The sequence below is a fragment of the Hydractinia symbiolongicarpus genome, chromosome 1 (genome assembly GCF_029227915.1).
Source record: "Hydractinia symbiolongicarpus strain clone_291-10 chromosome 1, HSymV2.1, whole genome shotgun sequence".
Lineage (NCBI taxonomy): Eukaryota > Metazoa > Cnidaria > Hydrozoa > Anthoathecata > Hydractiniidae > Hydractinia > Hydractinia symbiolongicarpus.
This window is the reverse complement of record NC_079875.1, coordinates 32,013,234-32,085,322: the sequence shown is the minus strand read 5'-3', so window position 1 is coordinate 32,085,322 and position 72,089 is coordinate 32,013,234. Positions and strand designations below refer to the sequence as shown.

The following is a 72,089-nucleotide window of genomic DNA, read 5'->3' as shown; positions in this document are numbered from 1 at the left end:
GCCTCGTTTATCAATTTTACGGCTAAAATATGTAGAACCTGAGACGAGGTTGCTGACCCTAAGGTACAATTATCTTGTATCAATACGAAAAATTGCAAATACATGACACTGGTCACTTTGAAATGCCTCGTTTATCAATTTTACAACTAAAATATACAGAACCTGAGAGGTTGTTGACCCCAAATGACATTTATCTTGTATCAACACGAAGAATCGCAAATATGTGAGACATTTATCTCTTTTAAATGCCTCGTTTATCAATTTTACGGCTAAAATATATAGAACCTGAGACGTTGTTCACCCCAAATGACATTTATCTTGTATCAACACGAAGAATCGCAAATATGTGAGACATTTATCTCTTTTAAATGCCTCGTTCATCAATTTTACAACTAAAATATATAGAACCTGAGACAAGGTACTCGACCCTAAATGACAATTATCTTGTATCAAAACGAAAAATCGCAAGTACATGACACTCGTTACTTTGAAATGCCTCGTTTATCAATTATACGGCTAAAATACATAGAACCTGAGACGAAGTTGTCGACCCTAACCGACAATTATCCTGTATCAATGCGAAAAATCGCAAATAGATGGCACTGGTCACTTTGAAATGCCTCGTTTATCAATTTTACGACGAAAATATATGGAACCTGAGACGTTGCTGACCCTAAGGTACAATTATCTTGTATCAATACGAAAAATTGCAAATACATGACACTGGTCACTTTGAAATGCCTCGTTTATCAATTTTACAACTAAAATATACAGAACCTGAGACGTTGTTGACCCCAAATGACATTTATCTTGTATCAACACGAAGAATCGCAAATATATGAGACATTTGTCTCTTTTAAATGCCTCGTTTATCAATTTTACGGCTAAAATATAGAAAACCTGAGACGAAGTTGTTGACCCTAATTGACAATTATCCTGTATCAATACGAAAAATCGCAAATACATGGCACTGGTCACTTTAAAATGCCTCGTTTATCAATTTTACGACTAAAATATATGGAACCTGAGACGTTGCTGACCCTAAGGTACAATTATCTTGTATCAATACGAAAAATTGCAAATACATGGCACTGGTCACTTTGAAATGCCTCGTTTATCAATTTTACGAGTAAAATATATAGAACCTGAGACGTTATTCACCCCAAATGACATTTATCTTGTATCAACACGAAGAATCGCAAATATGTGAGACATTTGTCTCTTTTAAATGCCTCGTTTCTCAATTTTACGGCTTAAATACATAGAACCTGAGACGAGGTTGTTGACCCTAATTGACAATATCTTGTATCAATGCTAAAAATGGCAAGTACATGACACTCGTCAGTTTGAAATGCCTCGTTTATCAATTTTACGAGAAAAATATACAGAACCTGAGACGTTGTTGACCCCAAATGACATTTATCTTGTATCAACACGAAGAAGCGCAAATATGTGAGACATTTGTCTCTTTTAAATGCCTCGTTTATCAATTTTACGGCTAAAATATATAGAACCTGAGACGAGGTTGCTGACCCTAAGGTACAATTATCTTGTATCAATACAAAAAATTGCAAATACATGACACTCGTCACCTTGAAATGCCTCGTTTATCAATTTTACAACTAAAATATATTGAACCTGAGACGAGATTGTCGTCCCTAAATGACAATTATCTTGTATCAACACGAAGAATCGCAAATATATGAGACATTTGTCTCTTTTAAATGCCTCGTTTATCAATTTTACGGCTAAAATATAGAAAACCTGAGACGTTGCTGACCCTAAGGTACAAATATCTTGTATCAATACGAAAAATTGCAAATACATGGCACTGGTCACTTTGAAATGCCTTGTTTATCAATTTTACAACTAAAATATACAGAACCTGAGACGTTGTTGACCCCAAATGACATTTATCTTGTATCAACACGAAGAATCGCAAATATGTGAGACATTTATCTCTTTTAAATGCCTCGTTTATCAATTTTACGGCTAAAATATATAGAACCTGAGACAAGGTACTCGACCCTAAATGACAATTATCTTGTATCAAAACGAAAAATCGCAAGTACATGACACTCGTTACTTTGAAATGCCTCGTTTATCAATTATACGGCTAAAATACATAGAACCTGAGACGAAGTTGTCGACCCTAACCGACAATTATCCTGTATCAATGCGAAAAATCGCAAATAGATGGCACTGGTCACTTTGAAATGCCTCGTTTATCAATTTTACGGCCAAAATACATAGAAACTGGGACGAGGTTGTCGACCCTAAATGACAATTATCTTGTATCAATACGAAAAATTGCAAATACATGACACTGGTCACTTTTAATGCCTCGTTTATCAATTTTACAACTAAAATATATAGAACCTGAGACGAGGTACTCGACCCTAAATGACAATTATCTTGTATCAAAACGAAAAATCGCAAGTACATGACACTCGTTACTTTGAAATGCCTCGTTTGTCAATTATACGGCTAAAATACATAAAACCTGAGACGAGGTTGTCGACCCTAAGCAACAATTATCCTGTATCAATGCGAAAAATCGGTAATACATGGCACTGGTCACTTTGAAATGCCTCGTTTATCAATTTTACGGCTAAAATACATAGAAAATGGGACGAGCTTGTCGACCCTAAATGACAATTATCTTATATCAATGCTAAACATGGCAAGTACATGACACTCGTCACTTTGAAATGCCTCGTTTATCAATTTTACGAGTAAAATATATAGAACCTGAGACGATGTTCACCCCAAATGACATTTATCTTGTATCAACACGAAGAATCGCAAATATGTGAGACATTTGTCTCTTTTAAATGCCTCGTTTATCAATTTTACGGCTTAAATACATAGAACCTGAGACGAGGTTGTTGACCCTAATTGACAATTATCTTGTATCAATGCTAAAAATGGCAAGAACATGACACTCGTCAGTTTGAAATGCCTCGTTTATCAATTTTACGAGTAAAGTATACAGAACCTGAGATGTTGTTGACCCCAAATGACATTTATCTTGTATCAACACGAAGAATCGCAAATATGTGAGACATTTGTCTCTTTTAAATGCCTCGTTTATCAATTTTACGACTAAAATATGTAGAACCTGAGACGAGGTTGCTGACCCTAAGGTACAATTATCTTGTATCAATACGAAAAATTGCAAATACATGACACTGGTCACTTTGAAATGCCTCGTTTATCAATTTTACAACTAAAATATACAGAACCTGAGAGGTTGTTGACCCCAAATGACATTTATCTTGTATCAACACGAAGAATCGCAAATATGTGAGACATTTATCTCTTTTAAATGCCTCGTTCATCAATTTTACGGCTAAAATATATAGAACCTGAGACAAGGTACTCGACCCTAAATGACAATTATCTTGTATCAAAACGAAAAATCGCAAGTACATGACACTCGTTACTTTGAAATGCCTCGTTTATCAATTATACGGCTAAAATACATAGAACCTGAGACGAAGTTGTCGACCCTAACCGACAATTATCCTGTATCAATGCGAAAAATCGCAAATAGATGGCACTGGTCACTTTGAAATGCCTCGTTTATCAATTTTACGACGAAAATATATGGAACCTGAGACGTTGCTGACCCTAAGGTACAATTATCTTGTATCAATACGAAAAATTGCAAATACATGACACTGGTCACTTTGAAATGCCTCGTTTATCAATTTTACAACTAAAATATACAGAACCTGAGACGTTGTTGACCCCAAATGACATTTATCTTGTATCAACACGAAGAATCGCAAATATATGAGACATTTGTCTCTTTTAAATGCCTCGTTTATCAATTTTACGGCTAAAATATAGAAAACCTGAGACGAAGTTGTTGACCCTAATTGACAATTATCCTGTATCAATACGAAAAATCGCAAATACATGGCACTGGTCACTTTAAAATGCCTCGTTTATCAATTTTACGACTAAAATATATGGAACCTGAGACGTTGCTGACCCTAAGGTACAATTATCTTGTATCAATACGAAAAATTGCAAATACATGACACTGGTCACTTTGAAATGCCTCGTTTATCAATTTTACGAGTAAAATATATAGAACCTGAGACGTTATTCACCCCAAATGACATTTATCTTGTATCAACACGAAGAAGCGCAAATATGTGAGACATTTGTCTCTTTTAAATGCCTCGTTTATCAATTTTACGGCTAAAATATATAGAACCTGAGACGAGGTTGCTGACCCTAAGGTACAATTATCTTGTATCAATACAAAAAATTGCAAATACATGACACTCGTCACCTTGAAATGCCTCGTTTATCAATTTTACAACTAAAATATATTGAACCTGAGACGAGATTGTCGTCCCTAAATGACAATTATCTTGTATCAACACGAAGAATCGCAAATATATGAGACATTTGTCTCTTTTAAATGCCTCGTTTATCAATTTTACGGCTAAAATATAGAAAACCTGAGACGTTGCTGACCCTAAGGTACAATTATCTTGTATCAATACGAAAAATTGCAAATACATGGCACTGGTCACTTTGAAATGCCTTGTTTATCAATTTTACAACTAAAATATACAGAACCTGAGACGTTGTTGACCCCAAATGACATTTATCTTGTATCAACACGAAGAATCGCAAATATGTGAGACATTTATCTCCTTTAAATGCCTCGTTTATCAATTTTACGGCTAAAATATATAGAACCTGAGTCAAGGTACTCGACCCTAAATGACAATTATCTTGTATCAAAACGAAAAATCGCAAGTACATGACACTCGTTACTTTGAAATGCCTCGTTTATCAATTATACGGCTAAAATACATAGAACCTGAGACGAAGTTGTCGACCCTAACCGACAATTATCCTGTATCAATGCGAAAAATCGCAAATAGATGGCACTGGTCACTTTGAAATGCCTCGTTTATCAATTTTACGGCCAAAATACATAGAAACTGGGACGAGGTTGTCGACCCTAAATGACAATTATCTTGTATCAATACGAAAAATTGCAAATACATGACACTGGTCACTTTTAATGCCTCGTTTATCAATTTTACAACTAAAATATATAGAACCTGAGACGAGGTACTCGACCCTAAATGACAATTATCTTGTGTCAATAAGAAAAGTCGCAAGTACATGACAGTCGTTACTTTGAAATGCCTCGTTTGTCAATTATACGGCTAAAATACATAGAACCTGAGACGAGGTTGTCGACCCTAAGCAACAATTATCCTGTATCAATGCGAAAAATCGGTAATACATGGCACTGGTCACTTTGAAATGCCTCGTTTATCAATTTTACGGCTAAAATACATAGAAACTGGGACGAGCTTGTCGACCCTAAATGACAATTATCTTGTATCAATGCTAAACATGGCAAGTACATGACACTCGTCACTTTGAAATGCCTCGTTTATCAATTTTACGAGTAAAATATATAGAACCTGAGACGATGTTCACCCCAAATGACATTTATCTTGTATCAACACGAAGAATCGCAAATATGTGAGACATTTGTCTCTTTTAAATGCCTCGTTTATCAATTTTACGGCTTAAATACATAGAACCTGAGACGAGGTTGTTGACCCTAATTGACAATTATCTTGTATCAATGCTAAAAATGGCAAGAACATGACACTCGTCAGTTTGAAATGCCTCGTTTATCAATTTTACGAGTAAAGTATACAGAACCTGAGATGTTGTTGACCCCAAATGACATTTATCTTGTATCAACACGAAGAATCGCAAACATGTGAGACATTTGTCTCTTTTAAATGCCTCGTTTATCAATTTTACGGCTAAAATATGTAGAACCTGAGACGAGGTTGCTGACCCTAAGGTACAATTATCTTGTATCAATACGAAAAATTGCAAATACATGACACTGGTCACTTTGAAATGCCTCGTTTATCAATTTTACAACTAAAATATACAGAACCTGAGAGGTTGTTGACCCCAAATGACATTTATCTTGTATCAACACGAAGAATCGCAAATATGTGAGACATTTATCTCTTTTAAATGCCTCGTTCATCAATTTTACGGCTAAAATATATAGAACCTGAGACAAGGTACTCGACCCTAAATGACAATTATCTTGTATCAAAACGAAAAATCGCAAGTACATGACACTCGTTACTTTGAAATGCCTCGTTTATCAATTATACGGCTAAAATACATAGAACCTGAGACGAAGTTGTCGACCCTAACCAACAATTATCCTGTATCAATGCGAAAAATCGCAAATAGATGGCACTGGTCACTTTGAAATGCCTCGTTTATCAATTTTACGGCCAAAATACATAGAAATTGGGACGAGGTTGTCGACCCTAAATGACAATTATCTTGTATCAATACGAAAAATTGCAAATACATGACACTGGTCACTTTTAATGCCTCGTTTATCAATTTTACAACTAAAATATATAGAACCTGAGACGAGGTACTCGACCCTAATTGACAATTATCTTGTATCAACACGAAGAATCGCAAATATGTGAGACATTTGTCTCCTTTAAATGCCTCGTTTATCATTTTTACGGCTTAAATACATTGAACCTGAGACGAGGTTGTTGACCCTAAATGACAATTATCTTGTATCAATACGAAAAATCGCAAATACATGACACTCGTCACTTTGAAATGCCTCGTTTATCAATTTTACGAGTAAAATATATAGAACCTGAGACGTTGTTCACCCCAAATGACATTTATCTTGTATCAACACGAAGAATCGCAAATATGTGAGACATTTGTCTCCTTTAAATGCCTCGTTTATCAATTTTACGGCTTAAATACATAGAACCTGAGACGAGGTTGTTGACCCTAATTGACAATTATCTTGTATCAAAGCTAAAAATGGCAAGTACATGACATTCGTCACTTTGAAATGCCTCGTTTATCAATTTTACGAGTAAAGTATACAGAACCTGAGACGTTGTTGACCCCAAATGACATTTATCTTGTATCAACACGAAGAATCGCAAATATGTGAGACATTTGTCTCTTTTAAATGCCTCGTTTATCAATTTTACGGCTAAAATATATAGAACCTGAGACGAGGTTGTTGACCCTGAATGACAATTATCTTGTGTCAATGCTAAAAATGGCAAGTACATGACACTCGTCACTTTAAAATGCCTCGTTTATCAAATTTACGACTAAAATATATGGAACCTGAGACGTTGTTGACCCCAAATGACAATTATCTTGTATCAACACGAAGAATCGCAAATATGTGAGACATTTATCTCTTTTAAATGCCTCGTTTATCAATTTTACGGCTAAAATATATAGAACCTGAGACAAGGTACTCGACCCTAAATGACAATTATCTTGTATCAAAACGAAAAATCGCAAGTACATGACACTCGTTAATTTGAAATGCCTCGTTTATCAATTATACGGCTAAAATACATAGAACCTGAGACGAAGTTGTCGACCCTAACCAACAATTATCCTGTATCAATGCGAAAAATCGCAAATAGATGGCACTGGTCACTTTGAAATGCCTCGTTTATCAATTTTACGGCCAAAATACATAGAAACTGGGACGAGGTTGTCGACCCTAAATGACAATTATCTTGTATCAATACGAAAAATTGCAAATACATGACACTGGTCACTTTTAATGCCTCGTTTATCAATTTTACAACTAAAATATATAGAACCTGAGACGAGGTACTCGACCCTAATTGACAATTATCTTGTGTCAATAAGAAAAGTCGCAAGTACATGACACTCGTTACTTTGAAATGCCTCGTTTGTCAATTATACGGCTAAAATACATAGAACCTGAGACGAGGTTGTCGACCCTAAGCAACAATTATCCTGTATCAATGCGAAAAAGCGCAAATACATGGCACTGGTCACTTTGAAATGCCTCGTTTATCAATTTTACGGCTAAAATACATAGAAACTGGGACGAGTTTGTCGACCCTAAATGACAATTATCTTGTATCAATGCTAAACATGGCAAGTACATGACACTCGTCACTTTGAAATGCCTCGTTTATCAATTTTACGAGTAAAATATATAGAACCTGAGACGTTGTTCACCCCAAATGACATTTATCTTGTATCAACACGAAGAATCGCAAATATGTGAGACATTTGTCTCTTTTAAATGCCTCGTTTATCAATTTTACGGCTTAAATACATTGAACCTGAGACGAGGTTGTTGACCCTAATTGACAATTATCTTGTATCAAAGCTAAAAATGGCAAGTACATGACATTCGTCAGTTTGAAATGCCTCGTTTATCAATTTTACGAGTAAAGTATACAGAACCTGAGACGTTGTTGACCCCAAATGACATTTATCTTGTATCAACACGAAGAATCGCAAATATGTGAGACATTTTTCTCTTTTAAATGCCTCGTTTATCAATTTTACGGCTAAAATATATAGAACCTGAGACGAGGTTGTTGACCCTGAATGACAATTATCTTGTATCAACACGAAGAATTGCAAATATATGAGACATTTGTCTCTTTTAAATGCCTCGTTTATCAATTTTACGGCTAAAGTGTAAAGAAGCTGCACGGCGTTCAGATTGGCAAAATTTTCAACCAAGTAACGTCATCTTAATAGCTCATAATGCGCTTCCCGCGCCTAGTTATTCCGTAAGGACGATAACACAACCCTCTCATTCCTTGAGAAATGTATTCACTAAGTATAATTTTGACATCATAAAATTAAGCTAAATAAAAATTAGTAAGTTAAAGTAACTCATTTCACCTCTTACATGGCCAGTTTTGCAAATTATACCTAAGTTAAAGCAGCCATGCATTGCATTATTATCGTTTTTGACCTCTATTATGATTTGTAACTAAAAGCTATCACCTCGGTCAACTATGAAACAGGAAAGGTTTCTGCGTGGTTCTACTTTGTGGCTTTTTGATAGAAGTAGAAAATATTATTCCGGAGCGCCAAAATATGTCAAATTTTTGGATTATTGAATATTTGGTTGTCATATATCAAGTTTGCCGTAACTTTTGTAAATTTTAACAAGGTAGAAATTGTAATCAATATTTATGAAGTCTGCTCAAGAAAATTCAGATGCGGGTTTAAGGTAAAACTAGAGTTACAAATCAATATATAAAGTGCATTTTAATTTCTACCGAACACCATAACCTTTCGTGTGAGTCCTAGCAGTGGAAAATGCTTTGGCCATTATGTTTTTTTAATTTTAGCCAATAAAAAGCGTAGCTAAACATTTTACTTTTTTTAAATCGGCCTAAAACTAGTTAATAAATAGCTAGCTAAGATTATTTGCATTTAGTTATAGTAGAACATATAGTTTAGAAGAGCTCTAGCTAAAATATAGCTAGCTAGCTATAGAGCTAGGTAGCTAAACTTAGCCTTGTTTTTTTTATTTTTAGTGATGTTTGTTGTAATAGAAATAAGGGCCAGTGTTCAAAGGCCATCGGGCATAAAGTTAAATGTGACAAAGAGGTGCAGTTGGTGTTTTGGAAGTTCTCCCCAACTTTGAAAAATAGTCAGGTTAGAACACTCATTGCCCAGAAGGAGACATAGGAATTATCTGTAAATGAGCTGACGCTTCAAGAAATCGAAAAAAGAGAGCAATTCGATAAAACTATTGTGGAGAAAACTGAACTAGAAAATGAGATCACTTTACTAAACCAGCAGTATGAGGTCAAGATCTGTACGTAACTTCTACCTACCGTATCATTTTCCTACAAAAGCAACCTATCACTCCCACTATAGACCAAGAAAGCCAAATTTCGATGATAGTGATGTTATTTATTCTTATTGCTCGCGTCCCTCCTTTAACAATTCTGATATTTGTGAAACCTGTTTCAATTCAACAAAGATTATTCAATGTGCTCAAAGTGGTCATTTGATTGCAGATGTTGTTGCAATATTAAAACCAGTTGCATGTAAGAGTTGTGAAATGACATTTTCTGATGAATCTATGCTAAGCTGTCATGTGAAATCAAGTCATACTAATGGTCGCTGTGTCAATCCAAATATTATCATCCCATCACAATTAACCATGTCTGAGTTTAGAAGTCATCTAAAAATTCACAATCGTTCAGTTGCTGGGAACAAGGAAGTAATAATTCGTAGATTAGAGGGACTTCTTTCAAGTGAATAATGACAGTTCATTTTACAGAGTTTTATTTAGTTTTTGAAGTATTGTAATACAGCCAACAGAAAAAAAGAAAATCTGGTAGCAAATAACAGCTTTTTGTTGTGACTAATTCACTGTATACATTCCAAAACACATTGCACCGTAAATTCATTTAATTGATACAAAATATTTATACTGAAAATTGGTGTTTCATATATGTATTATTAGAGTGATTTTGCCAAGATTATCGTAGAAATTAGCAAACAAGTTTTTCATTCATTTTCCTGTTATTGGACTAACCTGTACAAATTAAAAACTGTTTTCGTATTGATGCTATGTTGGTCTAATGGCTATGACACTCATGAAAAATGAGAGATCTAGGTTTGAATCCTGGACAGGGCTAAACCTAAAAAACAAATATATCAAGTACAATCATTGGATAAACTAGTGTAGGTAATGGAATAATAGTTACCCTCAACTAGGAATTACTTCACAACTCACTTTCTAGAACCATTTTTATAATCTACGCGACTGGGGTCAGCTCGTCAAAGTCAGATTTTGTAGCTATGATTTATATATTGAGAGTGACAGGGTATGAACCTGCATCTGCAAAGACCTGTAAAGTGATCCTGCTGTTTTGAATTAAACTACACTCTCGTAATAATATAGATAATGTACTGTTCACATAGGGAAATTAAGTGAATTATGTGAAATAGTATATACCAGAAGGAACCTGAGACGTTGCTGACCCTAAGGTACAATTATCTTGTATCAATACGAAAAATTGCAAATACATGACACTGGTCACTTTGAAATGCCTCGTTTATCAATTTTACAACTAAAATATACAGAACCTGAGACGTTGTTGACCCCAAATGACATTTATCTTGTATCAACACGAAGAATCGCAAATATATGAGACATTTGTCTCTTTTAAATGCCTCGTTTATCAATTTTACGGCTAAAATATAGAAAACCTGAGACGAAGTTGTTGACCCTAATTGACAATTATCCTGTATCAATACGAAAAATCGCAAATACATGGCACTGGTCACTTTAAAATGCCTCGTTTATCAATTTTACGACTAAAATATATGGAACCTGAGACGTTGCTGACCCTAAGGTACAATTATCTTGTATCAATACGAAAAATTGCAAATACATGACACTGGTCACTTTGAAATGCCTCGTTTATCAATTTTACGAGTAAAATATATAGAACCTGAGACGTTATTCACCCCAAATGACATTTATCTTGTATCAACACGAAGAAGCGCAAATATGTGAGACATTTGTCTCTTTTAAATGCCTCGTTTATCAATTTTACGGCTAAAATATATAGAACCTGAGACGAGGTTGCTGACCCTAAGGTACAATTATCTTGTATCAATACAAAAAATTGCAAATACATGACACTCGTCACCTTGAAATGCCTCGTTTATCAATTTTACAACTAAAATATATTGAACCTGAGACGAGATTGTCGTCCCTAAATGACAATTATCTTGTATCAACACGAAGAATCGCAAATATATGAGACATTTGTCTCTTTTAAATGCCTCGTTTATCAATTTTACGGCTAAAATATAGAAAACCTGAGACGTTGCTGACCCTAAGGTACAATTATCTTGTATCAATACGAAAAATTGCAAATACATGGCACTGGTCACTTTGAAATGCCTTGTTTATCAATTTTACAACTAAAATATACAGAACCTGAGACGTTGTTGACCCCAAATGACATTTATCTTGTATCAACACGAAGAATCGCAAATATGTGAGACATTTATCTCCTTTAAATGCCTCGTTTATCAATTTTACGGCTAAAATATATAGAACCTGAGTCAAGGTACTCGACCCTAAATGACAATTATCTTGTATCAAAACGAAAAATCGCAAGTACATGACACTCGTTACTTTGAAATGCCTCGTTTATCAATTATACGGCTAAAATACATAGAACCTGAGACGAAGTTGTCGACCCTAACCGACAATTATCCTGTATCAATGCGAAAAATCGCAAATAGATGGCACTGGTCACTTTGAAATGCCTCGTTTATCAATTTTACGGCCAAAATACATAGAAACTGGGACGAGGTTGTCGACCCTAAATGACAATTATCTTGTATCAATACGAAAAATTGCAAATACATGACACTGGTCACTTTTAATGCCTCGTTTATCAATTTTACAACTAAAATATATAGAACCTGAGACGAGGTACTCGACCCTAAATGACAATTATCTTGTGTCAATAAGAAAAGTCGCAAGTACATGACAGTCGTTACTTTGAAATGCCTCGTTTGTCAATTATACGGCTAAAATACATAGAACCTGAGACGAGGTTGTCGACCCTAAGCAACAATTATCCTGTATCAATGCGAAAAATCGGTAATACATGGCACTGGTCACTTTGAAATGCCTCGTTTATCAATTTTACGGCTAAAATACATAGAAACTGGGACGAGCTTGTCGACCCTAAATGACAATTATCTTGTATCAATGCTAAACATGGCAAGTACATGACACTCGTCACTTTGAAATGCCTCGTTTATCAATTTTACGAGTAAAATATATAGAACCTGAGACGATGTTCACCCCAAATGACATTTATCTTGTATCAACACGAAGAATCGCAAATATGTGAGACATTTGTCTCTTTTAAATGCCTCGTTTATCAATTTTACGGCTTAAATACATAGAACCTGAGACGAGGTTGTTGACCCTAATTGACAATTATCTTGTATCAATGCTAAAAATGGCAAGAACATGACACTCGTCAGTTTGAAATGCCTCGTTTATCAATTTTACGAGTAAAGTATACAGAACCTGAGATGTTGTTGACCCCAAATGACATTTATCTTGTATCAACACGAAGAATCGCAAACATGTGAGACATTTGTCTCTTTTAAATGCCTCGTTTATCAATTTTACGGCTAAAATATGTAGAACCTGAGACGAGGTTGCTGACCCTAAGGTACAATTATCTTGTATCAATACGAAAAATTGCAAATACATGACACTGGTCACTTTGAAATGCCTCGTTTATCAATTTTACAACTAAAATATACAGAACCTGAGAGGTTGTTGACCCCAAATGACATTTATCTTGTATCAACACGAAGAATCGCAAATATGTGAGACATTTATCTCTTTTAAATGCCTCGTTCATCAATTTTACGGCTAAAATATATAGAACCTGAGACAAGGTACTCGACCCTAAATGACAATTATCTTGTATCAAAACGAAAAATCGCAAGTACATGACACTCGTTACTTTGAAATGCCTCGTTTATCAATTATACGGCTAAAATACATAGAACCTGAGACGAAGTTGTCGACCCTAACCAACAATTATCCTGTATCAATGCGAAAAATCGCAAATAGATGGCACTGGTCACTTTGAAATGCCTCGTTTATCAATTTTACGGCCAAAATACATAGAAATTGGGACGAGGTTGTCGACCCTAAATGACAATTATCTTGTATCAATACGAAAAATTGCAAATACATGACACTGGTCACTTTTAATGCCTCGTTTATCAATTTTACAACTAAAATATATAGAACCTGAGACGAGGTACTCGACCCTAATTGACAATTATCTTGTATCAACACGAAGAATCGCAAATATGTGAGACATTTGTCTCCTTTAAATGCCTCGTTTATCATTTTTACGGCTTAAATACATTGAACCTGAGACGAGGTTGTTGACCCTAAATGACAATTATCTTGTATCAATACGAAAAATCGCAAATACATGACACTCGTCACTTTGAAATGCCTCGTTTATCAATTTTACGAGTAAAATATATAGAACCTGAGACGTTGTTCACCCCAAATGACATTTATCTTGTATCAACACGAAGAATCGCAAATATGTGAGACATTTGTCTCCTTTAAATGCCTCGTTTATCAATTTTACGGCTTAAATACATAGAACCTGAGACGAGGTTGTTGACCCTAATTGACAATTATCTTGTATCAAAGCTAAAAATGGCAAGTACATGACATTCGTCACTTTGAAATGCCTCGTTTATCAATTTTACGAGTAAAGTATACAGAACCTGAGACGTTGTTGACCCCAAATGACATTTATCTTGTATCAACACGAAGAATCGCAAATATGTGAGACATTTGTCTCTTTTAAATGCCTCGTTTATCAATTTTACGGCTAAAATATATAGAACCTGAGACGAGGTTGTTGACCCTGAATGACAATTATCTTGTGTCAATGCTAAAAATGGCAAGTACATGACACTCGTCACTTTAAAATGCCTCGTTTATCAAATTTACGACTAAAATATATGGAACCTGAGACGTTGTTGACCCCAAATGACAATTATCTTGTATCAACACGAAGAATCGCAAATATGTGAGACATTTATCTCTTTTAAATGCCTCGTTTATCAATTTTACGGCTAAAATATATAGAACCTGAGACAAGGTACTCGACCCTAAATGACAATTATCTTGTATCAAAACGAAAAATCGCAAGTACATGACACTCGTTAATTTGAAATGCCTCGTTTATCAATTATACGGCTAAAATACATAGAACCTGAGACGAAGTTGTCGACCCTAACCAACAATTATCCTGTATCAATGCGAAAAATCGCAAATAGATGGCACTGGTCACTTTGAAATGCCTCGTTTATCAATTTTACGGCCAAAATACATAGAAACTGGGACGAGGTTGTCGACCCTAAATGACAATTATCTTGTATCAATACGAAAAATTGCAAATACATGACACTGGTCACTTTTAATGCCTCGTTTATCAATTTTACAACTAAAATATATAGAACCTGAGACGAGGTACTCGACCCTAATTGACAATTATCTTGTGTCAATAAGAAAAGTCGCAAGTACATGACACTCGTTACTTTGAAATGCCTCGTTTGTCAATTATACGGCTAAAATACATAGAACCTGAGACGAGGTTGTCGACCCTAAGCAACAATTATCCTGTATCAATGCGAAAAAGCGCAAATACATGGCACTGGTCACTTTGAAATGCCTCGTTTATCAATTTTACGGCTAAAATACATAGAAACTGGGACGAGTTTGTCGACCCTAAATGACAATTATCTTGTATCAATGCTAAACATGGCAAGTACATGACACTCGTCACTTTGAAATGCCTCGTTTATCAATTTTACGAGTAAAATATATAGAACCTGAGACGTTGTTCACCCCAAATGACATTTATCTTGTATCAACACGAAGAATCGCAAATATGTGAGACATTTGTCTCTTTTAAATGCCTCGTTTATCAATTTTACGGCTTAAATACATTGAACCTGAGACGAGGTTGTTGACCCTAATTGACAATTATCTTGTATCAAAGCTAAAAATGGCAAGTACATGACATTCGTCAGTTTGAAATGCCTCGTTTATCAATTTTACGAGTAAAGTATACAGAACCTGAGACGTTGTTGACCCCAAATGACATTTATCTTGTATCAACACGAAGAATCGCAAATATGTGAGACATTTTTCTCTTTTAAATGCCTCGTTTATCAATTTTACGGCTAAAATATATAGAACCTGAGACGAGGTTGTTGACCCTGAATGACAATTATCTTGTATCAACACGAAGAATTGCAAATATATGAGACATTTGTCTCTTTTAAATGCCTCGTTTATCAATTTTACGGCTAAAGTGTAAAGAAGCTGCACGGCGTTCAGATTGGCAAAATTTTCAACCAAGTAACGTCATCTTAATAGCTCATAATGCGCTTCCCGCGCCTAGTTATTCCGTAAGGACGATAACACAACCCTCTCATTCCTTGAGAAATGTATTCACTAAGTATAATTTTGACATCATAAAATTAAGCTAAATAAAAATTAGTATGTTAAAGTAACTCATTTCACCTCTTACATGGCCAGTTTTGCAAATTATACCTAAGTTAAAGCAGCCATGCATTGCATTATTATCGTTTTTGACCTCTATTATGATTTGTAACTAAAAGCTATCACCTCGGTCAACTATGAAACAGGAAAGGTTTCTGCGTGGTTCTACTTTGTGGCTTTTTGATAGAAGTAGAAAATATTATTCCGGAGCGCCAAAATATGTCAAATTTTTGGATTATTGAATATTTGGTTGTCATATATCAAGTTTGCCGTAACTTTTGTAAATTTTAACAAGGTAGAAATTGTAATCAATATTTATGAAGTCTGCTCAAGAAAATTCAGATGCGGGTTTAAGGTAAAACTAGAGTTACAAATCAATATATAAAGTGCATTTTAATTTCTACCGAACACCATAACCTTTCGTGTGAGTCCTAGCAGTGGAAAATGCTTTGGCCATTATGTTTTTTTAATTTTAGCCAATAAAAAGCGTAGCTAAACATTTTACTTTTTTTAAATCGGCCTAAAACTAGTTAATAAATAGCTAGCTAAGATTATTTGCATTTAGTTATAGTAGAACATATAGTTTAGAAGAGCTCTAGCTAAAATATAGCTAGCTAGCTATAGAGCTAGGTAGCTAAACTTAGCCTTGTTTTTTTTATTTTTAGTGATGTTTGTTGTAATAGAAATAAGGGCCAGTGTTCAAAGGCCATCGGGCATAAAGTTAAATGTGACAAAGAGGTGCAGTTGGTGTTTTGGAAGTTCTCCCCAACTTTGAAAAATAGTCAGGTTAGAACACTCATTGCCCAGAAGGAGACATAGGAATTATCTGTAAATGAGCTGACGCTTCAAGAAATCGAAAAAAGAGAGCAATTCGATAAAACTATTGTGGAGAAAACTGAACTAGAAAATGAGATCACTTTACTAAACCAGCAGTATGAGGTCAAGATCTGTACGTAACTTCTACCTACCGTATCATTTTCCTACAAAAGCAACCTATCACTCCCACTATAGACCAAGAAAGCCAAATTTCGATGATAGTGATGTTATTTATTCTTATTGCTCGCGTCCCTCCTTTAACAATTCTGATATTTGTGAAACCTGTTTCAATTCAACAAAGATTATTCAATGTGCTCAAAGTGGTCATTTGATTGCAGATGTTGTTGCAATATTAAAACCAGTTGCATGTAAGAGTTGTGAAATGACATTTTCTGATGAATCTATGCTAAGCTGTCATGTGAAATCAAGTCATACTAATGGTCGCTGTGTCAATCCAAATATTATCATCCCATCACAATTAACCATGTCTGAGTTCAGAAGTCATCTAAAAATTCACAATCGTTCAGTTGCTGGGAACAAGGAAGTAATAATTCGTAGATTAGAGGGACTTCTTTCAAGTGAATAATGACAGTTCATTTTACAGAGTTTTATTTAGTTTTTGAAGTATTGTAATACAGCCAACAGAAAAAAAGAAAATCTGGTAGCAAATAACAGCTTTTTGTTGTGACTAATTCACTGTATACATTCCAAAACACATTGCACCGTAAATTCATTTAATTGATACAAAATATTTATACTGAAAATTGGTGTTTCATATATGTATTATTAGAGTGATTTTGCCAAGATTATCGTAGAAATTAGCAAACAAGTTTTTCATTCATTTTCCTGTTATTGGACTAACCTGTACAAATTAAAAACTGTTTTCGTATTGATGCTATGTTGGTCTAATGGCTATGACACTCATGAAAAATGAGAGATCTAGGTTTGAATCCTGGACAGGGCTAAACCTAAAAAACAAATATATCAAGTACAATCATTGGATAAACTAGTGTAGGTAATGGAATAATAGTTACCCTCAACTAGGAATTACTTCACAACTCACTTTCTAGAACCATTTTTATAATCTACGCGACTGGGGTCAGCTCGTCAAAGTCAGATTTTGTAGCTATGATTTATATATTGAGAGTGACAGGGTATGAACCTGCATCTGCAAAGACCTGTAAAGTGATCCTGCTGTTTTGAATTAAACTACACTCTCGTAATAATATAGATAATGTACTGTTCACATAGGGAAATTAAGTGAATTATGTGAAATAGTATATACCAGAAGGAACCCTTGGGTTGTGTTGTGTTCACATAGCCCAATTAATGATTTATATGTTACAGTTAGTATATAATATATATTGAATATATTTGTACAAGCCTTCTTGCATATTTCAGAGGGTAGTTATCAATCGTTCTATTAGCTTTCTTTTTTTCCTATTTTTATATAAAATACTAAAACATACAGGAAAATAAGTTAAAATTACAATCAGCTTTGATTTTTTGTTCCAGAATTTCCAATGACATTTCAATTGATACATAGAGGAAAAGCATTTAACAACAACAAAGACAATACAGTATATAGCACTTTTTATTTTACGCGCAGTCAACCTGTTGTTGCTTTTTATTTTCAAATACACATTGTATTGTTGCACCAAAAACCTGATATTGCAAAATATTTATTGAAATATGTCTTTTATTAGACTAACCTGTACAACTAGAAAATTGTTTTTGTATTAAGGCCCTGTTGGTCTAATGGAATGACACTCGTACAAATGAGAGACCTGGGTTCGAATCCTGGACAGGGAAAATGCTTATTATTACATATAAAATGCCATTTATATTTTAACTTTATAAGTGTTATAGACTTGATAGTTCCTGGGGCAAAGCCCAGAGGTAGACCGAGAAAGACTTGGCAGGAGGTTATAAGGACAGACTTGACACAGAGGAAGTTGAGTTTAAATGTAACACATTTAAATGTTTAAATGTCTAGATCAGATTGGAAGAGGGTCATTAATATACCCTGTCCAACCCATGCTAGCATGGAAAACGGACGTTAAGCCGAGAATGATGATGATGATGATGATTAAAAAATAGCTTATAATTCAAACAAGGATTGTTTTCAGACTGTTGTTTTTCCAAAATGGATAAGTAGACAACAAATTGGATAAGTAGACAACAAATTGGATAAAGCTCAAATAGTCAATCTCACATAAACCCAAACTAAATGACTACTAGCTATAAATAAGAAAGGCTACGCAAACAATATACAATATTTATTGTTCCTTGAAATGTGAAGCTACGAACAATTTAGCGATACTAACTATACTTCTGCCGCTGTTACTGTTTGAGCACAATGAAGCATTAATGACTGCACATGGGTGTCAACAAAAAAGCCATCAGCAGTGTCCGTTGAATATAAAACAATACTTTCAAATGGCTATGTGCATATTCAATACAAGATAGTTAGTCCCATGAAAACGTACAGGATTAAATATCTTTAAGGCACTAGTTACATTTTTTAAAAAGATTACTATTTTTTGGCCTTTTTTATTTTTACTTTTTGGCAGAACACACTCTACTTTGCCACATAATTTTTGCAACGACAGACTAAGTAACGCATGATCTGCCAAGGTACAAACAATGTAACTGGAGGAACTAACATACGTGCACCTATTTCTCGTAAGTAACTATCATGGGGCCTACAAGGTGATTGCCTATCAGTTTTTCAACACCAAATAACATAGAATTATTCATACAATAGTATTTCTTAACATCACTTGCTACACCATGAAACCAATGGCGCTCGAAGGTACCTAATTTTAATTCCAAATCAGTCCAGAAATTGCTATTTCGTTCAGAACCCATTCTTGCGTTTAGTAGCTTTTCAGTAGCTTAGCTGGCCAGCACAAATGAAAATGAACCGCTTCTAAATTACGAATGCGGAAAGTGCAGGTCAATTACTTAGAAGCTACGGGACCGATGATTTTTCGTCGCCTAAAATAATAACCTGTAGAAAAAATCGAATACCGGTTTTTCGGAGAAAAATATGTTACGCAATTGCTGCAAACGGGAGAAAATGGAAAGAATATTACCGCCGTGTTTATCAATTCTATGGCCAAAATATATAGAAACCCAGACGACGTTGTCGATCTTAAATGACAATTACCCTATACCAATACGAAAATTCGCAAATAAATGACACTCGTCACTTTGAAATGACTCATTTATCAATTCTACGGCCAAAATATATAGAGACTGAGACGAGGTTGTCGTCCCTAAATGACAATTATCTTGTATCAATACGAAAAATCGCAAATATAAAACAGTCATCACCTTGAAATGCCTCGTTCATCAATTCTACGGATTAAATATATTGAATCTGAGACGAGGTTGTCAACCCTGAATGCAATTATCCTGCATCAATATGAAAAATCGTTAATATATAAAATTCTTTGCCTTTAAATGCCTCGTTTATCAATTCTACGGCTAAAATATATAGAAACTGAGACGAGGTTGTCGAATCTATATGACAATTATCTCGTATCAATATGAGAAATGGCAAATATGACACACTCCTCTCTTTTAAATGCCTCGTTTATCTACAGCAAAAATATATTGAACCTGAGACGAGGTTGTCGTCCCTAAATGATAATTATCTTGTATCAATACGAAAAATGGCAAGTATATCAGACATTTGACTCTTTCAAATGTCTCGTTTATCAATTTTACGGCTAAAATATATAGAAACTGGACTTGTTGACCCTAAAGTACAATTATCTTGTATCAATACGAAAAGTTGCAAATACATGTCACTTTGCAATGCCTCGTTTATCAATTTTACGAGTACAATATATAGAACCTGAGACGTTGTTGACCCCAAATGACAATTATCTTGTATCAACACGAAGAATCGGAAATATATGAGACATTTGTCTCTTTGAAATGCCTCGTTTATCAATTTTACGACTAAAATGTATAGAAACTGAGACGAGGTTGTCGACCCTAAATGACAATTATCTTGTATCAACACGAAGAATCGGAAATATATGAGACATTTATTTATTTTAAGTGCCCTGTTTATCAATTTTAAGGCTAAAATACATAGAAACTGGGACGAGGTTGTCGACTCTAAATGACAATTATCTTGTATTAATACGAAAAGTCGCATATACATGACACTCGACACTTTGAAATGCCTCGTTTATCAATTTTACAACTAAAACTTATAGAAACTGAGACGAGGTTGTCGTCCCTAAATAACAATTATCTTATATCAGTAGGAAAATATATCATTTGTCTCTTTGAATAAGAATATCATTTGCAAGAATATCATTTGTCTCTTTTAAGTGCCTCGTTTATCAATTTTACGACTAAAATATATAGAAACTGAGATGAGGTTGTCAACCCTAAATGGCACTTATCTTGTACGAACACGAAGAATCGCATATATATGAGATATTTGTCTCTTTTGAATGCCTCGTTTATCAATTTTACGGCTAAAATATATAGAAACTTTAACGAGCTTGTCGTCCCTAAATGACAATTATCTTGTATCAATACGAAAAATCGAAAATACATGACACTCGTCCCTTTGAAATGCCTCGTTTATCAATTTTCAGGCTAAAATATATAAAACCTGAGACGAGGTTGTTGATCCTAAATGACAAATATCTTGTATCAATACGAAAAATGGCAAATATATCAGACATTTGTCTTTTTTAAATGCCTCGTTTATCAATTTTACGACTAAAATAAATGGAACCTGAGACGAGATTGTCGCCCTAAATGACAATTATCTTGTATCAGCACGAAGAATAGCAAATATATGAGACATTTGTCTCTTTTGAATGCCTTGTTTATCAATTTTCAGGCTAAAATATATAAAACATGAGACGAGGTTGTTGACCCTAAATGACAATTATCTTGTATCAATACGAAAAATCGCAAATACACGTCACTTTGAAATGCCTCGTTTTGCAATTTTACGACTAAAATATATGTGACCTGAGACGAGGTTGTCAACCCTAAATGACCATTATCTTATATCAACATGAAGAATCGCAACTATATGAGACATTTGTCTCTTTTAAATGCCTTGTTTATCAATTTTCAGGCTAAAATATATAAAACCTGAGACGAGGTTGTTGACCCTAAATGACAATTATCTTTTACCAATGCGAAAAATCGCAAATTCATGTCACTTTGAAATGCCTCGTTTAGCACTTTTACGACTAAAATATATGGAACCTAAGACGTGATTGTCGTCCCAAAATGAGAATTATCTTGTATCAATTCGAAAAATCGCAAATACATGTCACTTTGAAATGATTCGTTTAGCAATTTTACGACTAAAATATATAGGACCTGAGACGAGGTTGTCGACCCTAAATGACAATTATCTTGTATCAATACGAAAAATGGCAAGTATATAACACTCGTCACTTTGAAATGCTTTGTTTATCAATTTTACAACCAAAATATATGGAAACTGAGACGTTGTTAACCCTAAGGTACAATTATCTTGTATCAACACGAAAAATCGCAATTATATGAGACATTTGTTTCTTTTGAATGCCTTGTTTATCATATTTACGGGTAAAATATATGGAGCCTGAGATGAGCTTGTCGTCCCTAAGGTACAATTATCTTGTATCAACACGAAGAATCGCAATTATATGAGACATTTGTTTCTCTTGAATGCCTCGTTTATCATATTTACGGGTAAAATATATGGAGCCTGAGATGAGCTTGTCGTCCCTAAGGTACAATTATCTTGTATCAACACGAAGAATCGCAATTATATGAGACATTTGTTTCTCTTGAATGCCTCGTTTATCATATTTACGGGTAAAATATATGGAGCCTGAGATGAGCTTGTCGTCCCTAAGGTACAATTATCTTCTATCAATACGAAAAATCGCAAATACATCACAATCGTCACTTTGAAATGCTTTGTTTATCAATTTTACAACTAAAGTATATAGAAACTGAGACTTGTTGACCCTAAAGTACAATTATCTTGTATCAATACGAAAAGCCGCAAATACATGTCACTTTGAAATGCTTCGTTTAGCAATTTTACGGCTAAAATATAGAGAACCTGAGGCGAGGTTGTCGACCCTAAGTGACAATTATCCTGTATCCATACGAAATATGGCAAGTATATAACAAATATCACAGGTAAGTTAATAATTAGTCATATATACATTACATTACGAACTGCTTAATTTATATTTCGTCTAAGAAAGACGTATCGAGTTGCACTGGCAAACAGCCCAGCTACCCCAAGAGGGTGTTCTGCCTAAAGGGGACGTATAAGCTTCAGCTGTTGAACACTAAAACAGCCAACTACCCAGAGAGGGTATTCAGTCCAAAGAGGACGTATCATTTTGTTCACTAGCATGTTGTAACACGACAGCCAATTACACAAAGACGATGCTTATTTTAATCTCTTGAACTCCGTGTAAGCTTTTGTAATAGAAAAACAGTTAATTACCTTCAAACGTGGTTTTCGTAGCTTGTTGCTGCGACACAAATTTTGCAGAGTGTTCACTCAAAGGTGTAGAAGTAAAAATGCTATAATTTAATATGCATTGCTTTTTTAGTTTCCAATGAAATACAAGGTATTTACAACGAAAAAATACGAACTTCGAAAAACTAAAATGTTATTAATAAAGCTAGAGTTTGAAATTTAACAAATCCAAAAAAAATCGAATTTTCTGTGCTAATGAAGTAGGGGTCTAATACCAAACAATCTTTTACGTTATAGAATACTTTACCGTCTGGTGTTAGCAATGGCCAAAAATATGCCAATTTTCACTCAGGTACTATTAACACGCCGCTACTTTTGCAAATTTTCATATGCGTTAAAGTCTCACCAACAAGATCGATTGGTGGGCATAGCCAATTAAATTCCGTGTTCCATCGTTCCGTAAAACAGTTAACGCAAGACGTCCCTGGGCAATAAACTTTTGAACTTTGCCACTTTTTTGTTCAAGTTATCAGCAAACCTGTTAAGCGTAAATGTGCCAAATTTACTTTGAATGAAAGAAAATGTTTAATTGTCTATTTTCCAATCGTCCGCATCGTTATATTTTGATAACTCATAAGCCGAAGTATTAAGTTCTCTAGGGTTCCACGACGATTCTAATTTATTGTCGTATTGAATACAAAAGTTGAAAATTAGTACGGCTAATGCTTGCAAATGAGGTTTTGTACTACCGATTTCAATGATGCGCGAAACATTAAAATTATCAGAATACCAAAGAACTTGTTTATGTTGTTAGCAAAACCAATTATATTTCCAATTATATATTTCCAAAAGTTTAGTTCTTATAAACATTCCGATTCGATATAATAAACCTTATCCCAATCCCATTTATCTTTCGATTGTACAAACATACATTTGGCGTGTGAACAACCTGCATAGTGGACCTATTCCAGGACTCATGGAAATAAAATTTCCGGCAATTCTCGACATTTGTCTTGGCGTGATTCTTTTACGTTCTAATGCTACCTTAACGAGTAATAACAATTCCTTTAATTTCTTCTCTGGAACGTAAAGTTTTTCGTTCGTAGTATCTATTTAAAAACCTTGGAATCAATGCTGATTTTTTCTTATTTAAAATTAGGCCAACATTTTTTAAATCCTTCTGAATTAATTCGCTGTGATACGTAGCTCGATCTATAGATTTGCACCCAAATATACCATTATCTAAATAAATTGCGCAACAAATTCCTTGTCCTCGCCATTTACTAATAAACGGTCTCAACATTTTTGTAAAGGCATAACAAGCGGTAGCTAAACCAAAAGGTAAAATTGCAAAATGAAAGTACCACGTGGTTCCATTGTTAAATTTCCAAGCGAAACCTAACTACTTTCTGTGAGATTTGTCTATGGCATGTGGTGATATCCGTCTTTCAGGTCGAATGTCCCGACAAAGTAGTTAAGCTAGATTTATTATGCTTGCTGATTTTTCCAGCTACAGATTCATGTGAACATTTAAATTCAACTGATTGCTTGTTACGATTAATAATTATTCTCTCTTCTGTATTTAAAAGCGTTGAAAGGTTGTAGCGTGGGTAGAAATGACCATATTTTCCACACGACCAGCAGACTGAAGAATTTGGTTTTTGTCGAAATTCTCGAAAATCTTTGTGGACGTAAGTGGAAAAAGATTCCGTTTTTTCCCTCCGAAATGAAAAACGTCGTTTATATGGTGAGAATATTGGATTTGTGGAATTTTTCCTTTCTTTCATTTGCTTTGCAGAATTTATAGCTTTAAAAAATTTGTTTTTCGTCATCTGACCCAGAGGCAAGATCGTCTTTTAGGTATTCCTTAACCGTATTGCTGCTGGTTACCTTCGCCTTTTAACTGCACGTTGTCCAATTTTCTTTTTTCTTTTAACTTTTTGGAAATGGTGTCAACGATGCGATCTGTGTCGGCGTTAACTACAGGAGGAAGGACCGCTGCGTTTTCCATTGCTCGTTGAACGATGTTCGTGATGGTTTCCGCTAGTTGGTTTTGATCCATTTTTGTTACAAATAAAAAACGACTGTCTTTGATGCTGTCATAACAAAACGAGGTCTCACAAGTTTAAAAACGCCCTTTTTAAACGCGTCTTCACTGCGCATGCGTGAAGCCATCTCCTTCGCAGATGCGAAGCTTCCTTCCGTGGAAACGGAAAGAAATTCATTTCCTTCTTTCCTGCGCAACGAAAGAAATTTAGCAAGCGTGCATTTCAAACATCACATTAACCTTGCATGCTTTTATCGCACACGTACGTTCTTAGTATAATGACTTTTCGCTTCTGTTATAACTACCCAGTAATGAAATGATACTGACATTGTATCTTTTTATGTATAGAATTCATAATACGGTTACTCGGATGTCCCACGGCAATTCAAGAAAATAAATTAAAATCTCGTGACTACTGGTCACTATAGATAGGTTTCTCTGAAAAAAAACTCGATTTTCTACAAAATCAAACTGTTTCTGCCGTAAGTTTGATATTATACTTCTCTTTTTTAGAAACACAAATAAGAATGTATACAAAGCTTGAAAGGTATTAAAACAATGCACATCCGACCTCTGCTAAACTTCAGTCGTTCTTATAAAAAACACTGACCCAACTTGTCGCTATATCAGATTACATTCAGCGCAGTGATGTTGTTCTTAAATTAACGATTACCTAAGTTTGGCACATGCTTTGATAGATGTTTTTTGCGAACGACATTCATCTTACCGTCGGCACATCATAGCTATGTATAGGAGATGCACATAGACAAAATTAAGCAATATTTAATATTAAACACGATTGGAATGTTTGTAGAATTTTTCATTACTTTTTAACAAAGTGTCATGACAGCTTTTTATATTAAAAATTTTTAGGACTTTGATGATGATTGTTCTCAACCGTCTTTTTCAAACAGTATTACAATATTAACGTCGCATGCTTTCCGTAATTATAAAATTCATGTTTCTATATCTTATAAAAACATATTTCCCAAGCGTAACTTTAATGGTTTTTCGCTTCAATTATAACTACCTATTAAGGAATTAATAATGACCTTGTATCTTGTTCATGTAGGGATGTCATACCACAGTTACTGATGTCCCATGACTTTTTAAGAAAAGAAATTATTTAACCAGAACGATTTTATTCCACGCCTTGTCGAGATAAGCCATGTTGAGCGAGAGGAAAGAGTTTCTTACCGATAAGAAAAAGTAACATGAATGCGTAAAAAGTTTATAGTAGACGATGGTAAGTTGCGTTTTTACTGATTTAATATCTATTTTTTCATTTACCTCATCCAAAGAACGGTGTACCTGTTTTTAATTTATTTATAGAATGACAAAAGAAACTTCAGAAGCAAGAAAAAAATTATGTCACACTGAAGGATGGTAAGTCGAATTTTTACAATTCGAACAATCTTACAATCTTTGTAAGTTATAACTTGCGATCATTTTTTTAGTATGGTTTACCAGCATTTTATGGAAAGGCGGAAAAAGCAATTGTGGCAGCTCAGAATAGGTTAAAATCGACGATCTGGATTGCTGTATGTGATATTTTTTAGTAGAATTATATAAACAGTAAAACTGCTAAATAAAAAGTATTCAAATCACATATCAACATCTACCCACATACACTATAAACTCCCATGAGGGATAAGTCATAATTAAACTTTTATTACTAATTCACGGCTTTTAAACTCGTCCTTTGTGTTTCTTTAGGCTTTATTTCCCGAATGAAAAGTGCCTCCAGTGTCATTAAATGATATTCCGACTTAATCGATTTTGCCATTATTTCTGCATGATTGATTGATAGCTCCACATTACATGTCTTAAAATGACGTCCCACGGCAGTATATTTATGCTCTTTGATACGGGTTAGAAGATGTCGGGTAGTCTGCCCCACATAACACGATAGACATCGTGAACACGTTATTTGTACACTAAACCGCTTTGCATTGGCTGCGCCAGAGGTGCTTTCAATGATGGTAGAACTGATTTTATTTTCTTACTTATAGAGACAATTTTGCATAGTGCATTGATGCGTTTTAACGAGCGTTCAAGTTTCTCCGACACCTTCCCTCGATATTGAAGAAAAACAAGTTTTCTCTCTGCTTCATCGTCGGTAATTTCTTCTACCGTAGGTGGTTTCGGTCGGTATATCTTTTCCAGGGTCTTCTCAATAATTTCTTCGTAAAACGATTGGGGGTACTGGTTATTCTCAAGGAGAGATTTTGCGTTCAAGAGACTTTGATGAAAATTCTCCCAGGTACTACATGCGTAATGAATCCTATACACCAGACCAGTTACTACGGAATGTTTAAACTTTATGGGAGCTAGCGAATGGAAGTTCATTGTTTATCCTGTGTCACTAGCTTTCCTATACCACGTTGATGTTAAGTTCTAGCCTCTGTGTATGATTCGCATGTCCAGAAATGGAATACTGCCTTTTTGTTCTCTTTCCACGGTAAACTTTAGGTTGGGATGGAAGTTGTTTATTTCCATAAGTTTGTCATTAATTTGTTATCTATTGATATCTCTCAGGATATCATCCATGTACCGGGAGTATAGCTTTGCGTCGTTTTTTATACGTGTGTCAAACTTGCTAAGCCAGCCATTAGCTATATTTGGAGCTGGCGGACTTCCCATCGCTAATCCGTCCTGTTGTCTGTAGTAACCATCATGTGTTAGGAGCAACACATCACGACTGCACATGTTTGCTAGTTGAATAAACGTTTCCTGGGTCATTGGTATATAAAGACGAAACGTCGAAGCTTATCATTTCTTCTTTATCATCTAGATGTTTATCTTTCAAACTTTGTGATATCGATTGTGTTGACGAATTTATTTGACATTTCCTTCACTACTGAAAGCCAGTCAGCTACCTGTTTTGCTACGCGGTAGTATGATATTTTTTACTTTTTAATATATCACGTATTATGTCTTATAAAGCCGTGCGCACTGGCTACCCGCTAAACAGCAAACTGCAATACACTCAAACATATAATTACCAGCGTATTTATTTTCCAGCAACAAACCTTTAGGACAGATTTAAGTATTGCGCGCTCCTTGCAGGCTATGTAGAATAGAATCAATATGTACGGTTTCTATGGCTGTCAAATACTTAACCTCCTTTATTAAATGCCAACCTGCATTTCAACTCCAGAGCAATTGTGCATATAGCTGGTCCTACAAAAATGAAAAAATCTATAAGTATATTCGCTTATTTATTTATGAAAAATAATATTCCGCGCACAAAAGCTATAACGAAAGTATGCCGCTTTTCTTAACAATATCGACGCAATGGTAGAACTCCTCTAATAAATTTTTTACTATTTTCAACCTTGCGGGTTGTCTTTAAAGTTTCCACTATGGTAGATCTTGTTACGACAAACAATGCTTGATAAACCGTTTTATCCACTTTGTTTGTTCTATGTTTGTTCACAGTGCTTCTTTATCAAAGAATCATTGTAAACAAACACAGTAATAGGAAATGTTGCTAGTCACAAACCAAGCTGTTTTTATCTTAAAACAGACACATTCTTAAACCAATTGAAGATCTTTCAGTGTCGTTTTATGAATTTTTTTGTTAGCAGGTATAATAATTGCAGCTGCTTGAAAAACAAAACTTACATTGACCTTTATTTATTTTAAAACAAGCCAGTTCGATTTTAACACAAATAAAGTAAAGTCGTGTCTTCATGTCCAAGTAATCTTTCGTAAGGTTTCATAAAACGCAGAAAGATGCGCAACTTAATATATGCTTATCCTTTGAGAAAATATTCTCTTCGTTTTTGTAACGTAACTGGTGAGATATGACAACAACATATTCCGTCATTGCATAAATACACATCCGTTTTGCAGCGGGATTGATTTTACCATATCAAAATATTTTACCCAAATAAACATGTGAATGTGTGAAGTCGCCTGTTTCTGGAGCTCGAATCAGTAAAATATCAAATTCACATTCGTTTGGCCTGTATGAAGAAGACCACAAACTATTTTCATCATTTAATCTATGATTCCTCTCGCATTTGGATTGGTTAATCTACACGAAAGAAGTAATATGTTTTTAATTTCCAAGTTGTTGTTGGTTTGTAATTCTAAAGGTAATTTTCCCGTTGAAAAGAATTTTTCCTGCTTGGGTCTCAATATTTAGGCAAGCACATAATTGTTTTTATATATTAATTGCTAAAAAAATGTAAAATCATTGCATTGCACATTTACATTCCAGACTAAATAGCATGGAACGAATGAAAATAACAACGACTTAAATTAATATTTTAAAACTGGGTTAACCGGGTCAACATATCCGTTTTAAAAAAGACATATGTCCCGTTATCAAAGATACACTTGAACTTTCTCTGCAACCGCTTGTTTAAAACGTGTGATCCTATACATTTTTTGATCAGCGTTTCAACAATGGAACTGGTAAATTTTTGAAATAACAATAATAAAATGCTGATCAATTAATTTCTTTAGTTACTAGAAAACGTATAGTACCGGGTCCAGGCCATTTTCTTGTGTAACCTAGCTGTAATAATTGACTTGCCCCTACGGAATATTTGATCGTACGATGATATATCGTACGATATTTTGTATATAGTGTTAAATTTGTCAATTGTAAATAGCTATACTTGAAAATGGCCGTCGTACGGCCGAAACGTCGTTAAAGAGTTGAAGTCTGAACATACACACCAATTCAATCAACCTAGCTGTAGTTTTGTTTTACAAAAGAAAACTAGTATACAACATATACGAAGAAAGTTTTTGAAATGCAGTCCGCGCGTCTTGTGTTTGTTTTAAACACACAAAATTTTCTCAACATTAAACAGATTGGTTTTCCGTTCATGGATGCTTCACTTTTTTAAAGCATTTTTAGGTGAGAAGAAATTACTGTTTGTTTTAAAATGTGAAAATGTGTTGTTACTTCTGAATAAGAATATTTTTTTTCTGTGTAACATTTGTGCAATTCTTAATCTGTAAACTTTATTTATCTTGTATTTATTTAGATAAAAATATGAAACAAACAAATATCGTGACATCAAAGATCCGATCATATGGTCAATACGTGTATCTGCAAGTATAATATGTTGCGATTACAATTTTATATCAAGAATTATGGGTACAAGAAACTAGATGTCAACCAGTGAGGAAATTTGCGCAAACGTCACATTACGACGGAGTTTTTGAATTCAAGATCAATTAATGGCGTATTAAATAGCGACCAATTTGTTAAGCTGTTTCAGAGTCTTTACGTTACGATTATAACGTGATTTGATGGAAGTGCTCTGTGTTGTTTGATGCACACACGTTTATCAAAAGCCAAGCGATTTCAAGTCCTGCTTGCCGAATGATAATTGTGCGAAATAATTCAGATTCCAGTCATTATTGCTTCGCTTGCACCATATCTTTCATGACGATATATAAATAGTGTTTTGGTGTTAGATAAACAGTTCTCGGTTATTCTGATGACACTGAAACATTTTACCATGACAAATGGTTTGGTCACGCTTTGTAATAAATACCAGCAAGTAACGCAGCAGAATTTTTGCAACGCAGCAAAACTGTTGCAAAAAGATTTTTAAAAGACTTCTTTGCTTACAAAATTGTTAAATCTTGTTTGAGCATTAACTACCTAATTATTATATATTGTAAGTCATAGGCAAATTTGTCCACGTGACATACAACTAGTAATTTATTACATATTAGGAAATGTATTTCATAGATATGCTTAATTTTCGAAAACAGCATCCGTGAACTGGAATAATTGACAATCTGGTAAGAGCGTCTTTTTGCACTAGAAATTGCAACGAACATAAATAAACAACGCTTAACGCGCAGACTGCAATTCACAAACATGTAATGTAGTATGCAAGTAAAAATAAGATAAAGAAAAAAAGCTCTGGTTGCTCATAATCTTCATTATTCTGTATTTATAAACGCTCAACCAAAAAGGACATCAACACTGAATCACACAGTCTGTAGTGCTAAAAACAGTAACAACGAAAAAATTAATTTTTACAGTTTATGCAAATTCTTCTCTAGGATATACACGCTGTTTTTATAACAATGGTGTGTTTTAGTTTCAGCCTCGATGTTCTGAACTTCTTTGATAAATGCTATCCTCTTTTTTCTCAATATGTTCTTAGCATGACTATGGCCTGAAAACATATAATAACTAATGAAGAAAAGCATGCTATATGTTACTATAGCTAGTTAATGGCAACATGTAACGGCCCATTGCTTGGACAAAAAAAGTTCAGTTCGCTTGATATACAATAAAAAAAGTAAACTTCTAATCAATTTTGTGCGTCATATAAATTTTCATATTTAAAGACAATTAATTCTGATATATATCACAACCAATTCTCGGTATAGGTTACGGGAAATAGCAAATCATGGTTTTCCTTTATTACGTGGTGTCATTCGTAAAGAGTGAGCCAATGACATAAATATTTAGGACTTACGTACAGGGCACTTTGGTTACACTCATAAGCGCAAGAAATGAACACATAAAATTTGATACTTATTACAAAAATACCAAACAAAAGAGAACAGCCTCGATGTCTTTTGATGTTGTTTTTACAGGTAGCTTAGCTACTGTAATTACATTTAGGATTAAACTAGCATTTATTACTTAATACTCAGTAAAATAGGTCAAGTTCGAATATAAAATATCGCTGGAAATTTTTAAGGTTTAAAATCCATGTCTCACAGTAACTTTTTTGTTCTTATCCTAGTCGATAAAGCCCGCCCATTCCGGATCGGATTAGGTGACGCAGGCTTGGAAAACTTATCCAAATTGGTCTCAGGTAGTCCCCTAGTGACCCACGCAGGAGATGACGTCAGTTGATTCCACACGTTTCCAAGTTATTTAGCCTTCAATTTAAAAGTGCAATGCAATGGCTTCACTAATCTTAATATACTTTCCTTTGACGTCAATATTGCTTTAACGTTAAAGTTTGATAATTTACAGAAAAATTTCATAGGCGATGTTTTATAGTCTTTATATAGACTAGTCGATAAAGCCCGTGGAAAAATCCACTTTGGCAGGAGGACAATGTAAAAATTGGTTATTTTAGACTTTTTGCTGACGTCAGCAGTGCATATGCAAAAACAAATTGACGAAATTCAGTTTATTCATTGCGTCTATTGTGTAGAGTTTAAACTGCTGATCAAGAAAATGTATATGATCATGTGCTTTTGATGAGCGGTTGATGAGATATAAGGGTTCAGAAATTTTGCTGACGTCAGCAATGGCACGTGAAAAGTACCAATTTTTTTTAGTTGAAAATCTGTATACCTGTTCTTTCATCGTATAGATCTTGAAACGCTAATCAAGAATATGTATAGGATCATCCTTTCGACAAACGGTTGCAGAGATATTAGGGATTAAAGCTTTTTTGATGATGTCATCAACTCATTAATTCCGAAACGGATTTGGGGAGCCAGGTTTGGGAAACTTACACAAATTGGTCCCAGGTGGTTCCTAGTTACCCACGCCGTGAAAAAACATTGACGTCACCACCTCGTTTCCAAGTTATTTGGCCTCAGGTGCCCTGTAATGGCTTCATTATTTCAATATAGGATATTAACGCTAAAGTAGAGTTATTGACGTCGCGTCGTAACGTCATAAAACTTAACATATTAGACATGCATTTTTCGGCAACATCAAAGAAAAATAAGCATATCAAATTTGCCTGTCACAGACACACGGAACTGGCGTATTATTATATAGATTAATTTCAAACCGATTAGTCCCTGCAGTCATTTTGGTGTCAATGGTATGAAAAACTAAAACTATACTAAGTAAAAGTCCTATTACTTACGTAAAAATTGAAATATTGGCTTGAAACTTAGTATTACATGTTTTTAGACCAGTTTGATGAAGTGAACCCAAAAAATTTTTTTACTACTATCCTAGTTTCTGAGTTCTTAATTTTGGCCATTTTTGGAGACGCAACTTTTTTGACAGCATATCAATTTTGACAAGCATGTGTACAGAAAACATTCTAAGTGATTCTCAGGATTAAAAATAATTCAAACAGATAAAATGTGTCCCAGGGGTAGGACCAAATACCTTATCCAGCTCAGAGATAGTGGGAATGTGCTTCTAAAGCACAGTGCTAAATACATAGTCTAAATTTCATGCCGTATAAATAAAAAAACCTGGATCTGCAACACGTTTACTTTGCACTAATCGCCCAGTCTAGTGCCACTCACAATTAATTTTTGAATATACACAGAAACTTTTTATGCAAAATAAAAAATGCTAAACAACAAGTCCTGTGAATGTTGGTTTATGAAAAAGATATTATACCCTACAAGCGCTAAAAGAAAACCGAAAATCTACAAAATTATTCATATATGCAGAAATTTATTTATGAAACATAGGTTTCAGCTTGTCGTGGAAACATGTTTACCAACATGCAATGTCTTGCATACCTAACTAGCTATATACTAAGTCTTGAATGTTCACTGTTATGGGAGGTCCAAATAACTACCTAGCTATTTTTATTTAAAATGACAGAATGCCTTTGCAGCTAGCTACATTAAAGTAATATAGTTAGCTCTTGTACTTTATCACTTAATTGATTAATAACAAATGTGCCCTGGAGTGCTGGCATGGTACTGGCTAGGTAGCTTAAAATCACAAAATAAGTATTATCCAGATGTGACCACCCCTCATCATCAGACATCGGAAAGGCGTTTCTGTTATTAACTTCTCATTGTGGGGTACCTCAAATTCTTGTAAATCCAATGAAAAAAAATTACTTAAGAATTCCTCTTCTTTCCCTTGCACTACTCATCGCATTTCTTTGCACGCCTTTAGTTTCAAGCCGCAATCTTTCAGCCGCGTCTCGGTCATAAGTTTCAGCGCTAGCCAAAATGACGGACAACGTTGAGGAATTCTGGGTAATTTCGAAAAAAATGTGGTTCTGCCTTATTATTTTCAGATATTTGCTGCTGATAACAGCATATTTTGGCCCTCGGGTGCCACACCTCCGTATATATAGGAGTTAATTATCTTTAAAACAAACTATTAAGTTTAGACCTTTTCTTTTTCTTCTCAGTAGATAACTTGCTAGCGTTCTCCTAATAAAACTCCAATCAGTTTTTTACTTTGAATACAAAACTTCGTTTCATCCCAAAGTGAACGAATTGAAGATGTATACAATTGACTGAAACATTTCCAATCCGTTTTCTATGTGATGTTAAATCATCGCACGTTAGAAATATTTCTAAACAACAACACCAACTTCGTTCGACAACAACACAACAGTTTTGTTTTTTAAATTTCAGATTCGAATTACATTCACATTCGAATCCGATAAAATTTCTATAAAAGTAAGCAACCTCGTCGCAAAACACAAAAATGGAAATATAGAAAAACAAATATAAGCTTTAATTCAACCTCATGATAAGTAAGCATTGTTTGAAATAACTTTTTCCAGGATTACTTCATCGCTGCGCATTTCTTTTTTCAGTTGATAAACAACTGTTTCCGTTAGATGCAGCGTGCACGTTAATCTGTGGGTAAAATTAAATTATTCTATCTGTAACGACCAGCGGGGCTTTTAAAACAAAAAATAAACAAATAGAAACATTTAAAAATAAAAATAAAAATTTAGTATTAATAAAATAAAATAAAAAAGTTTTATTTTTTGAAATAACGAAAAAAAAGAATTAAATGTTTAATCATCCTCTTGGGACGTGCTTGCGTTTACTACAGTCCTCAACTCTATGGTATTAAACACTGAGTCAGAAGAATCATTGTAAAAGGATTCCTCCAACAACGTGTCTAAATCCATAGAATTAGTATCCTGTGGTACATCCCGCAAAGAACAGGAAGCAAACTGCAAACACAGACCCTCAAGGTAATTATCTGGGGTCGGATTCCCATAAAAGCTTCCAAATTCGGGAATACATTGTAGCATGTTTGCCTTTATTATAAATATTTCAATTTTTCCCGCAATACGGCAAAAGCAGTTATATTGTTGTGGAGAGATGACGCTGTTTCTGATAATGCGACGCTTGTTCTACATAGGAACTCACAAGACTGAGTTTTTAAACGAGCTTTGAAAACGTCACCTGATACGAAATAAGTCTTTAAGGAACTGTTTATGATATCTAAAAAATATAATAGTAAAATGTATTTTAAAATCATATTTTAAACATCATTTCAATGCATAAAAAGCAACATATAACGTTATTACAATCACAACTTACCCCACGGCGAGATTTTCTTTATTTTTTGTTGGACCGTTTTAAGGACGGAGCGTATCATCTAAATAAATGTAAAGTAATGTTTTAAAATGTCAATGATTCCATTACATTTATATCATTATATCATGTACATAAAACACTTACTCTGACGCACTGCTATTTTTTGAAGACATGTTTGAAGAAAATTAAAATAAATGTTTTTTTGCCAACAACGACGCTTGTAGCACAGCACACGTAACTATACCGCATAATCTTAATTTCAACTTTTTTATACAGTTTTTTAAACTAATATGCACGCTAAAATTTACTCTTGACTATGTTTAAAAATAAAAGATGATTATTTAGGGAAAATATAATCACGCCCTTAAATTTACTCTTAAGTAAAATTGAGGGTGAAGTAAAGAATTATTCATTTTTTTACTTGCAAGTCTTGGATAAAAATACAACGTATTTCTGTTGTTTTTTTTTTCTTCTTCGTCTCTAGTAAATTTGAGTAATCATGGTCATCATTCTAAATAACCACAGGTTCATATTTATTAGTGCTAAAGTTAGTTAGGTATATTATACAAAGTACAACCTACCTGGTCGTCCTACGAGCTGTTCGTGTTTGTCCAATCTAAATTGAAATATTATATAACAGCTGCACATAATTTTCACTTGATCAATACTTCTTACAAAATTACACTTACACAAGTGGAAGATACTTGCACTTCACGCGTTCGTTGTTGCTTTTCAAATTGCTAAAATGGTTTTTCAGTTTGAATTTGCAACTTCCTGTTCTGTAAAAGTAGTACTATCCTTTTACACACTTTATTTCATGTAACACTTAACTTACATCAAGCATAGACAAAAATGACTGTCTTCTACTTTTATCGTTTGTGCTTGTGTTCTTGGAATCAGTTGTACCGCTAGAATTGTTATATAATTATTCAAAGATGGAGTAGATTTAAAATCTTTCCACTCGGGTTTATCTGCCCCTCCAGCTTTTCCAGTATCGTCGAATCTCTATTCGTCGTTTTCATCCTCTTGTACACCAGTGATCGCAATTGCAGCCTTTTTGTATTGCATACTGGTGACTTTGTGACCATCCAATTTATTATTAAGTGGTAAAATGGCGTCATTAATGTTGGTGACCCTATCAAAAGTTAAATTTCGAAATCGGGTATTTTATAAACGATGGTAATTTTGATGTTACGACTTTCCAATTTGGGGCGAGTGTTGCTGCCAATTCGGAATAGGCCACGGATGGCCTGTTTAGCCATTTACATGTAAACGTTTTTAACTTTTTTCCAAAGTCTCAATCCGTGGCCGTATTCGGTATAGTGGCTGGACCGTATGGCCTAATAAAATCCTTTGGGAAATGATCAAAAAATTACACAGCCCTTTTGGTACGACGCAACATCTAAAAACAAGTAAAAATGTAAATGATGCAGTAAATGTTATAGTTAATGGCAACCTTTTCATATAACTAATTTGTAAAAAACGCATTACCTTTAAATGTTTACGACGACCAATATCAACCAAGTGGCTACTGACTTAGAATATTACACGCTGCTTTTATACTTTATTGGAATCCCTGGAGATATAAACATAGAGCGGATGTTTGTTTTTTTGAAACTGTATGGTGGAGAACTGAAACATAAAATTGAAGTTTTTATCTCCACGGTGGAGGCATATAACATACGTCACAGTAAATGTTCCGCACGGCCTCCGAGTCCTGAAACCCAAGCATATGCTATTAACCCTATTTAGCATGAGGGGGAGTGCCCGCGGCATTTTCAAATTCTAATAACTTTTTAAATACTGGATGAAATTACCTGAAACTTTGTGACTTTTCCTGATTTTATTGGACTTTCAGAAAAAAAAAATATTTCCAAAAATTGTCCTGTCACTTTGTCCTTTTTGACAGGTGGTATTGTAGTGCTAATAATAAATGCTTTAAGTGCTAATAATAAATAATAAATAAGTGCTCATAATAAATAATAAATGCTTTTTAAACTAACCAGTTGTGTGAATATGGGATTATATATGTGATAGTGACAAAAGTCATCATACAATATTGACATGCATACTGTGTAATTTGCAGACCGGAATATTGGTACTTTACAGACCAGAATATTTGTAATTTCCTATTTCTCTATTTCTATTGTCATATGAAAACGCCATAGGTCATTTTGTCCCATGTCAATCCAAATTGTCTTTATTGAGTAGCTACTGACGTAACTGCTAATAGATATACAAAGTTTTATTCCATCACAGGTCCTAACAGTAAGGTTCTCAAATATAGGTTTTACAAAAAAAATCTTAAAGTTTTGATCGATTTCCATTTTCTCCTTAGAGAAATCCTTTTTCTTTATACCACCTGTTAATGTTCCAAATAATATCTTACATTCTTATATTACTTTTTTAATGACTAGTACTGTAAATAGTTTTAAAAAAGATAGAAAAAGAGAATTTCCAAGAAAAACATATTTTCATCAACCATTGTCTCATTATGACGTCATCACTTCCTGTGATGACATGTCAACCTAAATATTTTGTCACTAATTAAGTTACAACATATTGATGCTTCTTTGTGCCACGTTTCGTCACTTAAAACCAAACCGAACAAAAGTTACAGCCCGAGGGCACTTTTTGCCCCCCCCCCACATACTTAAAAGGGTCAAAAAAGCCCATACCAAATAGGGTTAAATGACAAGAAACTGTTACTAACAGTGCAATACAGAACATTGGAAAACCTTTTTTTGAAAAAAAATATTTCCATAAAGCAATTGTCACTATTCTGTGTCACATAGTTGCAACATAGCAGCAGGTACATGTAAAATTCGAACGGTTAATGTTTGATACGTGATTAGTACATGTACAAGTCCAAGTTTTGCAGGAAGGCGGTATTATCTTAGTAATTTGGTACGCCACATCACAGAGAAAACTCCAAAAAAGAGGAGTACATAAAGCAGGTGACAGCATGCAATCTCATCACCTTATTCCTACACTCCAATAGCCCTGCAGAATTAAAAATATTTCAATGTTCTAGCAATATGCACAATCGGAGGGCAGAAATAATTAAATTGGTTTTTGCAGTTGTACATGAATGTATTTCCCCGTTTGTTTGGTAAAATTTTGAATTAAGTATTGGAACTTTATCATCGTTTTACAGAAAGTGCATTTTGAATGTTTCCTAATCCTATCCGCTATGTAGCCGACATAACCACTACCTCTTTGTACTTTAATCCTGTCGGACAGAAGAACAGTTTCAAGTGAAATAAATTCTTGTTTATACCAACATATTTTTCCGTCAATAAAGTTGAACATTTGTCTAGCAAATAGTTGTTTTTTTTCTCCCGCTATATATGGTCTGTTTTTTTATGCTAGCTAGCTAGCTTGCTATATGTTATCAAAGTTACATTATTATTTCAGTTAAGTAGGCAGTTTTATGCCAGCAACCTTTAGGTGTAAGTAAGGCTATACTAATTAGCTAAACATACCCTTTCTTTGAATTTCCGCGCCCGAAGGCGTAGGAAATTCTTTAAAACAGTCGTTTTTTCTTTCGGAGCATTTTTTGAGAAAAAATCGACCCTGGGATTTCACGTTGGTCCGTCACAGATGTAAACTTTCTACCCAAGCTCCTTAACTACTGGGAAGTCTAGTATTGACGCTTCAGGCCAAAATTGGTATTTGTTTTCGACAAAATTTGACACAGTTAACAAAAAAAGTATGCTGAACATAATGGTGGCATAATAATTTTGATTTTTGTCACCTAAATGTTATTTTAGGCCAAAATTGGTCCAAAAATTAGAACTACTTTATTTTCAACAAAATTTGGAACAGTTAACAAATAAAGTATGCTGAACATGATAGTGACATCAAAATTTTGATTTCTTTTTACCTAAATGTCATTTCAGGCCAAAATTTATCCAAAAATTAAAACTGCTTTATTTTTGACAAAAATTGACACAGTTAATAAAAAAAGTATGCTGAAAATGATGGTCACATCAAAATTTTGATTTTTTGTCAACTAATGCCGTTTAAGACCATAAACATTTCAATCGCAAGACTTTCAACCATGAATGATAGGCTGTATTTTTTGTTAGCAATTTCTTTTAAAATGTGAGTTTATTATGACACGTTTCGTTTTGTTTGCGTTTGTTGTAAGATATAATGTCACTGATGGGCTTTATCTTCAGAGGTTCATGCACCAAACCCCTTCGAATGTTTGGCATAATAACACAACGAATTAGCAGGTATTCATCAAATATTTTGGTAGCGCGCGGAAATTCTTAGAGCCCCCAGGGCTTCTTGTTGTTTCTTGAAAATGACCTTCCGATCATAGACCCTTGTTTGAGGCGCCATGTGTCCGAGAAAAGGTCACGTGATATTAGAAAAGGTAACCCATGATTCACGTGGCCAAAACTGTAGGCTGAGCTCATTTCAGCTAAGAAAGTCGTGTAAGCACAGGATTCGCTCAACTAGACAATCACCTAAGATATCAATCCTATTCTCATGCTGAGCGCTAAGCAGAAAGAATAGATTCACACTTTTATAGTCTCTGGCAGGGGCGGATCCAAACCCCGTCAATTGGGTCAAAGGACGGGATTTAAAAATAACAAGTATAGTTTATCTAATTTTCAAATATTTAGTACTAACCAGTAATATTTGGGGCGTGTAATAATGTATTCATTTGAGCGCTCATCAATATAAAAATTAATAATATTGCCGCCGCTGTTGCTGCCGTGATGGCGGATAGAAAAATATGGACCCCGCCCTTCAGGTTTTTGCCGGAGCAATGAGGTTATTCTTAACTCTTATTGGTCTAGAGTGCCGGGTTTGCAGGAGAAGAACACCGGCAGGATTTGATTGGTCATTACAGAAGATTTCTTAAGTTGTGATTGGCTAAAAATCAATACCCTGCAAAACCAAAATGCTCACGCTAGTCTTCATCTTCATATCTTCCTCAACATCATTGTTCAACATGGCGTTTAGTTCAGTGAGAGAAGATGTTTTGAAATTATTTCAAGACGAAGATTTGCAGAAATTGATTGAAATATTTAATATTTATTCTGAGAAATGGATAAATTCAAATAAAAATGTGTTTTTAAACACAGAACAGCTTTATGCTGTACTTTCTTGTGGAGAAATTGGTGTGAATGAAGATGCTTTGAATTATCTTCCTGCATCAGTTTCTTCCAAGAATTGTGTTGCATTGAGGTAAGATTTTATTTTCTGTAATTTCCATTTCTGATTTTTGCTGACCATTTGTTACCATAGTAATTAAGTGTACATCACTATGTCATCACCATGAACTACTTATGGCTAGCTAGCTAGCTACATGTATTCGTGGTTTTTGTTTTGATTATTACTCTTGGAGAGCTAGCAACCGTATCTATGGTAGATAGATAGATAGATAGATGTGCATATTTTACATGGCTAGCCTCACAAATATCGAGGGATATACCCTGTCTATTATTTCCAGGAGGGGCCATGGCGTAGATGGAGAGTCGAGTATTTAATGCTCATTTTGAGCTACGCAGACCCAATTAGAGCCCGCGCTCTACTAGACAACTCCCGGCAACATCCAACGGCACACACAGTGTGCCATCTTCCCAATTTCCCTCACATGGCTTGGGTTAACCCGGGGCTATGGTAACATTCACTCGCCCATGTTGAATCGCCGTCAAGAGGAATCGAACCCCGGTCTCCTGCACAGAGTACGAGAGCTATAACCACTAATCTACGGCGCCACATAACCACTAATCTACGGCGCCACATAACCACTAATCTACGGCGCCACAAGCTAGCTGGCATGTGTGTGTGTGGAATTAATAATGGTTTTGATTCTTCTCAAAATGTTAAAACTTAGTGTCTTTGCTCTGAGGAGTGAATTCTCTTTAATTTCTCTAAGAAATATTTATTTATTTTTCACTGTTTAGGTCCGAATCATCTGGAAATTGCTTGTTTAGCTCCATATCCTTATGTCTGGTAGGTGATAATAGTTTGACGCAACAGTTAAGGCTACTTGCTTTCATTGAACTTTTTGTCAATTCTGAGTATTATAGTTCTCACCCCAATTTATTTGTTGACAAATATCCATCTTTAAGTCCATCAAATATTTTAGCAATGTCAGTATCTCATGCTGCTGTTGATACTAATTTTAAGGCTGCTGAACTTGTCAAAGCTGAGGCTACTTTTTGTTTGAAAAACATGAACCAGTGGTCTGGTTTTCTCTTTGTTTTGTCATTGTCTTCTATAATTCGCAGAAATATTATGTGTTATTATCCTGATTGTGGTCCTCTCAAATACAAAGAAATATTCAATAAAAAGGTTTTTCCACGTGTGCCAAAGGTTGATGAAAATTGCTTCCATATTTTGTTTTGTTATGAAGGTCATCTCATTTCAGATCTTACTTTTAAACATAATCACTATGTGCCACTTTTATTTACTTCTAAGGAATTAATTTATAAGCCTCTATTTAAGAAGAAATGTATGTCTACCAATGTTTCTGGATTCTTTCAAAAGAAAATTGATTTTAAATCTGTCACCAAGAATAAGCTTATTTTACCAAAGGTATCTCTTCCTCAGCAATTGCCTACATCAAGTCAGTATCTGATTGACTCAGTATCTGATTATTTTAAACGTTCAGTAACAATACCACACCTGAACTGTCGCTCTGGGAAAAATATTGGGAAGAATATACTGATACTCTCCCTGATAGCATATCCTTGGCATTAAAAGCAGTTTCTTTCCCTGGTTTTGAAAATATAAAAATAGCCCTACGTATTCTTGGGACTCTTCCTGTTACTTCCTGTGAGAGTGAAAGGAGTTTCTCTGCATTAAGAAGGTTAAAAGAATACGCACGGAGTACCATGAACAATGATCGTTTAAATGGGTTAGCATTGTTATATATCCATCAAGAAATTATCCCTGACAAAGATAAAGTCATTGATAGATACGCTCTTTCAAATCGTAGGCTTGAATTTTAATTGTTATGTATATTTGTTGCAAAGGTTGGTATTATGTTATACTATTGGTATTCTTAAAAAATTAATTTAATAGAAAATATGTTTATCAAAATTATTAAAACACTTATATTAATACTACTTTGTCACTTTGATTGTTAACATATTTCGTGTTCCATTTCCATTTTTTTAGTCCATAGTTCATTTTCATTTAATTGACAACTGTCAAGAAATAGTAGAACATACTTGCAGGGACTATGGGGTTACTCAGTTGTCATTTTATCCTGCATTCATTTTTATTCATATCAAACCATTTCATTGCAATATTCATTATCATTTAATTGGCAACTGTCAAGAAATAGTAGAACATAGTTGCAGTTGTCAAGTTATCCTGTATTTTTTAAATATAAATATGCCACTGACAGCTAAATTTTTCTCTATTTTTTCCTCATCATTGTATCTTGTTATCTTAATTCTTTACTTCTTTTTTATTTGGCTGTCCATGTCTGGATGACATTTTTTGTTATCCTAGGCATGCTGATGAGCTCTGATATTGAGCGAAACGGCCTATTAACATCTATAAATTATATGAGATAATCTTGTTTCTTTAGTTCATAGGCTTCATATATAACAATAGAAACTCAGCAAGAAAGAGAAGCAACCAAACAACATTGTTGAAAAGATGACACGGTAACGATTTTCGTTTTATGCTGTATGAATGACAAATAGCCTTTTTATTTTCAAAATAATTTACAATTTAGATGCGGGAATGTTGTTTTCAGACAATCTAGGATCCTCCAATGTTTAAAAATTTTCTGGCCCCTCAGGCCCAACCATGGTGGGCCTTCGCGTGTCACTAATATAAGTACATTTTACGACGGGGTACATCAGAAATCCTAAATCCGCCCCTGAATGCCTACATGTTTAGCGCCCGCCTGTTTATATGCAACGGGAAACGGGAAGATCAAAAGGAGTTGTTTCAAACTTCAGAAATCTAAGAAGGAAGCAGAAATGAAAGGTGGTTTGTGAACATGAAAACTGGATTGAAGTTAAAACATTTTACTTCAAACAAAGCTTAATTCTATGCGAAACTAATTTTCATCTACAGTGCATCAAACGTAACCAGCAAGTTGAGTTGATGAATGCAAAACCGAAGAAAGAGTTACTTCCTGATGCAATACCAACGATATTTAAAATAAGATTTTAAGTTAAATTCAAGATAACTCCAGAAGGATTAACAGGGGCGGGTCTAGGGTTAGGCAGCATAGGCATTTCCCTAAACCTAATTTTGTGAGCTGGAGAAACCTCTATAGATAGAACTATAAAAAAACTAATTTATTTTATATAAATTATCAATTATATCTTTAAATTATTTTTGGCATCCGCAGATTTCGACTCCATGACGATGCGGCGTTTTATTATCGATTGCTTATTTGAGTTAGGCAAAATGTCGATTCGCCTAAAACCTGGGTCAGGTCCAATTGCAGGGAGCACTTATGGCTAGAATATAAAAGCAATTGTATGCTACCTAGGTTAAATGAAGAAGTTTTAAATTTAAAAACCATTTTAGATATCAAAAGGATTGGAAATGTTGGAGAGAAGTATTTTGCCCACAGTGCATTTTATATACAACATCTCACTGCTCATTTTAAAATTTTTAAGAACATGAGCAGATCTTTAACTTTCCCATGCTACTTTTAATCTATATTATAATGCCCGTATACGTCTGTCACACAAAATGGTAGCTTAGAATTAAACAATACCGACTAGTTGTAATAAAATTGCTTAAAACAAAAGAATGAAGCAATACCTAATCTAAGAATAGCCCAAGTTTGTTGTATAATATTTCTTATCTTGTTGAGCAATGCAACGTATTTAAAATAAAATATTTTGATGTCACTCTGTTACCTATGAATATTTTTCTGACAACGAAAATCACCATCAAGTAAACAGAAGATTCGTTGTGAATCCTTATAATACTGGGAAACTGTTCATAAAGGGGACAAAGAAGGTGAAGAAAATCAAACAAAACAACTTGTAATGATAGACATGATTTTCACGTAAAACAATACAGATCGAAACAAGAAATGAATGTCAAAGAACGACTGTAAACTAATAAAAATGAACTTTGTTAAAGATTTTACAGTATTAGAATATATACATGTTAAATGTTTTGATGTTATTTTTCTGATTTCTAACTCTTTTCTGGCTTAATTAACTGACTTACTCCTGTGGGAATTTCATAACGTTTATTATATGTTGCTACCTCACACTTTTGTATGCTGCTTTTGTTTTTACTTTTGCAGGTTGTTAATACAGACTATAATTTTCCAAACAACATTTCTACGGTGCACTACGTTGACTATATATTCCTAAGATTGTCTTGTTTTCTGTTGTACTGTTAGTTATTAGACATATTGCATATCTTTTTGTATCTGTACTGCTGACGTCAGCAAAAAATCAAAAACAAACTATAGTACCATTGTCCCTCTGCCTAAGTGGATTTCTCCACGGGCGTTATCGATTAGTAACTATGGAAACTCGAAACTATGGAAACGCTAACCCTGTTTTGAATTTGCTGACATGCATTTTCCATCCGCATTTTTTAACAAGGTTAAAGTGTTAAAACTACGGAGGTTACTGTGTTTTATTTAGCTATAAAGAAACTTTCGTTTCTAATCTAGGAAGGATTTTTAATAACTAAAAACTATACTTCAGGGAAATCTTTAGCTCCTTTTACAGAAAAAACACAAAACGCCCGATTTACCTCGTACAACACCACAACACTGGACATTACTTTGCCAAAAAATCTATCAAATTTTGCCTAACCAGAAAAAAATCGTAGATCCGCCCCTGATTAGAAACACATTTTTTTACACAATTTAGTAAACATCACACCTACATGAAGATATTAAATAATTTTAGGTATTGCCCAAATAAAAAAAATCTTTTCTCAATTCAGGAAATATATTAGCATCTCATGCTTAAGGTTGTTTTATAGAAATGATGTTGTTTTAGCAATATTCCCTCGGGAAAAATGTTACTGAGAAAACAGAGAAAATTTATTCTTATCCACAAAATAATTTGTGGATCAGAATAAATTTAAGCTATATACAACTAAATAGCTACATTAGTGAAAATAAAAATTACGAACTTTGTTTTCTTCTTTTACATTACATAGAAATATATGAAGAAAGTTAGAATTACAATAAAGCGGTCATAAAATTACTTATTTTTTAATTTAGAAAAATGGGTCCTGTAAGGCCAGGAAGTGATTGTTTTTTGTTGTAATTTAAAGAAAAACTAAACTTTATGTCACGACCCACTAAATAAAATTTAGCTTGCTTAGAAAATAAATCAACTTTAAAATGCCACCTTTAAAATTTTTGAAATTTAAATTTAGTAAAAAGTAGAGGAAAACTAGAAAAATACGTGACGAGTGGGCAAAATATCTAACATCGAACCTACCTTCCGAGAAATATATTTTAAAAATATAAGAATTGGTAATTTTAACATGGGCCTTACGAAAAGTTTATACCTAGCAGAACTCTCTCTAATTAATATTTTTCTACTAGTGAAATATAGGTGTTAGAACTGAACATATGTAATGTTGTAATAAAAAAATTCACCTGGATTTTTTATTCTATCTCTTAAATAATAGTCGAATTAAGTCTGTTTCTTTCGGGAGTTTTGGTACAGTTTACGGCTTAAATTAGACTATTACCGTATGTTTAACGTCGGGTTACACAGGTACTGTCTGTGAGTTAATTTTAAGACAGGTGGTTTAAGCAGTCAATTACATCATTATAATGACTCCTATAATTATAATAACAACCCCCGTTCTGGTGACTTTCATTACTTCATGGTAACGGTAAGTAATGATGCACAAAATGTCAAAGCGGAAAATATGGAAACCAACAATTCACTGTTGAATCTTCCTTAGGTTAACCGAATGGTTGGGAAGTGGTCACATTATGCACGTCATGCGAGATCATTATTGGCATACAACTGAAATCTTAGCGGGTTTATGGGGCTTTCGAAGTGCTATGAACAGAGTATTGGCACAAAAAATTGTCAATATGGTTTTGCTTAATGCTGAGAGAAGAACTGAAAATAGAGAAGCTACAAAATTGAACGACCAAAGAGTCTTAGCTAGACATATTTGGCCGTTAGTGAAGTCGTATACCTTACAACAGGATTCATATCTTTGTACAAGATACGATGGTACTGTACCGTTTCCAACGAAAAGATCTGACGATCTTATGTATGTTGGATGTATCCGACCTTGTAACGTAAGTGAAAGAGTCCCATGTGATATAAAATGTCGGCCAAAAAATCATACAGATTGGACATACAATACAGATCGAAACAAGTATGTCAAAGAACGACTGTAAACTAATAAAAATGAACTTTGTTAAAGATTTTACAGTATTAGAATATATACATGTTAAATGTTTTGATGTTATTTTTCTGATTTATAACTCTTTTCTGGCTTAATTAACTGACTTACTCCTGTGGGAATTTCATAACGTTTATTATTATATACCCGTAAGCAAAAACAGCCATTGAATAAATAATCGTATTCCACCCGTATTATTCAATGCTTGTGACGTAACAATAGTTTTGACAAAACATTCGTAAACGCATGTTTTGATTTTATCCTTTCCGCCTCATTGATTTTTATCGTAATTAACTGTGATTGGTTGTTTCTTAGTGGTCCGTTTTCTGATTGGTCGATTTCCAAACACGTGAACTGGCGGGAACTTTTTTGTCGAGAAAATTCTTTTTACAAAAACATCAAAACAAAGAAATCGAAACAAAAATGAATCGCTTCGACAATCTCTTTTGGGTATATAATAAAACATATATACAATAGGTAAACATAGGTTATTGGATTTATTAACCCTCGGTGATATTATATTCAACTCCGCTGCGCGTCGTTGAATATAAATCACCTCGGGTTAATAAATCTCAATAACCTATGTTTACCTATTGTATATCTACTTATTATATGTTGCTACCTCACACTTTTGTATGCTGCTTTTGTTTTTACTTTTGCAGGTTGTTAATACGGACTATAATTTTCCAAACAACATTTCTACGATGCACTACGTTGACTATATATTATCTTTTTGTATCTGTACTGCTGACGTCAGCAAAAATCAAAAACAAACTATAGTACCATTGTCCCTCTGCCTAAGTGGATTTCTCCACGGGCGTTATCGATTAGTTTTGAAGTAAAGCAACTCCCCAACTTATTACTTGTACTCGTAATATGTGCGTAAAACGTAAAAAGATGCTTAGATTATGATACCAGTAACTATAGAAACTCGAAACTATGGAAACGCTAACCCTGTTTTGAATTTGCTGACATGCATTTTCCATCCGCATTTTTTAACAAGGTTAAAGTGTTAAAACTACGGAGGTTACTGTGTTTTATTTAGCTATAAAGAAACTTTCGTTTCTAATCTAGGAAGGATTTTTAATAACTAAAAACTATACTTCAGGGAAATCTTTAGCTCCTTTTACAGAAAAAACACAAAACACCCGATTTACCTCGTACAACACCACAACACTGGACATTACTTTGCCAAAAAATCTATTAAATCTATCGCCCCTGATTAGGAACACATTTTTTTACACAATTTAGTAAACATCACACGTACATGAAGATGTTAAGTATTGCCCAAATAAAAAAATCTTTTCTCAATTCAGGAAATATATTAGCATCTCATGCTTAAGGTTGTTTTATAGAAATGATGTTGTTTTAGCAATATTCCCTCGGGAAAAATGTTACTGAGAAAACAGAGAAAATTTATTCTTATCCACAAAATAATTTGTGGATCAGAATAAATTTAAGCTATATACAACTAAATAGCTACATTAGTGAAAATAAAAATTACGAACTTTGTTTTCTTCTTTTACATTACATAGAAATATATGAAGAAAGTTAGAATTACAGTAAAGCGGTCATAAAATTACTTATTTTTTAATTTAGAAAAATGGGTCCTGTAAGGCCAGGAAGTGATTGTTTTTTGTTGTAATTTAAAGAAAAACTAAACTTATTTGGTTGAACTTCCCTAATTTGTGCAATGATAAGTTCAAAATGCCAGGTAAATTATGCCACGACCCACTAAATAAAATTTAGCTTGCTTAGAAAATAAATCAACTTTAAAATGCCACCTTTAAAATTTTTGAAATTTAAATTTAGTAAAAAGTAGAGGAAAACTAGAAAAATACGTGACGAGTGGGCAAAATATTTAACATCGAACCTACCTTCCGAGAAATATATTTTAAAAATATAAGAATTGGTAATTTTAACATGGGCCTTACGAAAAGTTTATACCTAGCAGAACTCTCTCTAATTAATATTTTTCTACTAGTGAAATATAGGTGTTAGAACTGAACATATGTAATGTTGTAATAAAAAAATTCACCTGGATTTTTTATTCTATCTCTTAAATAATAGTCGAATTAAGTCTGTTTCTTTCGGGAGTTTTGGTACAGTTTACGGCTTAAATTAGACTATTACCGTATGTTTAACGTCGGGTTACACAGGTACTGTCTGTGAGTTAATTTTAAGACAGGTGGTTTAAGCAGTCAATTACATCATTATAATCACTCCTATAATTATAATAACAACCCCCGTTCTGGTGACTTTCATTACTTCATGGTAACGGTAAGTAATGATGCACAAAATGTCAAAGCGGAAAATATGGAAACCAACAATTCACTGTTGAATCTTCCTTAGGTTAACCGAATGGTTGGGAAGTGGTCACATTATGCACGTCATGCGAGATCATTATTGGCATACAACTGAAATCTTAGCGGGTTTATGGGGCTTTCGAAGTGCTATGAACAGAGTATTGGCACAAAACATTGTCAATATGGTTTTGCTTAATGCTGAGAGAAGAACTGAAAATAGAGAAGCTACAAAATTGAACGACCAAAGAGTCTTAGCTAGACATATTTGGCCGTTAGTGAAGTCGTATACCTTACAACAGGATTCATATCTTTGTACAAGATACGATGGTACTGTACCGTTTCCAACGAAAAGATCTGACGATCTTATGTATGTTGGATGTATCCGACCTTGTAACGTAAGTGAAAGAGTCCCATGTGATATAAAATGTCGGCCAAAAAATCATACAGATTGGACATATTGTTGAACACGTCAGTTCTAACTTATTTTTTTATTATTTCTCAGTGGTGTGTGATGGTGTTTTCTTGGGCGGGATATTAAGTAATAAAAAGTGTCAGCAACAAGATTTTTAAATTGTTCTTGTAAAGAAAGTCTCAAATGCTTCCTCAAAATTGGCAAAAAAAAAACACGAAATAGTAAATGCCTGTTTTAAAATTCTTTTTATATCTTACTCTTAATCGAATTCTTTTTTAAATTTGATCATAATAAAGGGATAGGTGCAGATACAATTTATTTAATTTATACTATGTATAATCTGGCGCAAACAAGAGCTTCTGGTATCACGTAGTCCGGCATTTTTATTGTAATCATAAAATCTAAACAAAAATGTCACACAGTGAGAAGGCACAATTTAGAATACTGAATAGTTTGAAGCTATTTGGAAGTGTGTTGACGACGACATCATTAATTAAACATCAATTCTTGCAATACAATACAATATTCCCCTCCCTTATATAAATATTGGAAAATATGTTCTTAATACCTCATTATAAAAAAGCCTAAAACTTTATTTTTACTCCAAAACATCGCCGTCAAATATTGAACATAATTATTTTCTGATCGATGAAGTAGCTAGTTTCTTAATTGCAAACTCATAACGTTTCTATATTTTTTAGCTGTGCCAGCCCAGATTAAAATGGAAGAAGTTTTAGAATATTACGTACTCGGGTAAGTTGTTTTTTGTAACATATATGGCGGCTGTGTAAAGTAACATCGTAGCGCGATCGCCATTTTATATGGTGTTGCGACAATGAATCGCACGTCCCTTTTTAAATATGTTAACAGATCAATATAGAAAGAAACATATTGTGGTATTTAAATAAATAAATAAATAAATAAATGCATAGAGAATATATAAGAAATATACGTAGCTTGAATATTATGTAAGTTAAGAAATTAACTTTAGTTCAAAACAAGGTTTATTATTTTGATAGAAGTTTCTTATTGCCAAATAAAAGTTTTATATTCCGTTTATTTTCATATAAAGGCGCAAAAAAAAGATATTCGCTATTATTTGATAACATTAGGTTAACGACGAGAGTTCATAGCAGATTTTTCCTAAGAGATTGGCGTTTTTTCACCTCATGTGATAATTACATAAAGCATACCCGAATGGTTGAAACATTATTTCCTTATAGGAAAAAAGAGTTATTAGGTAAAAGGAGACGCTTTTAAAACGAACGCTGTATGGATATTTATTTCGTTAGTGAGAAGGAACTAAAAGCTGAGGCTACAATAATGAAAAATATAGCAGTTTTAGCTGATTTAGCATTCCAAATTTTTGCGGATTACCGTGGTAGTGTTTTCTGCGAAAATTAATTGAAAAGAATTTTGAATTCCTAGAAACAGTTTTAAGAAACACGATTTTATAACGGTTGAAAAGTTGTAGTAGAAAGTAAAAAATTAAGCACGCATTAACCTCTCCGCAATGTATGTAAATTTTGTACTCGTATTCAATTAATGCACAAATTCTTCACAGTGTACCGTGATTATTTAGGTATATTTAGATTTCGCCCCTAGTAATGAGAAAAAGAGGTGCTCATGTTTTGATTTGATTTTTAATAACTACAAATAAATGAAATCCGAATGATTTTATTGATTTGCGTCATCACGTAATTTTAGTAACATCGCCACATATAACCGTTTTAAACTACTTATCATAGTATCAACCTTTAGCTAACTTTTTTCGTGACCAAGTGACCAAGGAAAGACAATGAAAACACGTGTGTTAAAAGACAAAACATCTTGTCCAAAACAAACTAACACTGTTAGCCGACTGACTTGAATTGCCGGACATTAAGCAGTAAATTTAAGGTAGCAGGTTGGGGAAAATATATAGTGAAATTGAGTAGTCGCTTTACGCCGTTCTAAAATGATGCAATGCATCCATTTACATATTGTTGTTTGTGAAATGCAGTTGGGTATACCACAAACATGACGATAACGAAGATGATTTCAGTTCATGAGTGCTATAATGGCCAACGTTTAATATAATAATGTCCTCTATTTTTAAATATTAGAATGAAATATATTTATCAATTATAATATTTCCCAAACTTTATAAATCGTCCTATTTCACCCAATTCGTCAAAATACTGGTGGATGAGTGCGAACATCCTGATAAGAAACAACCGCTGCACAATGGACATTTTGTAGTTAGTTAGAAGCTCCGTTTCCGACGTTCTGCAGTAAGTCGGCAACAAAGTTTCTTTTCGGATTCTGCACTACAATGTATGCTTTGTGTACCTCAACGGCGAAAATAATGGTGACCGGCTTTATGGTTTTCTTCTTCAAAAATACGCACAAAGGATGTAATCCATATAGAGCCGTGGACACTGACAAAGTTAAATATGGTTTATAAATTTGAATATTAAAGTTGCGGTAACAGCGCCAAGAAGTATTTGATACAAAAAGTCACCACGAAACATTTTACAATTTGTTACGCTTGCGCATGTTGAAAATGAAAGCATAAAACATGTCTCAGTCTTTCTAAGCAGATTGTAGTAAGAAAGTAAGCATTAGCAAATGACAGAAGTAGAATGGTTTACATCAGTAGCTAAGTGTACCAAACAGCGTAATCTACATCTCCGTATCTCACTACCAATGTCTCTTTGTCCACGCGTATTCTGTGTATTCTTTATCTTACTGATTTTTCACGTCATGTCAATTACTGGAAACATACGCAAAGTCAATTTTTTTTGTCTAAAGATAATACAAAAAAATTTAATAAATATAAAAACATACACCATAGAAAACACCCTTATTAAGTAATAAAAGAAAAACAGGACGGAAGTTGAGCACATGAATGGTACAGTACAGAAAAATCAAAATGCAAATATTAGAAATTGTTTTTCTCACCTTGTGTATACAAATTGAAGCATTCATGGACTGAAACATATTCGTTAAAAATGTTTGCGAATCTGCGATAAAACACACTGACTGCATTTCACAAAGAACGATGCAAACTAAAAAGCAGCCAAATTATCACCAAGTTAGGTATTCTCTAGGCAAGTTCAATGCATTTTATTTTTTTCTTTTATGTTAGGTTAGTAGCGAAATCCGTTCTTTTATTGTGCAATTGCAGTAAAAAGCTGGCCTCAGTACCTGCGACTAGCAATAGTTCATGTCAATAAAGTTGGTAGGAAGTTTCGTATTTGAAAATGAATTTACGAATAAAGGTAAACAAAAACATTGAGGTCTGAACACTTACAACGAAACAAGATTAGTTTACAACGGAATCGACCACCCGTTTGTATTACGTAATACGAACGTTTGTTGTGTGCTGTGTGTGATGCTTTTAACCTGTTAGATATTTTAAACCACATGATATTAGGACACAAAAATCTATTATAGACGGCATGTAGTAAGGTGTAGGCTATATACAATATCAGTGCTTGTTTATGTGACAAGTTATGCAGCAATCGGAATATTTCCTTACTCTCGTTCGTTCCCCTTGGATTCTACCTTAAGTTCCTTCTATATAACGAACCCCGATATAACGAACCGTTGAATTAGCAAACCGAATTTTCCGTCCCCTGAACCAATAAATCCCCTATATAACGAGCTCAAAATATCAAATGCTACAAAATACGACAAACTAAACCAAAGCACACCCAATGTTTTTAAACCACGTAGATAATTTACGTACAGAAAAAGAACGCAATGCAATGTCATCCAATGTCGTCCAAAAAAATATTCAAAATTTTGGGGTGAAAAAGGCAATTTAAAACTGTGTGAATGAAAATGAAGCAAGTAAACATCTCTGTAACCGATAAATATAAACCGCTGGAGAAAATTGCACAGGGCAAAAGTACAAACAAAAGCATCGCTGAAGAACATGGTGTCAAGAAAAGCACTGTCTTGACCTGGAGTGCAAACAAAATAAAAATAATCAAACGTTCAGATCAAATCAACTCCAGACGAAAAAAAATGAAAACGAGTACCAACAACGACCTTGAAGTTTTTCTATGGTTTTAAAAACGCGCGTTCACAAAATATTCTTGTCAACGGAAGTATTATCAAGGAAAAAGCTATCTGTCTTTTTAAAAGCCGAGACCTTCTTGATGTTAAAGTGGAGGACTTTTTAAAGCAATATATACGTAAAGTCGCGCTATGTAACCGTCTCTTTTTCTAATTTTAGAATTGGAGAATCAAGTCAGACAATATAAGGGTTTATCTTTAATTGGTAATACTATTAATAATTGTCGAGAATCTTTCATTATCAAAGCATATTGAGATTTTTTTTTAATATAATTTAATTAGGGTAATTCCCTGAAACTTATTTTTGCGATTTGACTTTAGCGAGAAATTTCGCAAAAAATAATAAACCCAATCCGATGGAGTCAAAAAAAATTTATAAAATTCTTTTTCAGCTAAGTCATCGACGACTGGAATACTAGCCGAATTCCTGTGGGAAAATCCACTGAATCTCTTATTAAACGATGTAAGAGACACCAAACAATAACAACACAGTAATTTGAATTTTCAAAACTCTAATTTCAACCTCGACACCGAACTCTTTGTCTCTTTTATAACGAGATGACAAAAAGAGTTTAAAGCCATGGGATCGAGGCTGCTCACAGTCTGCATTATTCTATGTTTATAACCGCGAAAACAAAGCGTCTAAAAACATAAGCAAGTGCAACAAAAACACAACCGTTACGTAAAAAGCGAAATACACAAAACTTTTATACTTGCTTTGCCATTTCAGAAGTACACCAGGAAAAAAAGTATAACAAATTAAAATATATCCAACATTTTTCAGTGATACGAAATCAGCTCTTCTGTAGTGTTAAAAACAAACACCCGAGAGAGAATTGAAAATGTATAGCTACAATGTATGATGCATTTACAATCATTTGTTTTTTACATTATAGATTCGAATTACATTCATATTCGAATTTAAAATAACTTTTCCAGGATTAATTTGAAAAACAGACATCCTTCTTCGCTTTGGTTTTCTTTTTTCAGTTGATAAACAACTTGTTTCCGTGAGATACTATCTATAACGGCCCCGTGGGGCTTCAGTAACCCCCTGTTCCCGTTTTTTTAATTTGTTAAATTTTAGCGTCACGCCACGTCGTAAGAAAGTGACCCGTGATTTGTGTGCCATGACCTCACCGTGCGCACACACACACACACAAGGCGTATTAATATAGAGATTGTACTACTTGGTTTATGCTTTGATCATGGAATTTTCAGAATTTTGAACAGTAATTTCAGGTATCCATAATATAATAATTTTTAGCACAGCAAGAATTTATGCGAAGGCTGTTGTGGAGAGGAAAATGCATATAATAATTTGCGCACTTTTAAAAAAAAAATAAAAACATTTCATACCACCACTTCACATTTAACCATTTCATTTCATTTTCATTCTCTTTTTGATTTTTCTTCTTCTTTTCTATTTGCTTTCTTTCTTTTTAATCTTATCATTCTTCTGAACGACTTTTTAGAGTTTGCGCTAGTAACAAAAAATGAAGTATGTATCCTGGAACAAAGCTTAGCACAGTACTTAAATATTTGTCGAAATAGTAATGTAGGTCGAAATTGCCCTATGTAGTCAACCACCAATATCCGGCTCGTAAGGGCTTTGCCTAAAATTTGGTTGGTGATGATCATATTTGTTATTAAGCACGCCAGCGCGTATCAATTTACTTTTCAAAAATTCTGTATAAATATCACTTAACGCAAAAAACTAACATGTCAAAGAATTTCGAATAATATCAATTAGAGCTTAAAAAAATGGGCGTGTATCTTGGTCCTTTTGTCGCGGTCTTTGGTCGCGGTCGTTGGTCGCTTAATTTCAAAATGATACAAAGACAAGAAGTTGACCACTTGCTTTTGCAAAATAATGAAAACTCGGTTAACGAGGGCTGAGTTATTTTTTTATTTTTTTCCTAGCTATTGCAATGCTGCTTTTTAAAAAAAATAATTAGCGTCTTCACAAATTATTTTGTAGGACTGTTTTCGCATGATACTTGGCTTTTTCTTCACATTAATATTCATCGACGAGCGGTTTTAAATAACTGATCTATCTATAAAAAAGAATGTATATACGAAACTTAAAGGGGAATCTTTTCCCCTTCAAATGAGTTGTTTAAAAGATGCATGGTACGACTACTTTTAAATAATTTAATTCATTTATTGAAAACAAACTACAAATACTTACTTTGCAATTGCGATTTCGGATTTGCTCATCTTTATTATAATCATGAATTACGTGAGGAAGTATTCTTTCCAAACTGACATGCTTAGCCTACACACGCTATCTGATCAGGCAGATTTGGTCAATTAGGTTTTTTGAAAAAATAATTAATGCACTTTTGAGATATATAAATCTATGCATCGTTAAATTTTAATAAATGGTGTGATCAATTATCGGTTGTTACACATATTACATACTTTAAATGTTATTCCCTTAGGTTCTAAAGTGAACAATAAAATTTACTTTCCCTTGATGCTTGTGCAACGGTCCACAATAATTTACCAATTAATGTTTATACCTATATACTTTGCGATTTCACCTTTGGATTCCCTTACTTTTATTATCTTAGTTTGATCCTGATAGTGAAACGATTGACCGTGGGTCGGCAGTAAAATTATTGCGAACTTTGACGTATTAACTGTGACAATAGAGACTTTTTCACTGCGAGAAATAACATTCTCGCAAACTTAAAGGAATCGGGTGATCTGCTAGCACTTTATTTAAAAATGAATAAAAATAAGTCATTTTTTACTGTGACACTAATCCTAGCCCCTCCCAATAAACACGAGGCGTCTTAAACACGCGTTTACCAGATGAGACGTCGCTGGGACGTCTCTGACCCATCTAAAAGCGTAACACCTAAAGACGTCTTTGACATACGGGAAAAAGACGTCTTTCTGTGACGTGTTAGAGACGTTTTAAAGACGTTCCTGTAGGCACCAAAACGTCGTAAAGACGTCTTTATCTGTTCTCCTTCACACGTTATACTGCCATGGCAGGCCTGCTTTAGATAATTATAGCCCATGTGTGTTAGGACTTAAGCGATTTTAAATAAGATGAAGATGTAAAAAACCAAAACAAGAAAAGGGTTAATAAAACGATGATGTAGTATTTAATAGAAAATTTATATTTCTATCATTTTTATAAATAAACAGTCTTATAGGAATACAATAGTATGACATGCAAGCTTTTTTATTTTTCTGGTTCTAAAATATGGACTTCCCTTGGTGGATTATTATTGTGCAACAGATAAAAAACAATCGAGCCTTTAAAACAGAAAAACTTAAGTTACATTTCTTATAAGCCAAACTGCCGTTTTGCTTATAAAAAAGCGTAACACAAAGTATACAGTGTAATACTACTAAAGAAAAATTGTTGAATATGAGTAATAACGGTTGTGAAGGTTGTTTTTAATGACAGCGTCTTTTTATTCTCGCCGACCACCATACTTTGGTCTGAGCCCTGCTTGTAAGATATGTCTGTCATATTGTGACGTCATATAAAGTAGCTACTGATTTATTTATAAGAGCAAACTTTACAGGTGAAAAACTTTAAAACATGTGTAGAGTGCATTTAAAGTATTATTTTCCCAAGTATTGATAAAAGGCATCCCTTGATATAAAAGTAGCTTAAAATAAATCCTAATGAAAATCTTTCGCGTAAAAGACCAAAAATCGCTTATGTTTCTGCCCGAGAAAACGTCTTTGTGGTTACCGAATAACGCACCCTGAGGCAGTAAAACAGTTTTAAAAATACAATTGACCGTAAATGCCATTGAAATAATTTTGAGTTTTGGCGTAGTAAATGTGAGAGAAAAAATCTCTCCACTGCAAGAAATAACATTATTATAAACTAGGAATGACTCCTTACTTTACTGCCTTATTATTGTCTGCTATGCTAAAATATTTCTTGTTTAAACTTGTTCAAAGTTTCATATCAAAAGGTGAAGTCAGAGATTTCAAAAACACAAACTGCGCAGTATAAACCAAAAAATTAATCAAAACCAAATCAAAACTGATAAGCACAGAAATGGCATAATCACCAAGGTGTCTATAAATACATCTATAAATGTTGTTTAATAAGATATAATGTTTAATAAGATACAAGTAAATCCAGGGTTTCTTTAGATTTTTGTGAATCGTGTGTCTATGGCACAGCAATATAACATCGTGGGACAAGAGTTAGCTCATAAAAGAGCCTACGGCTTTGTTTTTCTTCCGCATTCACATTCGTTTATTTTAGCCAGTTGTTAGAATGAAGTGATTAACTAATTCTGTGGGTATGCGAAATAAAACTTTGCCCAACATAATACGACTGTTATTTTAAAATACATAAAATAAAAAAGAAATGCGAACTTAAAGACCTAAGGTGTGAGAAGTTGCTGGCACTGTGTACCTAATTAAGGGATGAAGAAAGTTTGAAATTGTAAAGCCAGAAAAAATAATTCCAAGTAACACCAAAATTACATGGTAACGGAGAACAAATACAACTATTTTGTACTTATTACTTAATAAAAATTATTAATAAGAAATTAAATGCTAATAAAGCTGGGTTTTAATGAGGAAATGACAAGTAGATTTACAGTTTCTAGATTCTTTACTTGGTGGAGATAATGTCATTGGTTAGAAACACTTCTAGCCTTCTCAAGATTATAACAAAAGTAATAAAAAAGTATTTGTCCATAATACTTTCTAATGGAGATTTTACAGCTGTTAAGTCTGAGAAGACACATTTATTGTCAAAAGGGGTATTCATTATTGAATTTTTTAAAAAAGATTTGTGTTTATAACTTCTTCTTGACATTTGATCTGTCACGCATATTCCCTATAAATGATTTTAAATAATTCTATACGAAAAAACGTCATCACTTTTTAGGAGTAAATATTACGTGATATGTGATATATATCAAAACGTTTTACCGAGAGTGATATAAATTCGTTTTTCGTGAAGACATTGGAGCTCATGTAGCTAGTTCAGGGGGTAACTATAACCACACTTTTCCAAAATACACGGTCAAACTCTCGTAAAAATTACCACACACAATTTTACTTGCAACGTCACAACTTTTCGTCACGCCTTATTGCACAAAATGCCGCTAATAATCATCAAAAAATCAACGCATGCGCAGTAAAGCTCAGTGCTATCATACGCAAGTGGAGTAAAATCACTAATAAGCGGTGGTTAGTTATGCATATCAAGGGTAAGTCCCTAACGCAAGTGGAGGAAAAATCCAGGCTTGCTAGGCAAAAAATTGAGCAAACGCCAGAGCACCATTTTTCCAAAAAACCGTGTATATAATAAAGATGAGTTGGTTTAAGAATGCTATACAAACTATACAGCACCGCATCAGCACCGCTGGCAACAACTCGCAACGCCCTTGCTGATAGACTACAGAGTGTGCGGCATACCGTTGCCTTCTACTGCAACAAGGCAAGGGATCAAATTTCGGTAGGGACAACCCTTCACGACGAGATTGAACAGGAGGCAAGGAAGGACAACGTGGAGGATATTGAATATCAAGGCCTCGAGGACGATACCCAGATGTTGGAGGACTGAAATAGGATAAGAACATGGCAATTCAACAAGCATCTAAACCAATATCTAAAGGACTCGATTATCCAAAACATTACACCACATGTGGATATGTTGTGTACAGCTTTAGCTGTCATATTTACAAGGGTGGGGGCGATGTGTCTGATTACCACAAAACTAAGAGCTCTAGGTCGCTGTCAAGTATAGGGGAAATCGAAGCGTTCGTAGAAGAATGCGAAATGAAGCGTATCAATTTTAGGACTAAAATATAAGAACCCAAAACGAAATTGTTGACCCTAAAATACAGCTATCCTGTATTAATACAAAAAGTCGCAAACATATGAGACGCTCGTCTCTTTTAAATGCCTCGTTTATCAATTCTATGGCAAAATTATATAGAACCTGAGACGAGGTTGTTCACCCTAAATGACAATTATCTTGTATAAATACGAAAAATCGCAAATATATGAGACACTCGTCAATTTTAAATGCCTCGTTATATAAATTTTACGGCCAAAATATTTAGAACCTGAGACAAGGTTGCTGACCCTAAATGACAACTATCTTGTATCAATAGGAAAAGTCGCAAATATATAACACTTGTCTGCTGTTTTTAATGCCTCGTTTATCAATTGTACGGCTAAAATATATAGAACCTGAGACGAAGTTGTTGACCTAAATTACAATTATCTTGTATCAATACTAAAATCGCTAATACATGACACTCGTTACTTTGAAATGTCTCGTTAGAACTTTAGGACTATAATATAAGAACCTGAAACGAAATTGTTGACCCTAAAATACAGCTATACTGTATTAATACAAAAAGTCGCAAACATATGAGACGCTCGTCTCTTTTAAATGCCTCGTTTATCAATTTTTTGGCAAAATTATATAGAACCTGAGACAAGGTTGTTAACCCTATATGACAATTAACTTATATAAATACGAAAAATCGCAAATTATAACACTCGTCTCTTTTAAATGCCTCGTTTATCAATTTAAGGGCTAAAATATATAGAACCTGAGACAAGGTTTTTGACTCTAAAGTACAATTATCTTGTATCAATACTAAAATCGCAAATACATGACACTCGTTATTTTGAAATGACTCGTTAGAACTTTAGGACTATAATATAAGAACCTGAGACGAGGTTGTTGACCCTAAATGACAATTATCTTGTATCAATACGAAAAATCGCAAATATATAACACTTGTTTCTTTTAAATGCCATGTTTATCAATTTTACGGTAAAATATATAGAACCTGAGACGAGGTTGTTGACCCTAAATGACAATTATCTTGTATCAATACGAAAAATCGCAAATATATAACACTTGTCTCTTTTAAATGCCACGTTTATCAATTTTACGGTAAAATATATAGAACCTGAGACGAGGCTGTTGACCCTAAATGACAATTATCTTGTATCAATACGAAAAATCGCAAATATATAACACTCGTCTCTTTTAAATGCCTCGTTTATCAATTTAAGGGCTAAAATATATAGAACCTGAGACAAGGTTGTTGACTCTAAAGTACAATTATCTTGTATCAATACTAAAATCGCAAATACATGACACTCGTTACTTTGAAATGCCTCGTTGGAACTTTAGGACTATAATATAAGAACCTGAGACGAGGTTGTTAACTCTAAATGACAATTATCTGGTATCAATACGAAAAATCGCAAGTATATGAGACATCGCCGCTTTTAAATGCCTGGTTTATCAATTTTACGGCCAAAATATATGGAAACTGAGACGATTTTGTTGACCCTAAATGTCAATTCTGCTGTATCAATACAAAAATCGATCAATACGAAAAATCACAAATATATAACACTTGCCTTCTGTTTTTAATGCCTCGTTTAGCAATTGTACGGCTAAAGTATATAGAACTTGAGACGAAGTTGTTGACCTAAATTAAAATTATCCTGTATCAATACGAAAAATCGCAAATAAATAACACTCGTCTCTTTTAAATGCCTCGTTTTATCAATTTTACGGCCAAATATATGGAAACTGAGACGATTTTGTTGACCCTAAATGTCAATTCTGCTGTATCATTACAAAAATCGATCAATACGAAAAATCGCAAATATATAAGACACTCGTCAATTTTAAATTCCTCGTTTATCATTTTTACGGCTAAAATATATAGAACCTGAGACGAGGTTGCTGACCCTAAATGACAATTATCTTGTATCAATACGAAAAGTCGCAAATATATAACACTTGTCTGCTGTTTTTAATGCCTTGTTTATCAATTGTACGGCTAAAATATATAGAACCTGAGACGAAGTTGTTGACCTAAATTACAATTATCTTGTATCAATACTAAAATCGCAAATACATGACACTCGTTATTTTGAAATGTCTCGTTAGAACTTTAGGACTATAATATAAGAACCTGAGACGAGGTTGTTGACCCTAAATGACAATTATCTTGTATCAATACGAAAAATCGCAAATATATAACACTTGTTTCTTTTAAATGCCACGTTTATCAATTTTACGGTAAAATATATAGAACCTGAGACGAGGTTGTTGACCCTAAATGACAATTATCTTGTATCAATACGAAAAATCGCAAATATATAACACTTGTCTCTTTTAAATGCCACGTTTATCAATTTTACGGTAAAATATATAGAACCTGAGACGAGGCTGTTGACCCTAAATGACAATTATCTTGTATCAATACGAAAAATCGCAAATATATAACACTCGTCTCTTTTAAATGCCTCGTTTATCAATTTAAGGGCTAAAATATATAGAACCTGAGACAAGGGGTTTGACTTAAATTACAATTATCTTGTATCAATACTAAAATCGCTAATACATGACACTTGTTACTTTTAAATGTCTCGTTAGAACTTTAGGACTATAATATAAGAACCTGAAACGAAATTGTTGACCCTAAAATACAGCTATACTGTATTAATACAAAAAGTCGCAAAGATATGAGACGCTCGTCTCTTTTAAATGCCTCGTTTATCAATTCTATGGCAAAATTATATAGAACCTGAGACGAGGTTGTTCACCCTAAATGACAATTATCTTGTATAAATACGAAAAATCGCAAATATATGAGACACTCGTCAATTTTAAATGCCTCGTTATATAAATTTTACGGCCAAAATATTTAGAACCTGAGACAAGGTTGCTGACCCTAAATGACAACTATCTTGTATCAATAGGAAAAGTCGCAAATATATAACACTTGTCTGCTGTTTTTAATGCCTCGTTTATCAATTCTACGGCTAAAATATATAGAACCTGAGACGAAGTTGTTGACCTAAATTACAATTATCTTGTATCAATACTAAAATCGCTAATACATGACACTCGTTACTTTGAAATGTCTCGTTAGAACTTTAGGACTATAATATAAGAACCTGAAACGAAATTGTTGACCCTAAAATACAGCTATACTGTATTAATACAAAAAGTCGCAAACATATGAGACGCTCGTCTCTTTTAAATGCCTCGTTTATCAATTTTTTGGCAAAATTATATAGAACCTGAGACAAGGTTGTTAACCCTATATGACAATTAACTTATATAAATACGAAAAATCGCAAATTATAACACTCGTCTCTTTTAAATGCCTCGTTTATCAATTTAAGGGCTAAAATATATAGAACCTGAGACAAGGTTTTTGACCCTAAAGTACAATTATCTTGTATCAATACTAAAATCGCAAATACATGACACTCGTTATTTTGAAATGACTCGTTAGAACTTTAGGACTATAATATAAGAACCTGAGACGAGGTTGTTGACCCTAAATGACAATTATCTTGTATCAATACGAAAAATCGCAAATATATAACACTTGTTTCTTTTAAATGCCATGTTTATCAATTTTACGGTAAAATATATAGAACCTGAGACGAGGTTGTTGACCCTAAATGACAATTATCTTGTATCAATACGAAAAATCGCAAATATATAACACTTGTCTCTTTTAAATGCCACGTTTATCAATTTTACGGTAAAATATATAGAACCTGAGACGAGGCTGTTGACCCTAAATGACAATTATCTTGTATCAATACGAAAAATCGCAAATATATAACACTCGTCTCTTTTAAATGCCTCGTTTATCAATTTAAGGGCTAAAATATATAGAACCTGAGACAAGGTTGTTGACTCTAAAGTACAATTATCTTGTATCAATACTAAAATCGCAAATACATGACACTCGTTACTTTGAAATGCCTCGTTAGAACTTTAGGACTATAATATAAGAACCTGAGACGAGGTTGTTAACTCTAAATGACAATTATCTGGTATCAATACGAAAAATCGCAAGTATATGAGACATCGCCGCTTTTAAATGCCTGGTTTATCAATTTTACTTCCAAAATATATGGAAACTGAGACGATTTTGTTGACCCTAAATGTCAATTCTGCTGTATCAATACAAAAATCGATCAATACGAAAAATCGCAAATATATAACACTTGCCTTCTGTTTTTAATGCCTCGTTTATCAATTCTATGGCAAAATTATATAGAACCTGAGACGAGGTTGTTCACCCTAAATGACAATTATCTTGTATAAATACGAAAAATCGCAAATATATGAGACACTCGTCAATTTTAAATGCCTCGTTATATAAATTTTACGGCCAAAATATTTAGAACCTGAGACAAGGTTGCTGACCCTAAATGACAACTATCTTGTATCAATAGGAAAAGTCGCAAATATATAACACTTGTCTGCTGTTTTTAATGCCTCGTTTATCAATTCTACGGCTAAAATATATAGAACCTGAGACGAAGTTGTTGACCTAAATTACAATTATCTTGTATCAATACTAAAATCGCTAATACATGACACTCGTTACTTTGAAATGTCTCGTTAGAACTTTAGGACTATAATATAAGAACCTGAAACGAAATTGTTGACCCTAAAATACAGCTATACTGTATTAATACAAAAAGTCGCAAACATATGAGAGGCTCGTCTCTTTTAAATGCCTCGTTTATCAATTTTTTGGCAAAATTATATAGAACCTGAGACAAGGTTGTTAACCCTATATGACAATTAACTTATATAAATACGAAAAATCGCGAATATATAACACTTGTCTGCTGTTTTTAATGCCTCGTTTATCAATTGTACGGCTAAAATATATAGAACCTGAGATGAAGTTGTTGACCTAAATTACAATTATCTTGTATCAATACTAAAATCGCAAATACATGACACTCGTTACTTTGAAATGTCTCGTTAGAACTTTAGGACTATAATATAAGAACCTGAGACGAGGTTGTTAACTCTAAATGACAATTATCTTGTATCAATACGAAAAATCGCAAATATATAACACTTGTTTCTTTTAAATGCCACGTTTATCAATTTTACGGTAAAATATATAGAACCTGAGACGAGGTTGTTGACCCTAAATGACAATTATCTTGTATCAATACGAAAAATCGCAAATATATAACACTTGTCTCTTTTAAATGCCACGTTTATCAATTTTACGGTAAAATATATAGAACCTGAGACGAGGCTGTTGACCCTAAATGACAATTATCTTGTATCAATACGAAAAATCGCAAATATATAACACTCGTCTCTTTTAAATGCCTCGTTTATCAATTTAAGGGCTAAAATATATAGAACCTGAGACAAGGTTGTTGACTCTAAAGTACAATTATCTTGTATCAATACTAAAATCGCAAATACATGACACTCGTTACTTTGAAATGCCTCGTTAGAACTTTAGGACTATAATATAAGAACCTGAGACGAGGTTGTTAACTCTAAATGACAATTATCTGGTATCAATACGAAAAATCGCAAGTATATGAGACATCGCCGCTTTTAAATGCCTGGTTTATCAATTTTACGGCCAAAATATATGGAAACTGAGATGATTTTGTTGACCCTAAATGTCAATTCTGCTGTATCAATACAAAAATCGATCAATACGAAAAATCGCAAATATATAACACTTGCCTTCTGTTTTTAATGCCTCGTTTAGCAATTGTACGGCTAAAGTATATAGAACTTGAGACGAAGTTGTTGACCTAAATTACAATTATCCTGTATCAATACGAAAAATCGCAAATAAATAACACTCGTCTCTTTTAAATGCCTCGTTTTATCAATTTTACGGCCAAATATATGGAAACTGAGACGATTTTGTTGACCCTAAATGTCAATTCTGCTGTATCAATACAAAAATCGATCAATACGAAAAATCGCAAATATATAAGACACTCGTCAATTTTAAATTCCTCGTTTATCATTTTTACGGCTAAAATATATAGAACCTGAGACGAGGTTGCTGACCCTAAATGACAATTATCTTGTATCAATACGAAAAGTCGCAAATATATAACACTTGTCTGCTGTTTTTAATGCCTCGTTTATCAATTGTACGGCTAAAATTTATAGAACCTGAGACGAAGTTGTTGACCTAAATTACAATTATCTTGTATCAATACTAAAATCGCAAATACATGACACTCGTTATTTTGAAATGTCTCGTTAGAACTTTAGGACTATAATATAAGAACCTGAGACGAGGTTGTTGACCCTAAATGACAATTATCTTGTATCAATACGAAAAATCGCAAATATATAACACTCGTCTCTTTTAAATGCCTCGTTTATCAATTTAAGGGCTAAAATATATAGAACCTGAGACAAGGTTGTTGACTCTAAAGTACAATTATCTTGTATCAATACTAAAATCGCAAATACATGACACTCGTTACTTTGAAATGCCTCGTTAGAACTTTAGGACTATAATATAAGAACCTGAGACGAGGTTGTTAACTCTAAATGACAATTATCTGGTATCAATACGAAAAATCGCAAATATATAACACTCGTCTCTTTTAAATGCCTCGTTTATCAATTTAAGGGCTAAAATATATAGAACCTGAGACAAGGTTGTTGACTCTAAAGTACAATTATCTTGTATCAATACTAAAATCGCAAATACATGACACTCGTTACTTTGAAATGCCTCGTTAGAACTTTAGGACTATAATATAAGAACCTGAGACGAGGTTGTTAACTCTAAATGACAATTATCTGGTATCAATACGAAAAATCGCAAGTATATGAGACATCGCCGCTTTTAAATGCCTGGTTTATCAATTTTACGGCCAAAATATATGGAAACTGAGACGATTTTGTTGACCCTAAATGTCAATTCTGCTGTATCAATACAAAAATCGATCAATACGAAAAATCGCAAATATATAACACTTGCCTTCTGTTTTTAATGCCTCGTTTAGCAATTGTACGGCTAAAGTATATAGAACTTGAGACAAAGTTGTTGACCTAAATTACAATTATCCTGTATCAATACGAAAAATCGCAAATAAATAACACTCGTCTCTTTTAAATGCCTCGTTTTATCAATTTTACGGCCAAATATATGGAAACTGAGACGATTTTGTTGACCCTAAATGTCAATTCTGCTGTATCAATACAAAAATCGATCAATACGAAAAATCGCAAATATATAAGACACTCGTCAATTTTAAATTCCTCGTTCATCATTTTTACGGCTAAAATATATAGAACCTGAGACGAGGTTGCTGACCCTAAATGACAATTATCTTGTATCAATACGAAAAGTCGCAAATATATAACACTTGTCTGCTGTTTTTAATGCCTCGTTTATCAATTGTACGGCTAAAATATATAGAACCTGAGACGAAGTTGTTGACCTAAATTACAATTATCTTGTATCAACATGAAAAATCGTAAATATGTAACACTCGTCTCTTTTAAATGCCTCGTTTATCAATTTTAGGACTAAAATATAAGAACCCGAAACGAAATTGTTGACGCTAAAATACAGCTATCCTGTTTCAAATCGAAAAATCGCAAATATATGAGACACTTGTCAATTTTAAATGCCTCGTTTATCAATTTTACGGCTAAAATATATAGAACCTGAGACGAGGTGGTTGATACTGGTCTCTTTTAAATGCCTTGATTATCAATTTTACGGCTAAAATATATAGAACCTAAGACAAGGTTGTTGACTCTAAAGTACAATTATCTTGTATCAATACTAAAATCGCAAATATAAAACACTCGTCTCTATTAGATGCCTCGTTTATCAATTTTAGGACTAAAATATAAGAACCCGAAACGAAATTATTGTCTCTGAAGTACAGCTATCCTGTGTCAATTCGAAAAATAGCAAATATATGAGACATCGCCGCTTTTAAATGCCTGGTTTATCAATTTAAGGGCTAAAATATATAGAACCTGAGACAAGGTTGTTGACTCTAAAGTACAATTATCTTGTATCAATACTAAAATCGCAAATACATGACACTCGTTACTTTGAAATGTCTCGTTAGAATTTTAGGACTAAAATATAAGAACCCGAAACGAAATTGTTGACTCTAAAGTACAGCTATCCTGTATTATTACAAAAAGTCGCAAACATATGAGACGCTCGTCTCTTTTAAATGCCTCCATTATCAATTTTATAGCAAAATTATATAGAACCTGAGACGAGGTTGTTAACCCTATATGACAATTATCTTGTATCAAAACGAAAAATCGCAAATATATAACATTCGTCTCTTTTAAATGCCTTGTTTATCATTTTAACGGCTAAAATATATAGAACCTGAGACGAGGTTGTTGCCCCTAAATGACAATTATCTTGTATCAATCCGAAAAATCGCAAATATATGAGACACTCGTCAATTTTAAAAGCCTCGTTTATCATTTTTACGTCTAAAGTACATAGAACCTGAGACAAGGTTGTTAACTCTAAATGACAATTATCTTGTATTAATTTGAAAAATCGCAAATATGTAACACTCGTCTCTTTTAAATGCCTTGTTTATCAATTTTAGGACTAAAATATAAGAACCCGAAACGAAATTAAGTGCAGCTATCCTGTGTCATTTCGACAAATCGCAAATATATGAGACACTCGTCAATTTTAAATGCCTCGTTATATCAATTTTACGGCTAAAATATAGAGAACCTGAGACAAGGTTGTTGACTCTAAAGTACAATTATCTTGCATCAATACTAAAATTGCAAATACATGACACTCGTTACTTTGAAATGCGTCGTTTATCAATGAAACGAAATTGTTGACCCTAAAGTACAGCTATCCTGTGTCAATACGAAAAATCGCAAATATATGAGACACTTGTCAATTTCAAATGCCTCGTTATAACAATTTTACAGCCAAAATATTTAGAACCTGAGACAAGGTTGCTGACCCTAAATGACAATTATCTTGTTTCAATACGAAAAATCGCAAATATATGAGACACTTGTCAATTTTGAATGCCTCGTTTATCAATTTTACGGCTAAAATATATAGAACTTGAGACGAGTTTGTTAACCCTGAATGACAAGTATCTGGTATCAACACGAAAAATCGCAAATATATGAGTCATCGTCGATTTTAAATGCCTCGTTACATCAATTTTACGGCTAAAATCTTTAGAACCTGAGACAAGGCTGTCGTCCCTAAATGACAATTATCTTGTATCAATACGAAATATGGCAAATATATAACACTTGTCTGCTGTTTTTAATGCCTCGTTTATCATATGTACGGCTAAAATATATAGAACTTGAGACGAAGTTGTTGACCTAAATTACAATTATCCTGTATCAATACGAAAAATCGCAAGTATATAACAATCGTCTCTTTTAAATGCCTCGTTTTATCAATTTTACTGCCAAAATATATGGAAACTGAGACGATTTTATTGACCCTAAATGTCAATTCTCCTGTATCAATACAAAAATCGCAAATATATGAGACACTCGTCATTTTTAAATGTCTCGTTTATCATTTTTACGGCTATAATATATAGAACCTGAGACAAGGTTGTTGACTCTAAAGTACAATTATCTTTGATCAATACTAAAATTGCAAATACATGACACTCGTTACTTTGAAATGCGTCGTTTATCAATTTTACGGCTAAGAAATATAGAGCCTGAGACGAGGTTGTCGTCCCTAAATGACAATTATCTTGTATCAATACGAAAAATCTAAAATATATGAGACACTCGTCTCTTTCAAATGCCTCGTTTATCAATTCCACGGCTAAGATATAAGAACCTGAGACGAGGTTGTCAATCCTAAATGACAATTAGCTTGTATCAATACGAAAAATCGCAAATATATGCGACATTCATCTCTTTAAAATGCCTCGTTTATCAATTCCACGTCTAAAATATAAAAACCTGAGACATTGTTGACCCTAGAATACAATTTTCTTGTATCAATACGAAAAATCGCGAATATATAAGACACTCTGCTCTTTTAAATGCCTCGTTTATCAATTCCACGGCTAAAATGTAAGAACCTGAGACATTGTTGACCCTGAAGTACAATTATCTTGTATCAATACGAAAATCGCAAATACATGACGCTCGTCACTTTGAAATGCGTCGTTTATCAATTTTAGGGCTATAATAGAACTTATTTTCAGCAGGCCTTACAGTAATAACCTCGGTATCACGTTGTCACGTGATTTTAAGCAAAAGGGCGGATTTTCAGAAAATTCAATCACACGTCGATTAGCTTTCAAGTATTCTAGGTCACGCAATTGCATTAAAAATGGAAGAACCTGTTATCAACAGCCAATCTGCCCCACAAACGTAAACGGAATGGAACAATTTGACCTAATCAGAAGCTACCTGGACAAAACGTTTATTGAACAGAAACAATAATTCGAAACAAAACTGCAACAACACAGTATACCGAACAACATGAAGGTTTCAGCTAAACCAGAATCGTCGAAACAATTTAAGTTTAAAGGTAATCAAATCCAATTCGAATTTAACCAAAAATTAGCGGAAGATTTGGAAGATGTTATCGACCTTATCAAAGAAGGTTCTGTATCAAGATCAACAAAACATTTAGCAGGAATAAAACTCGAAATCACGAAGCAAAACAAGCTAATAAAAATGGCGGATAGATCACCAGCAGGATGGGCCACTGTAAAAGAGTACTTATCTGATGAATCAGCAAGAGATTCAGATGACGAAAAACGGATAAAATCGGCTGAGTCAAAAGCACTGGCAAAAAAAGAAAGCAAAGGTAAAGCCAAAGTCCTTCTACCCTCCACGTTTCAGCCCTATGCACACCCAACTAATGTCCTCGTCGCCACCTATGCCAAACCATTTCCAATCACAAAGATTTGCATTTTCAAGAGAACCATCTCAACCGTCTGGGAGTATCGGCAACCATAACACATCATGTTTTTCCCAATCAGCGTACAGATTCCAAAGTGCAAGATCAATGTGCTTCGGTTGTGGCAAGACTGGACACTGGAGAAAAGACTGCCCAAACGTTATCGGCCATAAGCAAGTCTAAAAAAAAGACAATAGATAAGTGTTTAAATTTTGATAACAATGTAAGAGATGAGGAAACGTACGAATTTTGTGTATATAAAAAGACGGCTGGAACTAGAGTTAAGGGTAGGCTCAAGAAAAACTTAAAATATTGGCAAACCATCAGCTGTAATACGACTATTCTCAAAATTATCAAGGAAGGCTATACTATTCCCTTTTTCACGGCACCACAAAAACAAACTTTTTCTAATAATCAATCTGCTATAACAAGTTTGGAATTCGTCAATGAAGCGGTACAAGAGCTTCTTGATACAGGTCTAATTAAGGTAGTGTCTTCTGCACCACATGTTGTAAATCCCCTTTCAGTCAGTACCAAAGGAGGAAAAAGTAGACTAATTCTCGATTTAAGGTATTTAAACCAGCACATTTACAAAGAAAAAGTTAAGTTTGAGGATTGGAAGGTGGTAAGGGAATTTCTAACTGCACAAGGGTACATGTTTAAGTTCGATATAAAGCAGGGCTACCATCACATTGATATTTCAGAAGAACATCAGAATTTCTTGGGGTTTTCATGGGTCATAGGTGGAAAGGAAAGATACTTTGTTTTTACAGTATTACCGTTTGGGCTTTCTCCGGCCCCGTTTATTTGTACAAAAACAATGAGAGTTTTTATAAGATATTGTAGAGAAAATATGATCAAAATTGCGATATTTATTGACGATGGTTTTGGCACTGATAAAAATTATAAAAAAGCAAAACAAGATGCCCTGTTTGTTCAAAAAACTTTACAACTGTCGGGTTTTGTGGAAAATGCAGAAAAATCAGTGTGGGATCCTAAACAGCAGTTAAAATCTGTCAAAATATAACATAAGCAAACTGTACGATAATTCTACAAAAACGATTGTTGTAAATTCCGATGCTAGCTCCACTGGGATGGCAGCGCATGCGATGCATGAAAATCAACAGGGAATTGCATTTAGACAGTTTCTGCAAGAAGAACAAGAAAAAAGCTCCGCTTGGAGGGAATTAAAAACTATAGAATACTCACTGGAGTCTTTAAAAAGCATTTTGATAAAACAGAAAATCCTATGGAAAACGGATAATTTTGCAGTGTCAAAAATTGTAAACGTGGGAAGCCGAAAAAATGATCTTCAAATTATTGCTGAAAATATATTTTATATATGTAGGAAAAATTGAGTTGACCTAACGGTAAACTGGGTTCCAAGGGAACATTTAAGATTTGCTGACACTCTTAGTTGTATGATAGATCACGATGACTGGCAAGTAGAAGAAGAGCTTTATAATAATTTGAACCAACTGTGGGGTCCTTTTACTGTTGACAGATTTGCTGACAACGACAACAAAAAGATATGTCGGTTTTATTCAAAATTTTATTGTCCCAATACATAAGGAGTAAATGCGCTAAATTACGATTGGAAAGGCGAAAACAACTACATAGTACCTCCAACAAGTCTTGTAGGAAAAGTGTTAAAACACATGGAAACTTCGAAATGTAAAGGCGTAATTGTGATACCTTATTGGC

At 33.8% G+C, this 72,089-nt stretch overlaps 1 protein-coding gene across 1 annotated transcript; it reads left to right on the top strand.

The window, feature by feature from the left end:
- Positions 1-69,961: 69,961 nt before the first annotated feature.
- Positions 69,962-71,412, top strand: LOC130630297 (uncharacterized). Its single transcript, XM_057443749.1, has 2 exons — positions 69,962-70,420; positions 70,468-71,412. Exons 1-2 carry the CDS (start codon positions 69,962-69,964, stop codon positions 71,410-71,412), a joined length of 1,404 nt encoding a protein of 467 aa, XP_057299732.1.
- The last annotated feature ends 677 nt before the right edge of the window (positions 71,413-72,089 follow it).

What these genes read in the sequence shown, in the direction of transcription:
- LOC130630297 (XM_057443749.1), top strand. Translation starts at nt 69,962, where the DNA reads ATGAAGGTTTCAGCTAAACCAGAATCGTCGAAACAATTTAAGTTTAAA. An exon ending in TCAAGAGAACCATCTCAACC is followed by an intron (nt 70,421 to 70,467) that starts GTCTGGGAGTAT and finishes TTTCCCAATCAG; the next exon opens with CGTACAGATTCCAAAGTGCA.